The sequence below is a fragment of the Haplochromis burtoni genome, unplaced genomic scaffold (assembly GCF_018398535.1).
Source record: "Haplochromis burtoni strain Fernald_Lab_line unplaced genomic scaffold, NCSU_Asbu1 Contig_254, whole genome shotgun sequence".
Classification (NCBI taxonomy): Eukaryota; Metazoa; Chordata; class Actinopteri; order Cichliformes; family Cichlidae; genus Haplochromis; species Haplochromis burtoni.
In genome coordinates this window covers 1-72,089 of record NW_024582615.1, presented here as the reverse complement: position 1 = coordinate 72,089, position 72,089 = coordinate 1, and the positions used below count along the sequence as shown (strand labels likewise).

Here is a 72,089-nt window from a genome sequence, read left to right as displayed (position 1 = left end):
TTGCTGTCAGAGCGAGGCAATGCAGAGCTGAGCAGAGCAGGGATAAGCTATAATCTACACTCCCCCGCCATCTTTCCAAAGGGGTGGGGTGGAGAGGCGGATCGATGTGGGAGGAGGAGGGAAGGGCAGTAAGGGAGAAAGATACAGAAGTCACTTGATTAACTTTTCCAATAAAGCTGCCAGTTTTTGTTGTTTTCTCGAGCAGCCATCTTTTAGTATCATAACTGCAGCCTAGTGGTGGGGCTTTAAAAAACAAAGAGCAGCTGCATTCAGCTCAGAGTCCTCAGTGTAATGTGGTGCCCATGCTAGTCCACAGGTTTTCTTGTATATCCTCACTGATAGCACATTGCAGAAAAAACACTGCACGCCACAGTGCCACATTATTCACGCACCATCTCAAAAGGTTCAAGCAGCCAAGAATTTTTATTCCTAAATCAAAAACTGCAGCACCAAATGTGTCCTGAATAAACCGGACTCCATTTGTGTTCACCATAAAGAGGAGACTCTAACTGAAAAGCTGCAAATGTTTTTGTATTGATAGTATCCTAAAACATTCTGACATAATTTTCACAGCAAAATATCTAAATTTTTCATGCAATATCGACCTCTAGTGAATACATTATTCAACCGTTCTGGTTAGACATTCACACCACTTCATTAAAGTCAGGGAAAGATCACGGCCTGTTTCAATGCAGAAGAAATCCACAGTGACTTTAAATGCACCATATTTATTTATATTTAATCCAAACCATGATCTTCTATGACCTTTACTGGTGTTTCTGTTGCCTGAACCGAGTCAAAGGTGCCAGTGTAGACGTGAGCCCTGCTGTCTGGAGTACGAATCTCTGTCATTCACCTAAGTCACTTCCTGCCAAACTCTTTCAAATCATAAAAATAGCATTATTTAAAAAATTACCTCTGAAAATAAGTGGCTAGTTCTGCCCCATCTAAAAAGCAGGAAGGCTAGAGGTCTTAACATTAAAATATAACTTTTAGCAACCAAGCAGTGTCGTAATAATCAACTACTATGGTATATAGATACGATGAATACTAATAATGAGTGGTTGGTGAGTGGTTGCTGGCTGTCACAGGGTGACATTGGTCGCAAACAGGTTGTTTTAGCAAAAATCTCCTGGTGATTGCTTTGGTCACTAGTAGGTTGCCGTGGTTACCTATACTTTGCACAAAAGACATTAGGGGTGTCCAAATTCATAGGCTGCATTCTCTTGAGGACCCGGTGGTCTATGTGGGCTGGGTACTCCGAAGGCTTGGTAGATCAGAAGTGAGCAGCTGTGAAATTGGGTGGTCTAGCCTTCAGTTTTGGAAGGAGGACGCATTTGTCGGCTGCATTTGTCGGAGTCTACGAATTTGGACAGCCTTTGTCGTGTCGCTGTGACGTAATTGGCCTCAGGAGGATGCAGGATATGAATTTGGACACCCCCATCAACTTGTAAATGGCCTGTATTTGTATAGCGCTTTCCTAATCCCTAAGGACCCCAAAGCGCTTTACACGTCCATTCATCCACCCATTCACACACACATTCACACACTGGTGATGCCACGCACTGACAGAGGCGAGGCTGCCGGACACTGGCGCCACCTCTGACCACCACCAGTAGGCGTACAGTAAAGGACACAACAACTGAGACTGTCCAAGCCGGGGCTCGAACCGGCAACCTTCTTGAGCCACGATCGCCCCATTTGCTAGTCTGTAAATACTTGCTAACTAGCAACCAAAACAATCACAAAGATGTTTTCTGCACAGCACCCAATATGTCTTTGTGACCAATTTCCCCTAGCAACAGCAACTAACCTCCCAGAAACATATATTTCCCTAGCAACCAGTGGCAACCAGAGGATCTTTGACTGGTTTCTGTAGGTTTGTGTGATTGGATCTTTAGCAGTCAATTTTATAGCAACTGCCAGCAACGCCTGACAGGGAAGACACCATTTTCCCTTGCCTTCACTTGTTGCTAACTGATCTTTAGGCCTGTATTACTGGGGCCCAACTAAACCAGTAATAAAATAATGCTAGAATCTGCAGTTCCGAAAAGTGAATCATTCTACACAGACATGGTAAAATATTCAGTTTGTAGTAGAAAGTTATATTTTTGCAGAGTGATCACCACATCTTATTAGCCCATATATGAAAAGTCTCCAAAGCCAGAATTACAGAATTTTTCCCGTGCATGTACCCAACCTAACTTGGAGTGTTAATATGTGATTTCATGATGAAAAATACCAAAACATAGTTTTAAGTTTTAAACTAACACTTCCAGCTATATTTGTTCAACATGTACTAACATAACATTGTGTAGTCTCCTCTCTGTGCTGTTGGAGTTTTATAACACAGTCCTGCAGACAAAAATACATCCTGTACTTCTGTGCTTGTGGATGCCACAAATAAACAGTTAGACCGAAACCACAGCTTCCTTTCAGCGGTTTCGTAGCAATCTCTCTCAGAATTCTAAAAGCACAAATAACCATAACATTAACATTCATGCATCCCATCATCAGAGATCCATCAACAATACGACTGGAGTTGGAAATGGACAGCTCATACTTCTGTGACATACTTTGAAGTCCCTTGTTATATAACACAGAGCACTTTTGGCTGCAGGAGATGCTTACTGTTCACTGGGGAGAAATCTGCTTTCCCTGCATAACAAGACAGTGCTATAAAAAAATAGAGATTCGGTGTGTGTGTGTGTGTGCGTGTGTGTGTGGGCGCCTACGTGAGCTTGCTGCAGGCATAAACTGGAAAGGACAATCAACAATTACAGGCAGGCAGGCAGGCGTGGGGATGGAGGTGGTGGTGGGGGAGGTTTAGCTGAGAGAGAGAGGGAAGAAGAAAAATGAATCAGGGCTTGTGTGCTTGGTTAGGTTAGATAATGAATTGCTGACTGGGTGGGGATGTGGTGGGGAGTTAGTGTAGGAAGGCTGAGGTCACTTCAGGCCAACGTGTCTCACAGGAATAAGGAGATGAAACCAGTGCTGCTAAACAAAGCCCGGCAAACACGCTGAGACCAAAACAAAAAACACAGATTTATTTACGGAGGAAATGCTCAGAGTAAACATTCACAGTTTTGTGTCCCGTGTCACCCTTCAGTTCTACATACAATAGTATTCACTCTTGGAGCTGCCCACAGCATTGCTTGTGGGTCGTCTGTGCAATTTTTGACCACTTATGAGCAATGTTTTTAGAAGCGTTCCCACAGTTTGTTTGCACTGGGTTCATGCACATGCATATGCACGTACATGAGTGATGTAACACTCATTAATGCCTCAGGTTTCATGCTGTTCATTTCACTAAGGAGTTGGTGGGGTTACCATGCGACAAACACACGGAGGTAGAACACCACAAACTACATTCAGTAAGATTTTAAGACCTTTATGTTTTTAATATGTGAGCAGATGATGATATGTTCATTCTTCCCAGGGATTTGGCCACGTTGTGGAAACACTTAGAACACTTCTCCACCCTTTAGCTTAAGAAGCTCCCAGTGCGAGACACTGTGATGTCAAAGCCAGCTGCACTTAGGCAATGTCCATGTAATTTGCTGTATTGTTATTCTTCATGTAAAATGCAAGTTATGTAACTTGGTTAATAGAACAATGCAGGAGCAAAGGGGTTTTCACATAAAGAGACAGCCATAATAGGTTTAATGAAATGCTCTACAGAAAACTGAAAACACCTCCGTAATCACTTTGTTTCCTGTTTTCACTTCTTTTATCCCGTTTCCACTGGCATCTTTAGTGTAGGAGAAGACTGAAGTGAGTCAAGCACACACAAAAATGTAAGTATGAAGCTTTATGGCACTCAAATCCCTTAAAACAGAGATTCTGACACTGTTTTTGCCTGAAAAATCAGGGTTTGTGTTTAAGCATATAGGCAGAAAAATACCTGTTCACTCATTTAACTCAGCCTTACTATATGAACATTACCATTGTCCAGCAACAGTGGCCAGTGGATAAAATGGGCAATAAGTTATGATTGCTGCTAACATTACTGACTACACTAACTTTTGTGGCAGCATACATTGTCAGTAATATTAGAAAAGCCCAAAATGTTTTCGAAACAATAAAATAATTTGGTTTAGTGTGTATGCTAGGGTTTATAGAAGCTCAAACAGCAGTTAAACAAAGGAGTATGTACATAAGATATGTATGTCATTCAAATACATGATTTAATGCATCTCAGAACTGTCTTGGAAGGGCATTTTCTTGAAAGCCCATGTGTCCTACTAATGGGGGTGCAGCACTTCTGTTCAGTAGGGATTGGGGGTGGGGAGGCTGGAGATGGGGGGGGGAGAAAGTGATTCCCTTAAGTGCATGTCCCAATAAAACTGGAGATGTGTATGAGAGAGGCTTGGATAAGAGTATTAAATAAATGCAGAGGACGACAAGGAGAGATGGTGCATTGAAGTTGAGGGAATGGAGGTCTGGGAAGTGTGGGGGTGGGGCACAGAGTATGGATTTATGACAGAAAAGGACAAGAAAAATTGAAAAGAATAGGAGGGGTGACACAGTGAAGCTAGCATGGATAGACAGATGAATTAGACTAGATAAATGTTTAATGATTCCCACAGAGGTGGGATGGGTTTGCAATAGAATAAATGGTATACAGAGAAGTCTGTAAAATAAACAAAAGCAAAAGAAGATCGTGGGAGTATGAAGCCAAGGATAAGCACTGAAAAGAAGTGCTTCATCTGCAGCTTCAGCATAATTTGCTTTTCTTATAAATCTGTTATAGTAAAATAAACATGCAGACTGTACAACAAGCCAAACTTACATCTGGTGAGAAAGAGAGAGACTCATTTGAATCGGACGGCACAAGTTTTGCTTCATGTTGAAACTGAAGGTGGATATAAGCATGAAGTCAGAAGGAGACTTTCAGAGAGCTGACAGACTGTAAGGGGGTAACAGCTAAGCTTAAATCAAGCAAGATTGATGTCTTTTATGGGCAGAATAACTAAGCCCAACACTACGACAACTTCAAAATATTCTTTATATGTGATTCTTTATCGTCAAATATCGATGCCGAAGCTACCCTCAACTGTCATCATCATATGCTTCAGATAGATCAAAGCCCTGATGTCATACATGAATTCATGAAGCATCAAGGTAAATATATCACCATCTAGGTGTTTTGAAACTGGACATGATGAGCGAGGGGTGGCTCCGCCCGAGAAATGAAGGGACACTGCATGCTAAAGCCCCAGCATGCTTTATCCTCATTTTTAACTTTTATGTGGAAAAAAAATGCACAAATGAATTTCATACTGCAGTGAATAACCTTTTCATTAGAGACTAAGGCCATAAAATCACAAGGAAAGTGTTACTGTGGTCTTAGATCAAGTAAGAAATAACATTTTGACTTTAAAATATATATAATCTGATTTTTGAAAACATTATTATTATTATTATTATTATTATTTGTAACCAAAGCTGTCGCCCTCTACCTGGTATTAGAGGAATACTGGTATAAGATCTGCTATGTCCATGTGTGGTTACTATGTTAGTGATCTGCTAGCACAAACACAGAGTTTTTACATCTCGGAGGAATGATGGGTTTCATTCAACATTTTTATGATACTCTTATACCATATGTTGTATACAATAAGACAAGCAACCATCTAAACTGCAGGTAGCCAGAAATAGCTCCAACTACGGTACACCTGCAGCTGGTGCCTTTGGTATTCTTCAACCTATATGCTGCAGTTTGGTGTGTGTGTTGTTTTTGGAAGCAGGGAATAAGAAAATGCTAAGGTCACCACTTTGCCTTAAAGTGAATGTCTAGCATTATTTAAGGATTTAATTAAGGTGAGGAAGTTTGAACTGGACTGTCGGAGTGACTGACTGAAGAAGTGGACATCTGTGCACGCCCACTACAAACCACAGGTTTCTTCTTTCCTTTTTAGCCTGCACTAATGGAAGGAGGTTACTAATGGTGAGGCTTCACTAGAGACAGCCAGACAGTGATTGCTGGATCAGGGTTAATGAATGAAATCCCATTGGGACCACAAACTACTTATACATAGACATGGCAGGTATTCAACTTAAGTGTGGTCATTATTCACTCAACGTTAGTTCCACTGCTGTGGCAAAAAACCCCAAAAAAACCAAAAAAACCAAACAAAACCTTGACCTATTTCTTTTGCCCCATCCAAAAAGAATTTGCAAGATATTAGTAATGTCAGAGGAAACAAACCAGATCTCACAGGATGTCTGCTGTTGAAACAAAATGAAAGAAGAACTTGAATTAAATTTAGAAACTAGGAAACAGCTGCCAGGTGAGGCCACAGTGCTACAATGTTTCCCAAACTGAGAATAATGAAGGTAACTGATCCCAGACTTAAACATAAAGCTGTGCAGCACTGCCAGCACTGGGATATCTTCCATTAAGGTCAAGTATGCACTAATTCACATCAGAATGTTCTCAAAAAGTCACAGAACAAAACATCTGATTATGTAAACAGAGAAAGAAACAAAACTGGAGTTTCCCGTAATTCTAATAATAATAATAATAAAAAAAACCCCCACATGCACACAATCATATTTTAGATGAGGAAAGGAGCAGCAGTGACTCATGTCTTCCATGTTAACCTGTGGAATTTGATTTTTAGAGTCAGAACTAATGAAGAACACATTTTGTAGACTGTAGGACAGCTGTAGGAACCAGGATGTCAGCCATTAGTTTTGGACTTTGGTTGAACTACTTTTAAAGCTTCAAGGGCAAAAATTGCAATAATTGGACAAAAATGTTGTTATCGATTTTTATCAGTTGCCAGCTGCATCCAGACCCCTAACTCCAGTGTCCATGTGCATTAGCTATTTAAAAAAAACAACAAAAAAACAGTCACCCTTGTCATAATTATTATACAATCCATTGAGACCAAAGGGTATTTTATCATCAAGTCAAGATCGGAATTAGATTAGTTTTACTTTAGCTCTAGACATACAGCTTTATAACAAAGCTTAGCATGCAAAAGGTAGCTTTCACCGTCTAAATGGGCAAGCAGGCATTCTCATCTTGGTTATTATCACAAATTGTGGCTAGCAGTCTCAGTGGGAGCTTACATGGTGCAAAGGAGCTCAAAGACCCACAGACGATGAAGGAGAAAGTCCAGTAAGCTGCAGTGATTCTGTGTACAATCCACAACTGCAGTCCAATACTGCATGTTACTATTATCAGAGAGCATTGCCATGTCCTCTTTCAATCCATCAATCTCTGTGTGTGAAGATGGAAGAAGAGACAGGCTGGGTTAACAGTTAATGAGCGAGAGACAGGGGAACATGATGGATGTCAGGGTGGGTACTAAATGAAGAGGGGAGGTGAGCAGAATGAATCACAGGGTAGTGAGAGAGAAACTGGAGAGTTAGAGAAATAAAGGACAGCATAATGAGGGAAGTGAGATAAAATTAGAGGGTGGAGGCGGTGGTAGTGGTGGGGGGTTAAAAAAATGGGAGAAGGAGGGGGAGGAGTCAGAAAAAATAAGTGGGAAACTGTAGAAAAGAAACATAAGGAGAAGTCTGCAGATGTGTGTGTGCTGCAGGAACAGGCAGGGTGATGGGAGGCTGTGGTGCATGATAAGCACTGTTATTTATAGATCTATGGAAACAGGCGAAGGAAGACTGCAAACCAGCGCTATCAGCCGTCTCATATTATTCCCGGTTGAGTGGAGAGGGGCACATGTGTGGAGAGTGTGTGCGCAGTCCTGTGAGAACTGAATACAAGCATTGAAAGATGTGGAGAGCGTACTTTGCCAGTCTTATTGCTAGCTCTGGGTTAAGGCTCAGCGCCAGGCTTTTTAAACTTCCTGTCCATCCTCGTCTTGTTATCCCTGTCCCGGGAGACAAAGCCTTCTGTGTCCAGGCTCCAACACTGTGGAACTCTGTTCACCTTCATTTTCTCTCCCTGAGCTTGGTTTAAAAGCTGTACTGCTGTGTGACCGTTAATGTTTCTGGCCCCATTAGTCATGTTATATTAGGAATAAATTATAAACTCTTGTTATGTCCTATCTAGAGGGCTGAGGCACAACATGATAAATACATCAACCCCCTCCCCATGTCCCAAGCAGCCAAAGAAATTAAGACGTTTTAATCAAGAATATAAGTTGTATTTAGTCTTCAGCAGATTTATGAACACAGGACAAAAGAACAAACAACACTGTTTACCAATAAAAGCTCAGACAACCTAATCAAAAGTAATTAAGAAAATACGAGCGCTTATCTACCTAGACTAACAAAAAAGGAGAAAACGGTGCAAACACTAATCAGAGCTCATCTTGCTCCATCTAAATACAGATCAAACTTCAGTTACACAAATGCTGGCTGGGTGGCTGAAAGGTAAGCAGATGGTCCGCTGGAAGTGGCAAGCATCTCAGCTCCTAATCTAGTGTGTAATTAATACACGCAATGCAGGCATTTCCATGAAAGGAAATACAAGGTAGACATAATGAAAGAACTATTATTTATATTTATTAGCTCTGGATACTGGCCCGTCTGGTGGATCCGGTGAATAGTTTCTAGGCGTCGGGTCATCTTCTCCTTAGTCTAGTCGTCCCGTTAACTTTTTTTCTTTAGGCCTATATTGTAGTTCTACTAACCTGCTGGATTGTTTTTTATATGTGTGAAATAGCTAGATGTGTCCTCCACAAATGCACTTCCACGTGTGTTCATGCACAAACATATAAAGTCAGCAGTTACACTAAACTGTAATTTAAAATTGAAACAAAACACAGAAATATCGTCCATTCGTATTTTGGGATAATGATGGATCTGTGTAGCTGCTGCTCGCCCACACGTCCTTGTTGCAGGTGTCATTGTATGGAGAGAAACTCTAGCAAGAGAAATCAACTTTAATAATGATGATAATGATCTAATACAGTAATAGGAAACCAGATAAAAACAGAACAAAAAACGTCGACGCTGGTGAGATGTTGGTGACAACTCTGAGCCAAGATCGTTGTCCCTCAGCACAACCCTACAGAGATACAGTATACGGGAGAAAAAACATGCTCATATCTATAAGCTTAACAGTTAATGTCCGTGAACAGTCAGCCACAGATAATAATTTCATCTTTACAGATTCCATCAGCAGGTTCAAATTCCAGACCATTCTCCCTTTTTATCTCTTTTGTGTCCCACGAGTTTCTCAGAGTCAGCAAGTCTTCTGAGCAAATGTATTACCATGCATTAAAAGGTGAATGCGGCACTGGAAGAGTAAAACTACAGCCCCCGAAACATGCTGATGTTGAATTATTTACCGAGATGTATATCCAGCAACAGCTTTGGACCGAAACAGAATCACGTAGGACATAAAGCTCTTTGTACACTTTTTAGTAACCCGTTGTTATTGATGCCATTAAAGTGTCAGAGGTTCAGTACAAGCTCTCCCTGCATTCATTCTTTTCTCTTTCAAAAAAAAGAGGATTGTGAATTTTTGTTGTGAATTTCTGTTGTGGATTTTTGTGGTGAACACTGACAGACTGTTCTCAAACGTATCAAACTGAAAGGCTGGCCCACCCACTGAGGCAAATAACATGGTTAAAGGTGCTATGTTGGTCACACAAGTTTTGGATGACTCACCAAATCCTCTTTGACATATTTAGAGCAAAGGCTGGGAAATCTGTCTGAAATCTGTCAAGAGCTGGAACCAGTTATAAACAGAAGAGAACATTAATTTCACACTAAATCTGGTTTTTCAGTCTTGAAAAAATTTGTTTGGCTCTGCCTCATCTCGTGGCTACGCAGATATTGGGTAAGGTGGAAGGGTTTTGTTGTGTCTTCATGGATTTAATCTTCACTTTGTCATCTCACCTATTTTCAATCCCTGTGCTGGATTTATCTTATTTAAACATTGTAACATTTTATTCACTATTAAGTATACATTAAGTATACATCCACCACTTCAACCCTAGCGTCATTCATTTTTTCTTTTTCCTTTCTTCATTGTCTCTGTGGAGAATCTTAGGTGTGTTTTTTTAAAGAAAGTAACCTAAATTACTAAATTACTACATAACTGTATCAAAATTATGTTCTTAGCTTCAGCGTGCTTGAGTAATGTTAATTATCCTGTAATGCATAAGTACTGAAGCTGGGATTGCACTATGGTATTCAGTGCTTCACCCCAGCTCTATTGCAGTGACACTGGTAAAAGTATTATGGCAGAAATCTCTTTCCCAGCACTTATTTGCATGAGAAAACCATCTCAAGGACACTTTCACCTCCCTCCCTCGTCTCCCTCATAGTGGATGATGAAAGCAAAAGAAGCAGAAAGAAATGAAATGGGACCGGCCTGCCTTTGGAGTGAACAGTAAAGGTTAAAGTGACATTTCATTTTGCTCTCTACTTTGACTTTGTTATTAGTTTTTGGGGGGTTTTCAACGCGTATCCGGTGTTCTAAAATTAGTGTTGTCTTCATATTAGACTCCTTAACACGTCCTTCATAAGTCTACATTCCACACTTTTATATATACAAAGGCTGGGTTGTGTTTATAGAATCATTAGCGCTTCTCAAAAAATGCACAACTCAGTATCGTCCCACTGAAGCACACATGGGATGATTCTGCACCTTTTGATTTACATCCAGCATCAACAAATTTAATCAAACCAGTTTCCTCCTGGAGCGACTATAAAGGAGGGCCGCAGCCACCGTGGCACCAACCATTGTTTTCTTGACTCCATCTGAAGCCTCAGTGTTTGCATATTTGCCACCACCGTGTTGTTATTTTGGAGCTGCACGTGTGTGGATGAAAGGGGGGAGTGCTCTTTACTGATGGCATTACCCAGAGGCGTGTGTATGTTTCAAATCATTTATATTTCACAAATAATTGTGCGCCTCCTTGTTTGCCCTGTTGAAGAGTTAGTTGTTATTAATGGTTATCATGTGTGAATATTTTCTCATGATTACAAGTAAAAATGGTTCAGAATTAATACAGGCCCTCAGTAAACTACCAAGCTCTCCTTGCAGCCAGTAAGATCATTGAAATATACAGTAGTGGGATTGTATCATTACATATTATATCATTACAGGCAAAGACCATTTTACTAGTTCTGGGCTGGATCCACAGCTGCCTTTAAAACTGCCTTAATTTTATTCTAACATTAATTCAACAGAGTGCTGGGAGCATTCCTCGGAGATCTTGGTCCGTATTGACATTGTAGCATTGTGAGTTGCAGCCTTACGTTTCTGCTCTTAGCTGGCAGGAGTGGCGCCTGCTGCGGTCTTCTGCTGCTGTGCACATCTGCTACAGGCTGAACCATTAATGGTTCAATGTGTTGTGCATTCAGAGGCGCTCGGCTGCATACACTGATTGAGAGTTTATTTGAATTACTGTTTCCTTCCTATCAGCTCAGAGCAGTCTAGCCATTCTTCTCTGACCTCTGGCATTTTTGCTCATAAAACTGCCACTCACTGGATAGTTTTCTCTTTAAACCCTGGCTACGTAGCAAAACTCCCAGTAGATCAGCAGGTTCTGAAAGTTCCACTTGCATTATAAAGCATTTGAATAGATGTACTTCAGCAAGTGTGTATTGTATTATACCAGATGTACTGGTAATAGTTACCTTCGACAAGGAGGTTATGTTTTTGGTAGCATGCATGTCATCATTTTGTTTGTAAACAAGATAAGTCCAAAAGTTTTGCCTGAATTCTGATAAAACTTTTTAGAGGTCTAGAATGGGGTCATGTTAACAATCCATTAAAATTTGGCTTACATCCGCCAAGGTCTTCAAGGTCAACTCAATGATTTATTGGTTGAAAACTAACAAAAAGCCTTACCTTAGAAACAATGATTTTTACAAGTGTGGTGTGTATTGTCGACATATAGAAAGTACCCTAGAAAGATTTTAAAATATCACATCATATTTTACCTTTGACCTCTTCTTCAAGGTCCACAGACTGATCTGAAGGTGAAAGTAATAATAATCCTGTCTTTAAGTGATGACGTGATGAATCCTGCTTCCGGGCCCAAACTACTCTGAGTTTTTATTAAGGCTGTTGTGTTTTTAACACGTTTTAATGTTTTGTATCATGTTCTGTTTAGTCTCAGCAAGCCCCTAAAAACAGTCAGTGATCACAGCCTCTCTCAGTTTTTATTACCGCTATTCATTTTAAAGCTCAGTTTTTAAAAACTTATGATGTAACTACAGCCCAGTCCATGCAGCAGTATAATGACTAACCTCCTATTGTGGATGGATTATCTCAGATGTTCCTGACTGAAGTTTGGTCCGTTTACAGCATCCTGCCATGCGATTGCATTTGTCCCTAACCATCGGGAACCCTCACGTTAACTTTTATCGAGTGGAAAAAAGTTAGCATTCATCCTCCAGCTATGTTAACATAGCTGTGTCGCTAGCATTCACGTAGCACATCATTATATGCCAGCTAGCCAAACTTGAATCACCCTACAAAACATCACTGCTGTTGACATTCCTGTCTTCATTTATGTTGGAAGCCATAGCAGAGCTGTATGTCTTAATTTGTTTCAGAAATCCCTCAGGCTGAACATGGTATATTATATTTAGATGGAAACTAGCGAGCTAACTTCCTGCTAACTTCTAACTCCGTTAAATGTAATAAATTCTGTTTTTATGGATGCCTGGATGTTAAACTTAATTGTTACACCTGGTAAAGCAGCAACACTGATCATTTTATTACAGATGAAAGAATGCAGACAGTTTTTCAACTATCAGTGATCCCGGAGTGATCGTTTGACTTTGAGACGTGCAGCGGAGTTTGGACCCAGACTGGGCTAATGACGTCAGACTTAAAGACCGGATAATGTTTTATATTTCCATTTAAAACTGTTTATTCCAGCCATTGTTTGTATTGAAGGGAATGATATGTGGGGATTCTAAATATCATGTTACTTTATTCTGACTTTGTTATGCACGAGCCAGTAACAGGTTATAACTGTGTAAGTACATAGCTATTTGTTCCTGTGCATGCATGAAATCTATTTCACTTGTATGCTGCACATAGAGGGCCACCATTAGTCAATGTTCTCTGCAGTTTGAGAACACTTATTATTGAGTTACTCAGAAGTGACACAGGAGGAAATAAAGAAGAAAAAGGCTCTTCAATCTAAAAGTGGTGCAGGTGGAGAGGAGCCAGTGGGAGGCTGAAGAGGTAGGGACACTGAGGCCATGTGAAGGCAACGAAGAGGAGGAACATTAAGAAATTGGATGAATTAATGATGAATCTCTGCAGGCAGGCAGCCAAGAAATGAAAGAGTGTTCGGATGTGTAAGAAAGATACACGTATTCTCATTCGCGCGTGCACACACACACACACACACACACACACACACACACACACACACACACACACACACACACAAAGAGATAAACACAGTGGAAGATGGGGAGAGGCATACAGAATGAGAGCAGCAGAAATAGCTGGTATGAAGCAGAGGGTGTATATGAAAGAAGTGGAGATGGGCTCAGTGCCAGCAGAGTAGCAGAGGCACGTCTGTTTCTGTACAGTTGTTGGGCTGGATGACAGAAACTGGGAGGTTTGAGAGAATTCATCATAGAAGTCAAGGTTTATTCCAAGGTTGAACCTAGATCTGAGAAAAAAAGGTTTTGCTAATTCATACTGTCACCAAATCAATTTTATATTTAGCATTCAGGGATCTTACTTACTTTATACCAGGCCATTTGAAAATGCTCAAGGCTTATCTTGGCTATTGATATTTTTTTCACCACACTGCCACTTTTAGTTTAGGGCTAACGCTTTATTTTTTTTCCCCCTCTGAAAGAAGTCGTGTCGCACAAGAAACAGCCACTGACAGCGAACTCAGGGGAGCAAAGAGCCGGAGTGCTGCTGCAGCTGTTTGGCACGTCTTCAGCTTTAATAACACGAGGAGCAGGAGGTGATGTAGACCAAGCGATCTGGAACTCTGTGTGAAAAGTGTTTAGATAATGATCACCATCCAACAGCTATCAGTTTTATGACTGTGAAACTGATGCTTTCGGCTATTTTTTCAATAGCACAAATTCTAAGTCTGAATCTAAACATGATGACAAAACATAAAATAATTACAAAAATTAAATACGACAGGAAACAATCATTGTTTATTCCTGCATATTTGAAAGTAATGAATCTGACATTTTTAATCTTTAATGCACCGAGCTCATTGCAAAAACAATTGACATGAGATTCCGAATTTTTCAGTTGCCACACCTCCAGAATTTAGCGACATAGATGGCCTCAGCCATTACTTATTTTTATTTCTGGCTCTCTTTAACAATGTGTTATTGACTTGCCTTCCTCCCCTCATCACCCAACCGGTTCACGAGCCTGGTTCCTGGAAGCTTTCTGTTTTAAGGGAGCTTTTCTTTCCCACTGTCGCCAAGTGCTTTCTCACTTGGGGTTGTTGATTGTTGACCCCAAGTGAGAATTATTGTATTATTGTAGAGACTCAAATTCCAAAGTGCTTTGAGGCGACTGTTCTTGTGATTTGATACTATCTAAAAATACAATGAATCAAACTTCTCATGCAGCTTTTATCCACTCAGGTCCAAAGAGTTTCTCTGTATATGCTTTGAATGTGGGTTTTAGTGTGATTATCCGGATAGTGTAGCTTGTAAATAAAATAGTGATGGCAATAGTACGCTCTGTCTATGACAGTAATTTGATTTTATTTGAGCCAGCGCAGCTAACTGGCGAGTCCAAACGGGCTGTGGATATATGAGTATGTTAGTTTGTTGTCCGATGATGGAAATGGCAGTCACTGAAGGGTGTGGTCTCCCTATTGCCCTGTGAAAGCTGGGAAAGCATCCAGGGCCTGAAACTCAGTGCTTAACCAGCTTATCCTGAGCTGGATAAGCACTTAAGAAAATAGATAGATGGATAGTTTTACTACATGGATTCATTTGCCTTAGAGAATTGTCATTTGTTGCATTTGTATAAGCACTTGGAAAAAGAAAGCAAACATTGCATATTATGGGCTAAATGGGGGCAATTAACAAATTAATAGTTTGTTTGTTTAGAGGCCATTGGTACATAATGTTTCTAACCTAACAGGAGTCTGCTGTTAAACTCAAAAAGCAAAATAAGACACTAAAAACTGCATATCCCTTAATCCTTTCATCTTTTTTTTTTTTTTTTTTTTTACATTTGTCAGCAGAATAATCAAAGTGCAGCTCCTGCCAGGTGGCTTTTCTCTCTCTACTCTGCACAGATGACTAAAATAAAAAAGGCTTTTATGCAAATGTTAGAGAACCTGCGAGCTGCAATGGTGCCAGCACAAATATCCAGGCTGCCAGAGAACGCGTGTGCACGGAAAGTGAATGAGGAACCGTCTCTTGCCAATATTCCAGTCAAGGTGCCTTTGAAGATGCTGCAGCAGAAGAAAAGTAGATGTGATTGTGTTGTAAACATCACGAGTGTGAAGGATGGTTTAAGGCTGCTGCCGAGAAAGAACATAGAAACCATAAATAATCTCACAGTTTTATATATATATATAAAAACAGGTGCCAAATGTACAGCAATGGTGCGACGCGGGCACTGTTGGTGTTGTTTTCTTGACTAAAGTGTGATCTTCCATACAGCTAAAATGCATGCGTGTGTCTGTGGAGGACTGACATGATATCGTGTGACAGATTGAGGCCACCGTGAAGCGATCATGAAAGAGTGGCTCCAGTTATTGATCCTGGGATTAACAGTGGAGCTGCACAGATAACACCACACGCCGCAGCGGAGGATTTTCATGATACGAGGCTATTATGCTTTATCGTTTTAGCTACGATCATCCGAATATTTGAAATCTGTCAGATACTGGTTCTTATCCCAAAAAACCTGTGTTGCATTTAAGATTTTACAGAAAAGCACGGAAACAACCCGAGGATAATAACGTCAGAAAAACAGGAGAGTAGCTGCAGGTGACAGACTTCACTCGACACCTCCACCCACTCAGCATCCCAAAACAAAGAGACACAGATTTAAAAAAAAAAAAATGTAGCTGTTTCAAGGTCTGACTTTTTACTGTCAACATATTTATACAAGAATATTTATGCCAGCTTATGTAATTGAGCCTAAAGCTAAACTCTTTAGTTCACTTAAACATAATGCTAAGTGTAGGCCTATAAAAATCCCTGAAATTTGATCTTTCTTTCATCTGTCAGGATCATTTACAGTTTCTCTTCTAACTGAAACACGGCCACATTGAAAGTGATAATAAAATAAATAATCTCTCTAATAAAATGCAATATCATTTAGAATCAATTAAGCAAACAAACCCAGAAATGCTAAAAGGAAAAATGGCTGTACAGTGTCCAAGATTTGCAAGCCATTTGCACTCAGAAAGTCAGCTATGTGTCAGTTTGTGCAGGAAAAACATGAACAGGAGACAACAAATGACCTCAAAATGCTTGGAAGGATAAATGCTCCAACACTCTATGAAAGGAAACCAGGTTTTGTTACATCTTTTCCCTCTGAGAAATACGCCAGCTACTCTATTTCAAACCATATCACGACTTCCTTGATCCATTGTATAAAAAAGGGGGAGGCAGACTACCCAACATCACACTAACAATGATGTAAACACTGTTTAATTTGCAGGGTATGAAGTAATGAAATGGTCCATTTGGGATGGGGAGAGGGGACACGCTATTGTCACAGTGCCAGAGCAACTTTGAAACTGTAAGCAAAGGGCCACAGACTGAACAAACAAATGGAAACATGACACACGAAGAGCTGAAACATGCTGAAATCCAAGAATTTTAGTAGACATGACAGATTATTTTGAAATAGATCTGGGTCCTCGCTCCAGAAATCAAGATCTTTGTCCTTCCGTCTGTCCGTACATATCTAGTTCAGGGTTGCGGGGTGGCTGGAGCCTAGCCCAGTTGTCAAAGCAAGGCGAGGGAAAGAGTGTGCTGCCACTAACTTGAAATACAAGCCTGCATCAGTAAATGGATAAAATAAGCATTCACAGATAAACCTTTGTACATATACATTGTTATATTCATGAATATAAATTAAATCATTTCTGTTTTGACATGCAAAGCTAGCTAATACAATAGCAGTTCAGACCTGCTTCAATGACTGAAGAAAAGCTTGTATAATATTTATTATTTATGAACATATTTGAATGTATCCCCACACATATCAAATGCTTGTGCAGGCTATAAATATTTTTTTTTCTCATTTGAGACAAATGAACTAAGTTATTCCACCTGGTCTTATTTTGAAAGTTCACGAGGAGGCTTATCAGGTATCTGTTGTGAAATTGGTCTTAAGGATGGACAAACTAAGTCCACTGTTTTGAACTGCAGCTGGTGATGGCACTCCGTGGTCTACTCTGAAGATCTCCTGTGAGCTTCTGTGAGCATTGAAATCTTAACTTGAAGCTGACTGAGAAATGGTCCATGCACTGCTGCACTATTGGACAGTGGACAGTGGCGTTTGAGTCCACACACATGATAAGAAAATCAGTAGAAGGACAGCTAATGTTTGCTCAGCTATTTATTGTAAAAAATATGTATGTAAGAAAACATGGGTGTGCCTCCCTTTACATACACATGCACCCCACTGAAGCAGTTTTTATTGCTTCTTCTTTTGTTTGGTTTTTATTTTTTATTTCAGGACATCGGGTACCGACTGATCCATGGACTGGTTCTGGGTGTATTTTACCCATGTCTGGGTAAAAGTTATTTAATGAGATATAAGTTGCTGGTGATTAGTGTCACATGTCAGAGGTTGAGAACGTTATTAAAATTTAGCCACATTTTTTTATTTCTAGAGTTGCAAATCCTAACAAAACTAATCTCATCACATTTTACAGTAACACCACTTTACAAGTCCACAGAGAGAAATCCCAACCCCTGAACAAGCAGTGGGTAACAGTGCAAATAAAAACACTGACTTTTTTATTGGAATCACAAACATTATTGAAAGCAGATATTTAAAGAGAAATTTGACTTTGTGTCTCCCCGCTGAGACTTTAATTAGAGACACATTAGTTCAAGTTTAAATCCCTGGGGTGATCGGTGGGAGATTTGACTAAATATTATCATTTTCCAAGTTTATATCTTGTTAGAACATAGACAGAACAGCCCCTGGCTCCTCTGCTTCAGAGGTTAGCTACCTTTCATTGACCTTCTGTTGAATAGTTGAGAAACTCCAACATGACTAAATATTCATGGCGTTTTCTTGTCATCCATAATGCATTGTATTTTAAATCCGGTGACCTCTTTGCACCTCTCATGCTTCTCTGCAAGTGGCTCTACACATGGGGAGAAGTGAAAACAGACTTTGCCACGTCCTTTAAAATAAGCAGCTACTTCCTGATACAGTTACTTTCTACAGTGATTTGGATTTGAAAGTAAAAAAAGAAAAAAAAAGCTGGCATTACACTGAGTCACATCGGAGTGAGGACAGCAAAGTGTGAGCACACGCGACATTCTCATTCCAGAATCTTATAATAATGCCGTTTCTTGTGCATCTCAGTTATTGCCCGCAGTGTTTTGCCATGTTCTAGCATTAGTAAGACGTGGCTGTCACTCATATCTTGTTATTTTTCAGTTTTGTAGGTTACTGAGGTGAAGGGACATGCTCAAACCCAAACCACATCTTTTCCTAAACCTAACAGTTTACATAGTAGTTTTTAGTATCCAAACCTAACTAGAGACTGAATGCAAAAGTTAAGGCAGTGAAAAAAAATTCAAACAGCATGAGGAAAAACAACAGTGAAATAAAACGCAAACCACAAAATTTCACCATGTCTGGCTGTTAAATCTGAACCCAGCAATAACACCTCCGACTTCTTCGACTTTCCTGACAACTCTGCAGATCTTTAAGACGGGGCCATTACCTCTCGGTGGCCCCTCATTATTTAATGACATTGTTTGTTCCTACCAACGCAAACAAGCCACTGTGAGGTTTCCTGAAACTACTTAAATGCAGCCAAGTCCCGCTTCGTTTTTAAGTTTCACTTCCGTTCTTTAGATTTGAACTACAAAACTACTCAGCTTGAGTAAGATCAAGAAAAAAGTTGTATGGAATGACATATACCCTTTTCAATACATGATAGAAAGCTGCATGTTTTCGGTTACAAGGGTTCACTTCAGCTTGGAAAGCACCTGGTTGCTGACAAGTCAGCCAGCCGTTGAGATCAGATCAAAATATGGACGAACTCACCAGCCATTCTCACACATACAGCATATTACCCGACAGAGGCGCAGGTGAGAAGATTCATACCTAATGCAATGTGACTAGACACTTAAGGCTCTTCAAACTGCCAGGACTCTCACCCTTACAAAGCCTGTGTGATATCCGACTCCCCCATGTGACAAGAATGCTGGTAGCTGTCCACTGAATTTGAGTGAATGCACCCCGTATCCTACCTCCTGTCATAGAAACCAGAGCATTTCCATTTTTGAAGACTGTGTGCTACATGTGAGAAGTATAAAGTAATAATAGGTAAAGTAGAAATCCTAATGTAGTCTGTGGTGTGAATGAAAAGTGTGCACACGTTAATACCAAGTGTTAATGGGACAGTATTGTCCGTTTTTTAGGGACAGAGAAACCACACCCAGGTAATTACATGGGCTTCCAACGAGGACTTTCCACACCCTGTGCAGCACGTGTACTGTGGTTTCTATACGACCAAAGCTGTGTGTGGTCTCAGAAATAAAACCTCAGCTGTGATGCTGGGTGTGGTTCTGCTGACTAACCAGGTCAGTGCAGCTACGTTTACCTCCTTCTAAAAACACAAACTAGTGTGGAGTTACACTTTAAAGCTGCATTATTCATATGTTAGTTGTGAGGCCTGTGAGGCTCCCCGCGGCCTTACACATGCTTCACCCATTAATCTTTCGATATCTTTTGCTTGAACAGCACTTACACAAGCATCTTTGCATACCTGATCCTGACCCTTGCCTGAACTGGCTCATCATCTGATCTGTATGCCTTCTCTGATTACCTACCTACTCTCAACCTTGCGTGGGCTGTGCAGAGAGCTTTTTGACTTGTCTTGCTTATGAATTAATATATTAAGATTCCTAAGAAGAGTGATGCTTCTCTCTGTCAAGCGTTGGCTTTAAGCACAGAAAGCTTTTCACAGACGTCACTAGACACTGAGCAATGCAGTAGATGCATGTTCCAAATATAAAATTTGCCATCTCCAGGTCAAAATGCTCCTTCAGTTTCCAAACAAGCAAACAAGTACTGAGGCAACGTTAAGAGCTAAAAATGATCTAAATTATTATTATGTTCATCTTCAGTATACAATCAGTGTATCTGTTCTCACGGGCATTAGGGTCAAGCGTAGATGACAGAATTTACAAATTTAAAAGGAATTAAACTCCTTTTCATTTAACACAGATTGCTCGCAGTAGAATTCAGCAAGTTTTTGAAACCAAGATTGCACCGACACCCTTGAGGCTTCAAAACGGGACTTCAGAAACGACTGGATGACATCACAGTAGACATCACTTTTGAAATCTCAAGTGGCCACTAGGGGTACTGCAGTTTTTTGCAGCTCTGTGTTGACTTCATTTTTAGCTCTGGAGGTTGCCAGTTGATTTAGGGTGACTTGGCGAGGTACCGCATGCCTTGAGGTAATAGGTAGAGACACGTGCCATCATACAGTATGGTGACGAAACGATATTGATATTGAAAAAAAAACAAAATTGCAGCCAAGGGACTGTTTGAGATTGTGCTGATGACAACAGGTGAGTAATTAATGTTTGGCCGCCTGTTCATATTTGCTATCTAAAAGTTGTGATCCTAAGCCAAGTCTCTGCACAGAAAATTTCAGTTGGCTTGTCAGTGGATAATTTCTGAAGCCTTAAAATACTGGCGTGTGGGAGACTGTTAGCTGGAGGGGCTGTAGTGTACAGCAGCTCCTGTGGATTGCTCAAGCAATGACAGCATTTGTGGTGCCACATTTACTCTGTGCCGCCAAAAAGATTCTCATTTAAAACACAGCGCAAGCCTCGGTCACCGCGGTGATATTAAGTACAAAACGCTGTACAAACACAGGTGCTGAGAGTTTACACTATGTGGACATTTTATGTAGGAATGCAGTGAACAGTTCATCGTGTTCTCCTGCTCTCTCTCTGTCCTCCTCATGCAGCACAGTGTCCTCATGCAACTCTGCCAATGTCAGTTATAAATAGCACTGTAGCCCCGAGTGCTCACAGCTCACACCCCAAACACACACACACACGCACACAAATAAAGCCTGAGAATACATTCTGCATGATGAAGACTTTCATTTTCATTTAGGTTTGACCGGAACTGGCGGAACCAAAATGTCAGCTCCCCTCTGATTGACGACGAGTGTTGACATGTCAGTCATAAATCTGGAGAGCATTAAAGCTGATATTAATAAATCAATATGCAGCTGCAGTATATCACACCCTATTAACGGGACTGACATGGCCACAGTGAACTTTGCTTGGGCATTTTAACTTAAATTGAACTTTTAAAGCTTCTGTTTTAATCACCTTTACACCTTTTCCATCTGGAAATCTATTGCAGCCTTGCCATCTCTTCTTCTCTGCCTGCCTTTATCTCTGCAAGCTGGTAATCCTCGGGGTGTCTGTCTGTCTCTTCAGCTTGTCTCTCAGTTGGATATGGAGTGCTACTGAAGACTTTTACTGTCTCTCTGGAGGGAGTGAGAAGTAGAGGAGAGAAGGGAAGTGAGAAAGAGGATGTATGTTTTGGACACTGACAGGATTTAAAATGAACCCTGACTCATGTCGGGCTCATTACTTCGCTGTTGAGGGTTTGCTAAACTTTACGCTGAAAGCTCAGGATTATACTGGTGATTATCTGTAAAGATGTAGCTACTGAGGAGACAAAGAAAAGGAGGAAAAGAGAAAATAATGAGTAATCTGGACGATCACTGTGCTAATGTGTCAACACAGACAGAGCCAGTTCATTACAATAAAGGCCAGCATTCTACCAGGAGCATTGAAAGGGGCAAGTGCACTAACTAAAATAACACAATGTAAGCTCTGGTTTCATGCATCTTTTTCTCTGGCAGCATGACAGTTCAGATCAGTGAGAGGCAGTTGAAACAAACTTGACATGGTTTGGATATAAGGGTGAAGTCTTCTATTAGAAATAGCTGGAGACTGTATGCCGATATACGTTTGTGATCTGTGGATGACAGCTCAGGTGGAGCGCATCATTCATTTTGAGGAGAGTTACCGTATTACAAACTATTCCACAGAATAAACCTGAAAGCTGACCTGTGTGATCTGCAGAAGAATGCAAAATATTTCTAACCATCAGATGATGCGTGTTACTGCAGTCGCTTTTACTGTGGGTTAAGGTTAGAGTTAGGATGCATGGAAACGTATGTGTCACACACTGAAGGATGAGGCATGTCTCAGGCTGAGGGTATTTATTACACACACATTTTATTTTTAAATTCAAACATTCAATTAACGCACTTCATATCTTTTGACTAAGTGGCAACCTCCATAGCTGAAAAAAACGAAGCCGATGCAGAAGAAATAAGAATTGCAGTACCTCCAGCTGCCACTCTAGACTGACTCCAAAGACGAGTGAATATCCATAGGCTCAAATGTTAAATGTCATAATCATAAATTAGCAATAAAAGGCATATTCATATCTCGATACAAAAAATGATTTTGCTACTTCTAGGCTTCACCTTCTCACTGTATGTGAGGTGTTGATGCTTTTGGAAGAATTTATTTATTTATTTTTATGTTTTGTACAGTCTGGCATCTGTGCCAAATATACTTGGAGAAGTTTTAATGAACTGGTTAATGGACAGCTGCAACATGTGATGAAAATGCATGTGGCTTAACCATGGAAAGAAGTAGATACTGGCTCATTGAAGCATGGTATAAAGACAGGAAATGGGTAAATTGCCAGCCTGGATCTATCCACAGTCAACATCATCAACTTTTTTAGAGGTCAATAATAAACATCTTTTAATCTCATTTCATTTTGAAGGGTGTGAAATACTGATATTGTGTCGAAGCTGCTATTATTTCCAAATCACACAGAATATGTCCTTTTGTGTTGGTGCCGAAAGCATCCGGTTCATGGTAACAGTGCAATATGTATTACTGTAAACTCATATGTGGATGTTGTGAAGAATCCTTTGGCATCACATTTTTACCTAAAAGACAGACAGGACTCAATCTTTTCATGAACATTATAAAATTAAGATAACAAATTAAGTAATTTTTCAGTTTTTAAGACCTGTGCAAGTAAAAACAAAATATAAAACAGGATGGTACGCCACGGTAAACAAGTTGAAAAAATGTGGATTTATTCTACTGCCCCCATTACAGCCTCAAAATGTGGACTTTTGAAAAGTCCACATTTTAAGGTGTGATAAAATAGAGAAGTCAGCAGCAAGAGAACAGCACCATTTTACGCCCTGGGATAAGCACATGTTGCTTTATATCTTTGGTTTACTCGTCATAAAAACCAAAGAGCAAAAGAAGCATTTCACCATTGAACAATAAAGGAAAATGGTGCACTATCCCTTTAAAGTGCAAAAAGCCCTGACAAAAATAACACACTCAGATGTCAGTTCTCCATCTGGTTCTCACATTGATGAAAACAAAAAACGCCCCCAAAACCCTCTTTTAATGAATATAAATCTGTATAATTACAACCAACCATACAGGGATACAACAAAGCCAGGCTTCCTGATGAAATGCATCCATCTGAATAGCCCCCACCTCATCATTCAACTGCAGCAGAGCTTCAGTAATTTTTTCGCTTTGGCTCCTTTTTTTGATCCTGCAATTCATATCATCGTCAGTTTCATACCTGTCAGATTTCCCATGCTCAATAATCCCATTCATTTCTCAGTGTGCTCGAACGATGCCAGGCCATTTGGTGAGGTTAACACAGAGACGGAGCTGTGGGACTGCTAGCAGTGAACTGATGTTCCTGTTCTATTTAAAGCTCCTGCAGCAGTGAAAGACAGATAGCTTCCCTTCATTAGTCTTAACCTGAAATATTCAGCAGGAGGCAGACGGGGAGCCAGAAGGAGGTCGACGGGGACAGAAGAGAGGTAAATGTTCAGAAGCCTTCCTAACTAAACTCCATCAGCATTATTAGCTCTTCCTATCCAACTGTCAGATCCTGTTATAAAGATCCCAATCTGAGTTACACCTGCAAAAGGGCCAACTGAAGTGCAAAAGGGCTTTAAGTTGGTGATAATCTCAACTGACCTCTAAAAGAAGAAACCTGAAGATTTGTACTAACGTGTGGGAGTTTTATAATTTCATAAATGTCTTTGATGTTATTAAAGCCCCATGTGATCTCGTGAAAAATTTCAGTTGCAATTTTAGCTTCCAGCAACTATGAAAACAAGATAATGTGGATAAACAGTTACTTTTGCATGCAATCCTTACCCAATACAGCTTATTCGTTGTTCAGTTCAGTTTTATGTTGATAATTATAGCGACAAAATGTTGACCCTTAGTTAACAAAACTACAAGAGGTTACCACTGTAAAAGACTTAGGCTACGTCCACACTAGCCCGGATAAATTTGAAAATGGCGTATACGTCTGAAAATGATCCGCGTCCACACTGTCGTTCTCATCTGTTTTCACAGAGTTGTTCATCCACATCTTTAATAGGGCTGTCAAAATTGAGAGCAAACAAATCAACTGCTGTGTAATGCCCTCCGCTATCTTAGTTTAATTGGTCACATGACTGCATCACATGACTAAAATGTGTCATCGTTTTCGAAAAGGCTCCGGGTTCGCTGTCCACACTGCGACGCGAAAACAGTGTTTTCAAATGTATCCGCTTTGAGGAGAGCTTTTTCAAAACGCTCTGTTTTCCATGACCGAAAACGCCATCTCAGTGTAGACGCAAGGCCAAAAGGGAGAGAAAAAGATCCGTTTTCAAGGTCTTAGATTAGCGAACCTGTGGAGGAAACATTAACACAGTGCAGCTAATTTATTTACGGATCTCCAAGGGTTTCTCACCTGGTCACCTTTCAGGGCTTTTATTTGGCTGTCAGCTCTTCATCACTCTCTGCATGGCTACTGTGCAGCTCTGCTGTGGTGTTGCAGTCTCCCCTGTCTGAATGTGACATCTACAACGTCTTGTTTTAATTAGATGAACAGCAATCATGCAGTAGCACTACTATCTGTGAGATCCTGGTAGAATGCTTTCATATGCAGGGCATCGCTGAAGAAATGTTTCACTCAGAGCTTGTTGGCTTTGCAACTGATTCCACAGCTGTTATGATGATATGATACGGAGCAGCAGTCACACTCCTCTGTGGAAAGATCAGTCCTAGCCCGACAATCATTCACTGCGGGAATCACAAGTTGGAACTTGTGATTAAAACAAATTAAAAAGCTGAGTCATTTTCAGATATTTATTGACTCTCTGTAAAAAATCCTGCTCTTCATCTCAATAAATGGGCCACCCCACCACAATCAGCTGATTTTTGGACATTAGTCTTATTTTTATTACTCAGTTTTAATATGTTAAAATTGAAGGAATAATCCCATGTGTGTCCTTCTTAGTGTAGGGATTTGTGTTGGTGTCTGGGACTGTAGCACCAACACAGTCCCAGACACAATATAGACAAGGTTTATACTGTTAATGGTAATTATGTGACAATATTTTAGGTTTTAGGTCATTTTACAGAGTACGTAACGCAAAGAGTAGTGTATAAAAATGTTTTTAATGGTGAGTAATTAGTTAGTTATGTACTGCAATCTTTTTAAGAAAAGTAACAAGTAATTGTATAGATTGCTTTTTTTGAGCAATGACCCCAACATTTATAAGGACTAATGAATAACTACACAGAACAAATGTTTATTGTTAATGTCTATTAAAAAAATAATTTCAGACAATATATCGTAATTTTAAATGACCAAAAATCAGTATCCGTCCGTCTGTCTTAAGACAGATAAATCAGTTTGGCTCTAATGTCCATCATCGTAGCAGCGTGTTTATTTATTCATTTTTTTGGCTGACATCATATCCCGTGGAAAGTTCTTAATTATCCCAATTCACAGTTCAATCAATGCCGCATTAGCCTAATATCTCGTAATTACAAGATCTTGTGGAGAAAATTGTAAATATGAGATAATGTACCACACACTGATGAGGCATGAATTGCTTCAGAAGTGAGAATGTTTTTAAGAATTATTCAGTGTCAAAGCCATTTCAGTTACAGTTGTCAGTATAGAAAAACAAATCAATTGTTAATAGCTAATCATTTTATTTACTTTGGTTTAATATGTAGAGGAATGAAAAGCCACTTTCATCATTTAACATATCACAGACCCTCTGGATGTTCCGTTAAATTCAATTTTATTTATACAACACCAAATCACAACTACAGTCGCCTGAAGGCGCTTTATATTGTAAGGCAGACCCTACAATAACACATACAGAGAAAAACCCAACAATCATATGACCCCCTAAAAGCAAGCACTTTGGGGACAGTGGGAAGGAAAAACTTCCTTTTAACAGGAAGAAACCTCCAGCAGAACCAGATTCACGGAGGGCCGCCCATCTGCTGTGACTGGTTGGGGTGAGAGAAGGAAGACAGAGGTTAATAACAAGTATGATTCAATGCAGAGAGGTCTGTTAACACATAGTGCGTGAGAAAGGTGATTGAAGAAGAAAAACTCAATGCATCATGGGAATCCCCCGGCAGCCTACGTCTATTGCAGCATAACTAAGGGAGGATTCAGGGTCACCTGGTCCAGCCCTAACTATATGCTTTAGCAAAAATGAAAGTTTTAAGCCTAATCTTGAAAGTAGAGATAGTGTCTGTCTCCTGAATCCAAACTGGAAGCTGGTTCCACAGAAGAGGGGCCTTAAAACTGAAGGCTCTCCCTCCCATTCTACTTTTAAAGACTCTAGGAACAACAAGTAGGTCTGCAGAGCGAGAGCGAAGTGCTCTAATAGGGTGATATGGTACTACAAGGTCATTAAGATAAGATGAGGTCTGTTCAATGCTAAGTTCTTTTTTGCTGGTCTTGGATCAAATCTAGTCATTTCCTTGTTCTGTTTAGTCTTGGCCAGGAGAATTAAATGTACAGATCCAGTCAACATTGGATCTGGAATAGATCCTGTCCAGGGAGTGTTTTTCCAAACTGTTTCATCAGAGCCATAGGTGTTTCAGAAAGCTGTAAAACTGACAGTGATTTAGAGACACTACCCACGGCCTTCTGTACCACATCAATGTGAGACAGTAAACCTAAGAGGCCTGTTAGCACTATGAGTTATGACAATAGTTGTACTGTGATAAATGTATTACAATAAGTGACTTAATGAGGGAAAACTGAGACATTAGGTTATCACTGACAGTATAAAACATAGACGCAAATTTGACATCACCCATTTCTTATCAAAGTCCCGGCTTTAAGCCTCAAGCTGAGAGTTTTCTAAACATCTTGGTGTTCTGAAATCAAACTTGACGAATAAGGGATGGATCAGACTATGAAACGACTCATTCGTGACCATTAATGGATAATCCTTCTTTGTGACTCTTGGTGACCAAAATTCTGTCGAAAATGTAATGAATGGACGAAATATGACCGGAAAGTGTTTACTGAGGTCACAGCGATGGGAGTTGAAGCCAGTTTTCCCAAACGCTTTGATAGACCCAAAAATCTTTTCGCCACCAATGATGTCGCCCCCTTTTGGCCATTGAAACAGCTTTCATTTCCAGGTTTGGAAGCAACATCCACCTTTTATACATTTTCTTTTCTTCAGACGTCTTGAGCCATTAATTATCTGCTTTGTAATTGGACCCACTCAGGGGATCAGACTGACCTCTTTTTCTTATTAAGATAAAACCTGAGTGACTCAAGCATCAAAAAATATCCTGATGTAAGCCAGGCATGACTCAGAGGCTTTTCAAAGCCACAATCAGTTATGCCTTTTTATTGAAGCTCATCATTTGGTGCAATTTTAGAAATGGGGACTTTCATTTTTGAAGCAGAATTTAAGATGTTTACGGTCAAATTTATGCTTTAAACACCAAACCTGTGTGTGCAGTGTGGATAAGTGTTTTTCTCTCTTTCTTTTTAAGTAGGAAAATTTTTCTTTGGTCAACCTAAAGTGCTTTTCAGTTTCAATTAACAAAACACTGAATATCCAAAAGTTAGTATTTAGTTAAGCTTGTGCATCAAAAAAGGGTGCATGACTCATTAAAGTGACTGGTCTTCATGTAGCACACTTACTGTTTGTTTATGTTTTTCTATTTCATATTCAGGCACTGCTCGCTCATCAAAGGTAACAGTACACTACTGGAAAATAAACTCTGACACTGTTGACATCAGTCAAATCGCTTGAGTTCAGTGGAAAGCATTCTGTTTGATGTGGTGTTCAGGTGTGTCAGTAAAGGTTTTGAGGGCACGCAAAGCAGTGTTTGCGTTGCTACTTTTACTACAGAGGGATTTGCACAAATGCAAATAACATAAAAATAATCTCAAGGGTCACTTGTAACCAGTTAGTGGTGTCTGTGGTGACTGTCGGGAAATAGTAATACCATATGTTGTATTAATGAAAAAATGCTAACTTTAATTTAAAATATTTATTTGTACTGATGTACTTATCTTTTATTTTAGTTGGCTAAAAGTACATTACTGCATCATGCCCTGCAGCTATCTGTTTCCTGGTTTCGAGGCAATCAATCATTCTTTGTTTCATTAATGTTTTGGTGTAAAATTTAAAAGAACTCCAACACCATATCCTAAATATTTTAAAAAAGGCAAGCTAATATCTACACTTTGTTTTTAACAGGAAGTTATCATGCATAATGACATCTTTGAGTGGGAAAATATTCACTAATTGCATACACCAGATAACTGTTCTCACTCCATACCACTTCCACTTTTCGCTTTATGAAAACTGCACAAAGTTCAAAAACCTACGACTGAAACATGAAATGAAAAAACAGCGTCTTGACGTATTTCAGCGTTCTGCTGGGAAACCTTGGATTGTCATTTGGAGCCTGAGACCTCAGTCCGATCAACAATTTATGGGACGCATCAAAACTCGATCCAAGAAGGTGTGCAACCTAAACAATATCAGACAGGCATTTTGAATATTGTGTGTATACTTTGTTACATCATTGAAAAATTGAATTTCTAATTGATGCCATTGGATGCACAGTGTTGGGGAGTAATGGAATACATATACTGGTGCTACGTATTTAAAATACAAAATATGAGTAACTGTATTACGTTACAGTTACTGTTTAAAAAGGTGGTATTCAGAATACAGTTACTTTGTTGAAATAAATGGATTGCACGGCGGTCTTTTCCTGTTTCATATATTAGGCTCTCTCTCGTTTTGGTAATTCCACGCCGGTGGAAACCCAAACATAACACCATTAAGAGTCTCTAAAGCCTGTGTCTCAGTCTTGCGGCACATGTCACCCCTACTTTCGACGTATTAGCCAGAGGTCCCTTTACTACGGTTCGGGGCCGCGGACCTGTTTTATATATGCGTGGAATAGTTTTCTATACGAGATCGCTGCAAAAAGTGCAGCCTTACCTAATGTCCACCTATTCATTTTATATTAAGATTTGGTATGGCGAGTAACCTTCAGTTATAGTAATAAATCACACAGCAATAGTACGTTCATGTAGTTGTAAAAAGCAGGATAATATATTAAGTAATACAAAGTATTCAGAATACATTACTCTCATTGAGTAACGTAAAAGAATACGTTGCAAAATACATTTTGGGGCATGTATTCTGTAATCTGTAGTGGAATACATTTTAAAAGTAACCTTCCCAACACTGGATGTATAATGGCTTGTATGATTTAAAAAAATAACTTATATTTTACATGTACTTATTATGTATTATGTATCTCTTATTTGTATTTCCTTTTATTAGTCAGGTATTAGTAGAAAATATAAAAAGAAAAGTTGAGCAGTCTCAGTTCAAGTGGTCCAATAGAGCAAAGATAAAACCTCCCCAGTAGTGCATAATTAGTGACTTGAATAAAGAGTCTAGAGACAGATGTTGGCAGCTTTCCCCTTAACAGAGTCACCAATCATTCTGGATGAATTTGTGGGACTCCCTGCTTGGCATGGCCATAGCTCTCTGGGTTGACAGCTACATTCAAAGAGTTGAAAGTGAGCACAACAGGCACCAGACTTTATCCATGGAGTTCCCTAAATTCATCAATTAAAAGCTCCATAGCTGCAAGGACAAAATGAACATCCTGCAGTTCAATGGGAAACAAAATATCTAATCTACATTTTAACTTTGGCCCAATCAAAACCGCTAAATAGCAGCTGTTCAACATGAGTCAGCAGCAGGAATATTGCTGAATTTCAGCAGATACCACAGAATGTATAAAAACATTCTATAAAAAGTAATTTTAGTCTTTACTGGATGCACCAACATTCTAAACGCGTTGGGTTGTGCTCGGACTTTCATGGTGGAAAGATTTAAAAGAGAAACTCAGCCCTCATAAAACAATAAAGTTTTCAGTAGCTGTACAATATAAAACCTTGAAATGCAAAATTCAAAAAAGTGGAAAACAAGCTTTAGTCACACAATGTATTTCTGTGACACAATGCAATACAACACACTATGTAATATTTCCCTCTGCATTGCAGTGCTGTCTTGCACTCAGGTGATGTCCTTGGTGAATAAGTAGGAGGTTATTTGCATCTCCAGATGGCTCACTTATCAATAATTCATCGTGTGTTGAATACGTCCTCTCACACTTTGTTTTCCTGCTGCTGGTATTTTCACATAAAATGCTCATCTGGAGCTTTTTTCCCCCACAAATCTGTGAAATACAGACTTTGTATCTTCAAACTAGAAACTCACTAATCTGTGGGCATTTTTGAGATAAAGACTGATGAAGAAAAGTTTCATATTATTACCATACATGTAAGTAAAACTGCTCATCACTTGTATTTTTTTTAATGATGCCAGATTTCTGTCCTTTTCTGCTAAGCACTAAAACTGAAATAAAAGAATGAAAGTTTAAGACCAGCGATCTGTATTTTTTCTTACTATTTTTCCACACTTTAGGCTCAACTGGGGTGTGGGCCAGATCATATTACCTGGTCAAACAGCAAACTTTCAGTAGGGGCATTTGGCTCACCTCACTCTCATTTTTCATTGAAAAAATTACTTTGTGTGCAAAAGAAGAGGATATAAACTAATATGCACATAAGTAACCACTGAATTCACATTTAAGACAGCACAGGTCTATAAAATGAATAAACCTAATCAATGAATAAACACTGGGATACCTTTACAGGCTACTCAGCTCTTGCAAGGACGGTATGCACGGCTACAAAACGCTGTACACAGAGTTCTCATAGGAAAATGTAACCACATTTACAACAATGCAGTCAATAGTTTTCTTTCAGATGGCAGTGTACAAAGCAGCACCGACTGGGAGTGCAGAATCTCAAGACCTTTCTATTTTCAAGTGAGATTATGATGTAAAGCTAGCTGCACACACTAACTTTTTTTTTTTTATTTCCAATGAGACATGAAGGGTACTTGGATACTTCGAGAAGTCTGATGTGTTAGATATAAGCATCAGCTGCTGAGCCCCAGTGGGGTCTGTGCTAGTTACCTCTGCCATGGCTGATGCATGGAGGTACTTTTAAATGAACAATTAGCGTAAGCTTAGTTGTGGTGCTGTTACTTATTGCTGCTGTGAGTATTTAAGTCTTTTGTTACCAAACTCCGTGCCTCAGTTTTAAAAGTAAAGGTAACCTGAGGGGCACAGTGACCTTTTTTTTTTATTGGTCCTGGTCCCTCGACCTGCTCATAGCTCAACAATTAGTTGACATCTACACATATACAGTACTCCAGCTCTCTTATTCAGTCTTTGATAGATTGCTTCAACAGCTGTGGTAGAAAATGCCTCAAACTTCTCTTGTTTCTGGAAACCATTGCTGGATATCTTATTTGCTAATTTGTCATTTTTGTGGTCCAGACTGTCTTCATGTGCCAGCCAGTCCTTCTGGGGGCTAAATGGCAGATTTTCTCTCTGGCTTTGCCACGCTCCACCACCTTTTCTAGCATCAGTCACTGCTCTGCTGTCTACCTACACTTCTATTGTACATTTAAACCTATAAAAACTGTAAAACCTCTGTTTTCACCCAATCATGTTTTGCTCCACCAGTTCTTGTTTTTTAAAATGTAAGGAATATTATAAAATGTGAGTTTTAAAGAGCCTTTCACCTTTTACAGGGAGATTGAAGATATAATTTTGATACTATTATGTTATATTTTATTCTCTGACTGATGTTTTGTTTGATCTCAATCAATGGTAAGTAAAGATAGGTACACTATAGCAGTTGGTGCATCAGTAAACATCACTTCCATTTCATTCTTTCTAAACTGAGGACAATATTACTGAATAACTATCTTTTTTAAATATAATTTAGATATTTGGCCACACTTTTACTCATGTCTTTATGGCTTTTTCCCTTTTATATTACCAAACAAAGACAGTATACAGTACCAGTGACAAATAGTGCAATAACACCAGAATCAATATAAGTGCTACATTCATTGGCTGATATCTAATTTTCAATTAAGAGATCGATATTGCCTCCACACACCAGTAATCGCAGATATCTCTGTGAACCTTTTTTTGCCCTGTGTTTCAGCGCTTTCTCTCATTTAAGCTGGAGCACATAGCCACTGGTCTCCTAGGCAACAAGCCAGGTTTCCCGCGGTAACAGATCGCTGAAGCCCATTGGTGGGAGGATGAGGAGCTCCCTGCAGCATCCCCATGGCAACCAGCTCTGTGGTTTCTGAGAAATGATGACATGTTTTTTTTATAACTCTGTAATACCAGGCTCACCCCCAAAGTGACTCTTCACACTGCACACCGCACGCACGCACGCACACACACACACACACACACACACACACACACACACACACACTTTTCTCAGCTGGCAAAAGCAATAAACCTGCTCTCTTTTCATTCTTCTTTGTTAGACTGGCTCGATTAATTCACATGAGCAGATATTGTGGTTTCAGTTACACATTACTGACTCTATGCTGTTCACCTGACAGACAAAATAAACAAGCGTTATCTGTCTTTTTGGTGTTAGTTTAGACACACCACAGAGAATAAAATGCAACAAAGACCATTAGCTCTGTTGAAACATTGTGTGTTATTAATTGTAATGTATCAACAAAATCGAGCCAGAATATATTACCGTATGGTGTGACTACAGACTGTGTATCAACGATGAGCCAAGCCAAAATGCATCGCGTCCGTGTTCACTGCCTTTACCACTACTGAAGAGAAAAGAGCTGCAAATTCATCTAGCCAACACTTGTGAGACAGTCCTTGATTAACAAGATGCGAGACAAAAAAAGCCATGAATTTTTTTTTGTTTTTGCAAAGATATAGCATTGATTATATGTCATAACTTACATGGCATTTCACTTTCTTTCCACAAAACCAATTTTGCCCTTAAAACCTGAGCATTATGGATTTACAGGAACCTTCCCTTGATGGTTCCTGTTTACAAACGCTGACTAAAATAGATAAAAAGAGCAAAATAAAATCAAAACAGGAACGTAAACATGTTCTCACAAGCAGCTGCTTGAGGCACAAAAACGTATTCATGGTACAATAACATCAAAATGTATTTTACTAATTCAAATCCTGTTTAAAAACATGTTATTATTGCGACTTAATGAAAATTAACATTATATTTTGGACAAAGCCTCATAGGGCATATTCATCTTGCGAGCTGTGCCATCAAACTGGACGTTTAGTGGGAGTGAAGGTTGTGGGTTCTTTCTTTTAGTCAGCCCCCCCCAATAATCCAATTGCATAATGTAAAACAGTGAGAAAATGAAGCTACTGCTACACTGATTTACTATCCCAGTTAACTTTCTCCTGATGTTTGTTTAAATCAGGGTGTGGCTTAACACGGGGCCACTTTGTGACTGATAATCCACTATATTACAAGTGTGCTTCAAAACGGCACAAGCCTATGTCATGGTGATGTCATGGGGGCAAAGAAGCAAGTCTCTCCCTGCGCCCTACCATTCTACAGCCTGCTCATGTTGTGTGTTTTTTACTTTTAGTCAGATGTGAGTGGTTATAGCTCTTTAATTTGAAGCCGGAAACGTATTTCTTCATCTGTGAGAATGGTGTGCAGATGCGCATAATCTCAGCCAACGTATTTTATCTGTGATGTAAGGGACTGTCTCCCATTGCCAGAAACACATGCAGGGAGCAAATGACAAGAGAAGCTCGTGATCGCCTGATTATTTTTTTAAATGCATATCAAGGGGAGCTCCTTTAAACCTTTGTATTGACTGGGTCTCTTCTGCAATGTGCTCATCAAACTGCTGGATCCTGCAGGGGTTGCTTCTTGACACAATAACATTGCCATTCTCTACCGACCAAACCACCCACAGGGAAACAGAGGGAAAAAATCCAATCTCTTTTAACCCTTCTTGTGAATGTAAACAGTAAGAAAACACTTTTAATCAGCTGTGTTTTCATTTTAAAATGACCATGACTTAAGGCATCTATCTACATGTTCAGTATAAAACAGAAATAAACGTTCATCCTCATCTCCATCTGACTTTAATTCACCCTCAACGGTATTTCAAGCATCCACACAGGTATTGGGAATGTCAGCTGTCGTCACTAGGTTCAATTCAGTCCCCCCCCGCCCCCAAAAAAGAATTATGTGTTTTTTATTACATTTTATTACAGCTTAAAAATCCCAGTGTAGACACCATCTTTAATGTCCAGTCTGCTTTTTTGTTATAAATACTGAGCTAGTTTTCTAAGCTAGAGTTCCTCAAATGGACACCTGGCAAAAAAGCGAGTTATTCCTCACAGCCTCATGTTTATTTATTACAGGTCATCTTTATTTCTGTGTGTCTGGTCACTGAGCCTCACAACACTGGTGGTGGTGGTTCTTGGTGGAGCGTTTTTTAATGGAATTTATGGAATGTTCTAATCAGCAGGTCTGCGTCTGTTCACTATAGTCTGCAGATGAAGCTTTCTAGGTAGGCTTTATCAAGTGAACGTTTTAATTTTTACTCTATTTTTAATGACATTTAATGCATATGTTGTTTGCACAGATTGAAAATGCATAATATTAATATTATATTAATATTAATATAACAACATTCACACTTTCTGATATATTTACTTTTTTATTATAGCCTGTCTGCAGTCTGCATCAAAAGGAAAAATAATCAAGTTATTACAAACCTACGTTCATCCTGGTTCTTCAGGGCTAAAATACCAAACTGTGTTTCTTTTGATACCTGATCTCACTGAGATGATAGCTTCATTAAACTGTGGAACTGATGTACCGCTGGCACCACTGGTTCTTATCAAACTCGAGCAATTTTGCACCACTGATGCATTATATATTACTCTGTATATCCAACACTGTATGAAGCCCCCAAAAGCGCAGAAACACACACACACTCGCACACATACACACACACACACACACACACGCACGGATGCACACTCGCACACATACACGCACACACTCGCACACACTCGCACACACACTCAGGCAAACACTGTAATCAGACCCTCTTTGATCATCCTGGTTTGGCTCAGTAGTTGCTATGCCAACAGGCAAGAATAAAAGCTTTGAGCTGCAATAATATGTCTTTCATTACTGATGCAACATTAGCACAACACCAACACTGCCCTCACACACTCACAGCAACATAGCACAACCCCAGCACTGCCCTCACTCACTCACACACACACACACACACACACACACACACAGAGGCAGGAAGCAGTTTCTCCTAGTTTTTCTCCAACAGTTTGGCAGATTTAGTATTTAGGTCACCTCTTTGTATAACAAGAGAGGGAGGAGGTATAAGGAGAGAGGTAATGGTTGCTTTTGATTGGTCAGCGCCAACACTGCCCTCACTCACTCAGACACAGACACACACACACTTGTTATTGATTCTGATTCTTTCTTCATCCCTCTTTGACTCTTTCTGTCTCTCTGCCCCTGACGTTTCTTTGCCTCTGGCCACATCAGGGCTGGGAGTCTTTCAGGTGTCTTGTCCTCGTCTATTATCCTCCCCCTTGTCTCCCTCAATGTCCCTTCACTGCACTTCATCCTCGCTCATATCTTTGATGACCTACATTTCCTCCTAATGTCTTGGCCTTTTAGTTCCTCTCCGTCTTTTCTGCTTTCCCAGATTCTTGCACATTGTGTTAGAAACACACACACACACACGCAGAGTCACACACACACACACACACACACACACACACACACACACACACACACACACACACACACACACACACACACAGAGCAACACAGCAGGACGGGGGTGGGGTGAAGTCACTAAGTCCATTTAGAGCTGTTAAGGGTGGAGTTCTAAAATGGGATGCCAAGTTAAGCCTTGAGTGAACCCTGTTTCAAAACACGGCATGTGTTTGTGTGTGACATAGAGAACAGGGATGGCTGTGGATACAGTGCCTCCTATGGACAAACAGCATCTTGCTCCTGTTCACATGTGCAACTCCATACTGACCCCTGCTGAGCCTTGGTCAAAACTGCAACCATGTTGAATTTTTGCAGCACTGTCAGATCCTCCTCTCTGCTTCCACCTAGTGGTAAAAATAATAAGAGCGCCTCTCATTCTAAATTTACTCCATGGACTGCATGAACAGTTTTTCCTAGTAGTAGAGTTTGGTTTCCATATGTAATGCAGTTTTGTTTAACTTAAATTAAAGAAGTATTCCACAATTTTTACCTTGTGAACTTGTGGCTCTACAACAGCCTTCAGTGATTCAAAGCTTTTAAAAAAGTGGATTATGCAGCGATTAAGGTCTGTGTCTGAAATAAGCATTTAGCCTTTTTTGTTTAAAAGCCCCCTATTTCCTAAAAGTGCACTTTCTTCTGATTGGCTGTCCCTTGTGTGGCTTCCGCAAACGAGAGAGATTCCAAAAAACATCCTATTAAAAACACATGTTCTCATTCATGAAATAAAATTCATACTGTGATGCATACACTGCTGAACCGTTGAAATAATGTTACAATCATTAAGCAATCTAATTGATTAATAAGCCAAGGCTGCTATTAGCTAATTTCCTAAAAGGAAGATTGTAACAGTTGCTAAATTATAAATGTACCCGCTGTCTGTGCTGAAAGTGCACGCGATGCTACAGACATTCGCAATCTAAGTCTGAGCCAGACCATGTCAATCAAAAGTGGTTGCTCAGAAGTTGAGGGTCTTGTATCCTCAACCTCTCGGTGATCAGTTGAACAGTGCAGCTACCTGCAATTGTTCTCTCACAAAAATAAAATTCAATTCAGTAATTGGACCATAAACGTTTCCTAGTTTCATGGAGGTTGCCATCCTATTATTATTGTAGCGTGACTGAGCAAACAAGTTGGTCTTTGCCTGCTGCTGGTTAAAAAAAAAAAAGAATTAAAAAAGAAGTAAAAATTGGCAGAGGTTCAGTGTATCTACAAAAAACAACAAGTTGTGGAACTGTTTCAAAATAATATTCATCAATGTATAATGTGAAGACTTTGAAATATCTCATCATCTGCAGTATAAAATATCATCAAAAAATTCTGAGAATCTCGAGAAATGCTGTAATTCAGTATTGGATGCCTATGATATTTGAGCCTGTCACCCAGAAAAGTAAAAAACTGTCAGACCAGAATGGGATAATGATCGTCGCTCAAAAGTCCTGATCTCCCGAGTTCCCAGATGTTTACACACTGAAGTAGAAAAGGCGATGCGACATAGCTGTCACAACTTTTGTGTGCTGCTGCCATCAAATTGAAAATGAGCGAAAATGTTCTTAAAAGTGTATTTTTCCCCCCTATGTTCTGTTGTGAATAAAATATGGGTTATAGAGCTCAAGCTTAAAGCATCAAGTTTGCAAAAAAGTTTTGTAATTTTGAATAACTGTGAAAAAATTTGCATTAAACTGTCAACTTTCACTGGATGGAAGGCTGTAGTTGCAATTGCACATCTTTCACTACCAGGAAGGTGACCAAAGCTTCCACTTCCTACGATTCTTTCTCTGTTTGTTTATAAGATTCCACCTCTTCCTGTGGACCTCATATCATAGTTCACTGACTGTGTGGACTAACTGTGAAGCCAGTCCACAGCTACTCAGTCAGTAATAAACACAGCAACAGCATGCTACACCAGAGGACCTTCAGAAAGACCACCATCCACCGCACCCCACGGTGAGATCACTGCTCTGTTTCTCCTTTCGGTCCAGACCAGATCATACGCATTTCCTTTTTGTTTGTTTTTTTTTTTAAAACTCTTTTCACTCTTTTTAGCTTTATGTTTATATGACATAAATAAAATACATGTTTTACTGTCAGATTATGAGAATCTGACTAGCACATGTACTGGAAAAAACTTTTCTATAGAACCTAAACATCCACATTTAGATGTCTCTCATTCCACACATTTGTTTTTTAAATATAGAATTTCAACAATAATCTTTAATGTTCTTGGAAAATAAATTATATTACAACAATAATAATACTGGTAATAGTATTTTTTCTCACCATGGATTAGTTATAGCCATGTAGAGATGGATGGATGGGATGAGAGTCTGTTTAATGCTAAGAGGCTCAGTTGTAATAACACCATCACATAATCATGAATAGGTAGTACCTGACCATGAGTACTGTCTTTAAAGACGATCTGTTCTGCTCACTCTGAACCTTTTATTCTTGGACTCTCTTAGAGTAGCTTTGCACTATTCACAGTTCAAAATAATGCTTATTTTTCTTCTTCTGTGTTGATAGCCAGTGCTGTGTATCTGAGATCACCATATCAAGCACACCCCCACTCAATGACATCAAACACAGTCAAGAATAGAAAAAAAAAACACCTGAAAATTGTAAAGTGTAAATTTAGAGCCATTTGATTACTGAGCTTCCTGCTCTGAGCAAATAACTGTGCATCTCCTGACTTTATTATCTGAAATATTGTCCCTGTTTAATGTGACTTTGATGTATTACACATAGGGTTGGGTATCGAAAACCGGTTCTTGTTGAGAACCGGTTCCCACTGTTTCAATTCCTTGGAATCGTTTGCCACTTTTAAAAACGATTCCCTTATCGATTCCAGTCGCCCCGAATGACGTCATCATGTTGAGTAGCGTCTTTTACCCAGTAGGAAACACGGCGCCTGAGCGGCACAAACGCTCAAAAGTTTGGTTACACTTTATGAGAAAGGATGACAACAGGGCAACGTGCAATACTTGCAAAGTAGAGATTTCATCAAAGGGAGGAAACACTACGAATATGCAAAAGCATTTGCTCAAAAAACACGCGATTGCTTTCAACGAATGTCGTGTTTTTGATCCGCTCCGGACTAGCGAAGCTCAACCCAGCAGCAGCGGTAGCGTTTCCACTTCCTCTCCCGTTAATACTGCAGGTAACTAATCAATTAGCATTGCATATTATGTTAGCGCGATTTACCTTATTACAAAACCTGCTATTACTGTGCGTTGCATTTAGATAACCATGATGAGAGAGACAGAGTCTGGCTGGCTCAGATGCTGGCAGTTCTCGCTGCAGTCTACCAGTAGCGTCTCCTTTCAGGCCAGGATAGACGAATGTCAGCGAGCAGTGTCTAAGTTTGTGGTCAAAGGCTTGCACCCATTTGCCACAGCAGATGCCCCCGATTTCACTTTGGTAAGTGAATGTGTTTAATTGTAGGCAGGGACATTACTGGATATTCTTGTGTAATTGCTACAGAATAAATTATGTTAAACTTTGTTATTGCTACAGGAGAATATTTATTTTATTATTTTACATTTACATTTTTTTTCCTGGGGACCCTGTGACACCCCATTGAAGAGCCGTAGGCTGTGGATCTCTTAAGATCTCACTGTTGGGTTTGTAAGGCCATGTTACTCCTAAATTTCTATCTTGTTCAAAGAAAAGATAAAAAACAAAGTTCTAAGCTAATCGACTTTAGTGTTCTCCTTTAAAAAAAAAAAAGAATCGATAAGAGAATCGATAAGGAATCGAATCGTTAAAATCTTATCAATACCCATCCCTAATTACACATATTTAATGTATTCCTTTACTTAATTACTCACCAAGAAAGTAATTTTGTGACTTTGTGTTACTACTCATTACATTACTTTTGTGTTACTCTCTAACCAACTCTCTGGCTTGATAGGCATTGTGACACATACTAACACCAGTCCCTATCCTAAAGAGCCCATACATACAATATTTCTTTTGTGTTGAAGCTTTAGCACAAAGAAAAATTGAAAACCAGCCCGAAGACACTTCAAAACAATCACCACTGTGTTCTACTGTAGAAACCAGTGCTGGGAGAGAGGGAGGGCAGACTGCCTGCTCATCACTGCCTGCTGAAGATCAGGCTTTGGCTGCTGGGCTGGAATTGGTATCCACTCATCTTTAACATCACTCTGGGCTTTTCAATAGCTTTGTGTTAACATGTGGTCTGCGCAGATATTTTCGAAAGCCAGTGATGTGTTCGTTTTTGTATGTCCGGAAAACAGCGGCCTGTGTGCAAATATCTGAAGCTGTTTGTAACAAGAGTACAAATATAATCGGAATTGTATTCTGACTACTGAATTTAGTATAATAATGAGTTGCACTGCTGTCTTAACAAAAACGTAATCTATTACTTTGTAGTGCATTACACCCAACACTGGTCCCCTTTAATTTAACTGCCTTGATTTAGAACCAAATAACTAATCATCAAGGCCTAAACAGCTTAGGGCGCCCAGCAGCACAGATAGCCCAGATTGCCCCGGACTCATTGATCAGCATCTAGCAGCTGACAGATGTTTCAGGAAACATCTAGAATAATTGCTCCTATAAAGATTAACATGGCAGACTCTCTAAGAGATATTTTCCCCATCACCTTAGTTGTTCTTTTTTCACCTCTTAGTTTGTTTCCTGTCACTCACTCTTGTTTCCCTTTGCACCAAACACCCTCTCTCTCCTAAATCCCACAATCATCATCACACACTAATTATTAGTGGGAGCAGTGAGGGGCAGTGTGGCTCCTCTGGCTGTTGTTCAGTCTGCAGTATGGGAGGCATGCTGAAGGCTGCCAGAGCTGCTCCATGCCTCATAGACATGGACCGCCTGTTGGCTCAGTCTAGAGGACTCTTATTTGATGAAGCCTTGGATATTAAATGCAAAATGTTCACCTAGCCAGGAAACTTTTTGACTGCAGCTGCGTTTGAAGGTAAGTTCAGACAATTTATGAAACTGAGACAAGATGAACAACTGTTTGTGAAGCTATTGAGTCCTCTGGTGATATATTTGTGGATTAGGAAGGTGTTTGATTACACTGCTAAAGGTTTCAGAGGGGGTTGGGATTATTGAATGTGACAGAGATGCAATCTTGGCATCAGAGCAGTTTCCACACTAAGTGAAGTTCCTCTGTCTCAGCTGTGTAAAAACTGCCTTTGTCAATCACTGATAAGAAAACAAAGAGATGCTATTCCTTTTATGACGGCTGTAAAGTCTGACGTGAAGCTTGATCATTTGAGTCGATGTTTGTGTATCAGCCCGGCTGAGGAACAATGTTTAAATTAAACACTGAAAAAAAATACATAAAGGCTTTCTATAGCAGGGTGTTAAGGTGTGTTTTCTGATTGGTTCAGCTAGATTATCATCACAAGTTAATGCAACCTCTATGATAGTCAAGCAGAAATGTACTTGCCTGCAATAAAATGCTAACACGGGGCTACAAACAAATCACACGCTTGCACGACTTCATCATTGGCACCACTAAGCTTGTGTGTTTGGTACAATGCTGCTGATTGTCCTTGACAGCTCCTGTAGTCTCATTTTTCCACTCAAACACCGTCAAAAGTCACCAACTGGGTAATTAAAGGTAAAGTAATGTAAAGTGTCAAATGCAAATTAATTTTCTCTATTGTAGGACTCATTCTAGTGGCCTTCTATTATGGTGAAAATATGACATATGAACCAGGAGCTAGAGATGAGAAAAGACTTCTGATTTAAAGGTTGCTCTATATTTTAAATTAGTTATAGTGACTGTATTAATGATTTATATTAATGATCAAATGACTCTGTTCAGTATGAAAGAGGTCACCCACAGTGACAAACCCACAGAGAATAATATTATTATTATTAATTTTCTATTCTCAGCTCTGTGGAGCTTTTTGAATCTTTCAGCAAGTCAATTGTGAATGTTTTGGGACTTTTTTTTTAACCAAACCTACATTTTTCTGTCTATATATGAAGACAACACGGATTAATACAAATGTTAGCATGCAAATAAGACATTTGTAGCTGCTGGTGGTCATGGCGACTATAAAGCGGCTCATACAAACTACAAATTGTATAAACGGTTGTTATATTTCTAAAAAAAAGAAGTTTTTTTTCTTTCATAATTCAAGTTTGAGTCTGTTTGTTTGTTTTCTCCTTCTCCCTTTGTTCACCATTACTTCAAATGTGATAGGACTTCATGTCCTCATAGCTCCTGTCCACACGAGAACATAAATTTTGCTGCCTTCAGTGTCACATTTTTAAGAATTGAATATACGCATGAGGAAACAAATAAAAATAAAAATATAAATTTGATATAGTCTCAAAATGTTTTCTCCATATTTGGACTGAATGATGCCACCACAGAGCTACTGTAAAGTGTAGCTGTTAATTTAATTACATGCAGCAAAATGACTTTCCAGCAGTCTGGATCATTCCATTAATGTTACCTCGCCGTGAGGAGCCGCGGAGTCTGGTTCTCAGCCATTAACACCAGCTGTCTGCACTGCTCTATTAGCAGTCATTGTAACAGTCACAACAAAATATGTGCCAGATGAAGCATCTTTAATCCAGTCTACAGTAAATCACACTGCTTTACCATCTCTTTCACTTTTCACTACCATCATGTGGTTTATTGTTTGTTTATATTCTCCTGAGAACCAGCCCATTCATTTATGTCCTCTGTAATAAACATTTGTTTTTGGTTTATATCTTTTGACTTATTTGAGCTATCCTAATAAGTCCTGATGGACTAAATAGAGGACATCCTGGTCTTTCCATTGATATCTCATGTGTTTGGGTGGCCTCTTTTAGCTCCACAGAGAAAGGAAATCGCAAATAACATTCAATGGGAAGATTCATTTTTCCTCGATTATCAGGATATGAAGAAGTTATGAACTTGCAATTTTATCTTACAAATCTCACCGGACTATTATTACCTAGAATCATCAGATCTACTAATTTATAATAATTGCTCGGATGACCTGTGAATGTCATCCCACATGTGTTTACTGTTTATAAAGACCACATATTACCTCCCTTATTATACCAAAAACAGGAGATCCTGCAATGGCTATTAGTCCCAAATGACAAATAGTGACCTGGTGATTTGAGGTTGTTTTTTGTTTTCTCTGCTCACGTTTTCTGCCTCTCTCCAACTCAAGGTTTAGAGAGGCTGCGTTTCTTTATAAAAACCGTGACTCACATCTCTACACACCACAGGGACCCATTCAAACAAATGGAAAGCTCCATTTCCATTATAAGAGTAAAATCTTAAAGCATGATGAGACGGATGAGATGGATGGCAGCATGCATTAAGGAACATCTTAATGTCTTTCAAGTGACTCAACAGTTATTATCTGGCAGCCTATTAGTAACATGAGATGTCTAGCTGAGTGTACCAGACACTTTCAAAATTTTAAATTCAGAGAGATTTTTCAGTAAATTGGATTAAAATGTGCATAGCATGAAACACAGATATGGGTCGGGAATGGAGGTTTCTTTTTCGCAGGAATGGTCTCTGATGCCTTGCAAATAGGGCGTTATGCAAAGCCAAATTGAGCTATGGACTTCAGTATCCACCATTGAAGTCAACCAATATTGTCCATTTCACCTAGTTCTTGATTTAAAGGAAAATTCAATGAAAGCTTCATATGTTTGAAGCATGTTTTCTGTTTGCTTGTCAGCCAGTTATGTAATAGCCAACCGCTGATTTCTAATACGTACCTTGCTGTAATCTTGTTTGCGCTACATTGCTTTGCTTCCCTCCCTGAGCCTGGTCCTGTCTCTTCCTGTTAAATGGGAGTTCTTTCTTCCCACTGTCACACGTCTTTGTCAGGGCTTCACAGCTGGTTAATTTCTTCTTGTTTTTATTATATTTTAAGGCTAAATAAACAACTGTTACATGGATAAAATTTTAGTGGTTGGCTACTGCATTTGTGCCTTCAAGTAAACAACATACACTTGCTTAACCAATCACATTGCACCTCCATTTTTAAAGTCAAGGGGAAAAGACCCTGTAAACAGAGTTCTAAGAACTACAATGATCCTCAGTTCCTGCAATTATGAAACAAGCAAGGGAGCACTACTTCGAGCAGTTACTATAAAAGTGAAACATTTGAAATTCAATGTACCCTTTGACGTAAGCCTTATTGCTAAAGCACATGCCACATAACTGTAATGCCCCTGGTCTACTTCCAAATAGGAAGATGAATGCCACCATAGCTTCTCTTGCCTCATGTTTCAAATCTGCCTTCTAACTGATGAGGGTCAGTTAAAGGGAAAAAAAGACAAATAGATAATGTTCAAAAAGATATGCATCAATGCAGAATGATTTCAACCTAGGTGAAAACAATCCTGTCACAATAACCATTTAGCATAAATGACCTTGCCATAAACAATTAGTTGCTTTTGGAGACAACGTGGCCATCCACCTGGGCTTAACATCACAAGCACATCTTTACTGTTTAGTCTTCTTTTATTAGTTCTTTCAGTCACATTATGTATTTTACAAGCTATAGAGTGCAGAATTTCAATTCGAAACAAAGCTGAACAGCTGTGTTATGCTTTCACGGTCTGCTCAGCAGCCACTCAGAAAAAAGACAACTGCAGATTACACACACTGAACAGATGCCATCCGAATAACCTTCCAGAAACAGACCCATGACATCACTGCTGAGACACACCCTCAGTGGCAACATAAATCTGTTTTCATGGTCGCTCTGTGGTGACAGAAAGCGAGTGCACATTACAGAAACCATTAAATTTAAGAGTGAAGAAGTGATTTAGGGGTTTTGTGTGTGTGTGTGTACGTGTAGGCATGCCTCTGTGTCTAACCCTGTCACAGAGAATGGCAGCACCTGTGGTATCGCTACACCACCTGACGCTCCTGCCTTCCAGGAACACCGAGAGGTTTAAGTTGTCAAAGAGAGACAAGTGCTTAGGTCATGACCTGCTTGAGATGAAGCCAGCACGTGTGTGTGTGTGCATCATGTACATGAGGACAGTAATATGTAGGCACCAAGTCCGAGCACGTGTTCATGGCAGTATTTTTGACCACATAAGACTACATTCCTCTGGTGGACATGCTGGCCATGACCTTTTTAACAGACATAGTGGAAAAATAACAATGAGTTTCTGCTTTTTATAATTTACAGATTTTTAGGATTACCTAAAACCAACTGCCATCAGATTAAATTCACAATGCACATGATACTAATACATGACCCATGGATACAGTGCAATAGCTGAGAACACCTCAGCCATAGTTTTTATTTTGCAAATATTACTTTTAGTCTAGTTCTATACATGTGTAATAACATCTTAATCTATTGATTTATTTTATTTTATTTGGCTGCACTTTATTTAAAAAAAAACTATCCCGTTTTATTGTGATGTTCTTGTTTGTCTTTGTGCACAGAATTTTATTCAGCCATGCATCTGTAAAGAAATCTGAATATGATCCTGACTCAACCTCATGGAAAACAGCTCTGACATTCAACAGTTTTGGTGCTGTTTCCATAATTTAATACTTGTCGTGCTTTAAATATTTGGTAAAATAATGTGATAAACACTAAAAATATATACAAAGCTATACATGGACATACATATACAGTGGGGCAAAAAAGTATTTAGTCAGCCACCGATTGTGCAAGTTCCCCCACTTAAAATGATGACAGAGGTCAGTAATTTGCACCAGAGGTACACTTCAACTGTGAGAGACAGAATGTGAAAAAAAAAATCCATGAATCCACATGGTAGGATTTGTAAAGAATTTATTCGTAAATCAGGGTGGAAAATAAGTATTTGGTCAATAACAAAAATACAACTCAATACTTTGTAACATAACCTTTGTTGGCAATAACAGAGGTCAAACGTTTACTATAGGTCTTTACCAGGTTTGCACACACAGTAGCTGGTATTTTGGCCCATTCCTCCATGCAGATCTTCTCGAGAGCAGTGATGTTTTGGGGCTGTCGCCGAGCAACACGGACTTTCAACTCCCGCCACAGATTTTCTATGGGGTTGAGGTCTGGAGACTGGCTAGGCCACTCCAGGACTTTCAAATGCTTCTTACGGAGCCACTCCTTTGTTGCCCGGGCGGTGTGTTTTGGATCATTGTCATGTTGGAAGACCCAGCCTCGTTTCATCTTCAAAGTTCTCACTGATGGAAGGAGGTTTTGGCTCAAAATCTCACGATACATGGCCCCATTCATTCTGTCCTTAACACGGATCAGTCGTCCTGTCCCCTTGGCAGAAAAACAGCCCCATAGCATGATGTTTCCACCCCCATGCTTCACAGTAGGTATGGTGTTCTTGGGATGCAACTCAGTATTCTTCTTCCTCCAAACACGACGAGTTGAGTTTATACCAAAAAGTTCTACTTTGGTTTCATCTGACCACATGACATTCTCCCAATCCTCTGCTGTATCATCCATGTGCTCTCTGGCAAACTTCAGACGGGCCTGGACATGCACTGGCTTCAGCAGCGGAACACGTCTGGCACTGCGGGATTTGATTCCCTGCCGTTGTAGTGTGTTACTGATGGTGACCTTTGTTACTTTGGTCCCAGCTCTCTGCAGGTCATTCACCAGGTCCCCCCGTGTGGTTCTGGGATCTTTGCTCACCGTTCTCATGATCATTTTGACCCCACGGGATGAGATCTTGCGTGGAGCCCCAGATCGAGGGAGATTATCAGTGGTCTTGTATGTCTTCCATTTTCTGATGATTGCTCCCACAGTTGATTTTTTCACACCAAGCTGCTTGCCTATTGTAGATTCACTCTTCCCAGTCTGGTGCAGGTCTACAATACTTTTCCTGGTGTCCTTCGAAAGCTCTTTGGTCTTGGCCATGGCGGAGTTTGGAGTCTGACTGTTTGAGGCTGTGGACAGGTGTCTTTTATACAGATGATGAGTTCAAACAGGTGCCATTCATACAGGTAACGAGTGGGGGACAGAAAAGCTTCTTACAGAAGACGTTACAGGTCTGTGAGAGCCAGAGATTTTCCTTGTTTGAGGTGACCAAATACTTATTTTCCACCCTAATTTACGAATAAATTCTTTACAAATCCTACCATGTGAATTCATGGATTTTTTTTTCACATTCTGTCTCTCACAGTTGAAGTGTACCTCTGGTGCAAATTACTGACCTCTGTCATCATTTTAAGTGGGGGAACTTGCACAATCGGTGGCTGACTAAATACTTTTTTGCCCCACTGTACAAAGCTGTTGTTTCAAATATCTGTCACTTAAAGGTCAAACTCTGAGCATGTCACATGCTCACACTCTGTGTGGTGCCAGACATTAGATGAGGGCAGTATAGAAAAAACAGCATTAAGAAAATTATGAAAGAAATCAGTCAGTTACAATACTGTATAAGATTGAAAAAAAGCACTAGAATAATTGAATCAAAAATAACATAATAAAAACTCTAAAAACAAATACGATGCAGTAAGTTTTATAATTTAAGCATTTCATTTCCAGTTTGGTCGTCAGTGGTTTCTATAGTCTAGTATTGCTTGCAGCATAATTTCTCCAGGTTTCTATTCTTACAAAGTTCTATTCATTGTTTTCGTATTTTAATTTTTTTTTTATAATATTAACATAAATTTTCCTACTCTCCGAAGCACCTTGGGCTGGAATACAGACTGCATAAAAAACATTGACAGAGCCACCATGACAGCGCCCACTAGTCTGTGAAGCGCTTGTTTGAAGCCTCAAGCTGAGCATAGTGTCATCAGCATGTTCCAAAGCCAGGAAAGATGAGTGAGACGTATATTTGACTAAGAAATAGAAGATGCTCCACACTCCCAAGGTATCAACCATAATTCAATTAAATTCAATTCATTTTTATTTTATTTATATAACGCCAAATCACAACAACAGTTGCCTCAAGACGCTTTATATATTGTAAGTTAGATCCTACAATAATACATACAGAGAACAACCCAACAATCATATGACCCCCTATGAGCAAGCACTTTGGGGACAGTGGGAAGGAAAAACTTCCTTTTAACAGGAAGAAACCTCCGGCAGGACCAGGCTCAGGGAGGGGTTGAGGGTTGAGAGAAGGAAGATGGGATAGAAGACATGCTGCGGAAGACAGACGGAGATTAATAACAAGTACGATTCAGTGCAGAGAGGTCTATTAACACATAGTAAGTGAGAAAAGTGACTGAAGAAGAAATACTCAATGCATTGTGGGAATTATTTACCAGAATTACAGAGCATTTGGAGACGGATGTTAATCTTGCTGTAGATTTTTATACAGTTAGACAACTCTTTGTAACCTACAGCTGGTCATTAGAAAGAATACAAGTTAAAGCCAATTCCACAATGTCTTTGTTTCAGAGGAGCCATAATATACTAAGAATGAGAACTAATTGTAAAATTGTTTCTAGTTAAACCCAGTGGCCTTGTGCTTTCATTTCTGAAAGCTGCACTAACCTTTCCATTAGAACAAAAATATATCTAAAATGTTGATAGGCCTAGCAGCACTCAACACAGCAGAGCAAAAGAAAGCTCAACAACATGGCCAGTTAAATGGGATATTGATGTTTCAGGATTGCCATAAAACAGGCACAAAGACAGGATAAACTATACGCAACACCAAGACCAAACCAATTTGCTATAATATGCAGCCAAAAAGTGTGACTGAAAAATAAAATTCAAACTGTTTCCTAACAATTTCAATTGTTATCCATTCTGCATTCCCCAGTTGCCACTAAAGCTTCAGGTTCCGCATCATAAATCAGGTCCATCAGGGCAAAGTCAGTCAGTGTTCTGTCAGTCATACTCCTGAGATATGTAGCTAAGCATCATAAAGTGCTGACAGAGTCCTAAGCACTAGCAGTAGATGGTATTAATGGCAGCCATCATGGTTTATGCTCCACATCATGATTCTTGCAGTACAGCGTTTGCAGATTTTCAGCAGGATCTTCACTGCTTAGAATGATTCGCTCTCTGTTTTTGAAAACCTAAAAAAATAAAAACTGCTTTAATGTGCTCATTTCAAAATCCAACATGACCAAAGTGGCACCAGAAGCCATGACTTAGAGACTTGACAGTGCCCCTCCCTTCCATGCAGCACGGACACCTCCCACAACCACCCTAAAACATGCAGATGAGGATGATGTAAGCTCAGTGACTGAGATTTGACCCATCAGACAGAGCAGCAGTCAAAAACAGAGCCACGAGGCTTCGTTCGCCCCAGACACAGAGAAGGGGGGGTCTGTGCTGTTTTTTATTTTTAAAACAATCGATCAGAAAACTACATTAATGACAATTTGAAAACAGCAACAGGAGCTTTATGTACGAGAAAATTATTTCATTGTCTCTGATACTGGTAACTGTAGTCTTCTTGTTGGGCTTTACTGAGAAATTAAAGCACTGCTGAGGCTTTCTGTAAGGCATCAGTTATAGCATTAGATCTAGTCTTTAGATAAAGAGCTAAATTATCCAATGGGTGAAGGTGTTGTGAAGCATAAGGTGACATGGTAGGGGACAACTGCTCCGACAGTCTGACCATTGACTTTTATCCAACACCGCCGTCAGAAATCAGGTGAGCTCTGTTTCATCATCACTGCTCAGGTACTCTCTTTTGTAGTTGTTCTGTTTGTTCTTTGTGGCCAAAATCCGCCCTGTTTGGCCTGGAGCTTTTAATCATGAAGCCATGTTGACTTACAGTCCTTTGTGTTTTGTCTGGAATAATACCTCAGTCTTCAGGTTGGAAACCTCTGATTTAGGCCGTGGTTTACATTTCAGTCATAAAACGGGATTCTTTGCTTCCAGTGTTGACATTTCCCACCACTGATCGTCTTATCGTCAGAGTAGACTTCAGTGGAGGTAAAGTGTCGCTAAGCTGCCACTAAGAGCCCCACAGTGCTCTGCTAAAAAGCTGGTCTGAAACTGTTCACCTCAACCAACAGTACAACACACACCTACAAGATAAGTAAATATTGAGACTCAGGCACCCATGGTTTATCAGCCATTGCCCGATTTTTTAACAGACTGTGTGCACTGGCGTGAATGTGAATGTAATGAAGCATGCTTTAGTCAATATTAAGCGCTGTCATGTTGACCACTTCTGTTTAAGTAGACAGGTGCAAACAGCAGATTTGCTTCTCTGCTTGTTCTCGTCTCTGAAACAATTTTTGTATAGAAATTGAAAAACACAAGATGAACATGAACCTCTTTAGCTTTTTTCTGCTTCTGCCCTAAGAGCTCACAGAAAACTTAAAAAATGTTATAGTGCTCTATCAGGTTGTTTTTGAATCTTTGTGTGGACTGCATCCTGTTTTTCTGTAGCTAAGGCTTACCATCTGACATGTATTATGATTTAGGACCCAAATGCAGGCTGGGCTAACAAAAGGTGAGCCTTTTATTCACACTGAATCCAGAGTCCAAACCAAGACCAAAGGCTAAGTCCAAAATGCCAACAAACCGAAATCCAAAAATATCAGGGAACCATAAGGAACACATGCTCTGACAAAGAACGAAGACAAGGGCAGGCCAGAGTGACTAAGCACAGACTTATTGGCATAACCAATAAATCAAAATACAAGGAACCCAATAAAATAACCATAGGTACTAACAGAAACTAGAATATTAAAATATCAACAAACTCATGATAGTACAATAATTATTGAAATACAAAGAAATCAAGGGAAACCATATTTAAATCAGAACACTATAAAAGGCAACATAACTGAGGCTGGTGAACAAAGAAACAACCCCAAACCATGAGGTGAATCCTCTGTGGTTTTGGTCATGAAGTCTTCAGATGTTTGTGAACATCCTGGAGGGCTCATGTCCTTGACTTGCTGTGCATTCTTACAGAGCTTTTCAGTCAACCTATTAATGGTTTGCAAATGTTTGTCTGTATTTCTGCTCTCTATCTCATCTCCTGGGCACACCTCTTACTTGGATCACATCTTCTAAACTATAAAATGGTGCTATAACTTATAAAACGACACTAGCATTTACATAATATAATGTTTCTTTCTGGTTCAGGTGAGAATGGTGTCTGACCTTGGTGACGTCGGCTTTTACGGACAGTGTGGTGTCTATTTGTGCAGGAGGTCTTAAACTGCACAGGAATGGGTGCAATGTGGAGTGGGCAGTGTGTCCACATACCACTTCATGTGTGACCGTGGAGTTTTTCCATTAATTTACAGACATAAGTGTCCAAATAGCTGACAAATATAACACTCGAAGACACACAGGGCACCCTGCGTAGGCATGCAGTCAGTCAACACGTTCATTACTCATAAATCAGACCCACATATGTTCTCAGTTAAGACACAAGTGCCATTCACACTTATTTTAGCTTACAGCGTAAAAAGAAACTGCAGGCGAACTGATGAATTTAATGCAATCTTGCATGTCCTTGTCAGGTATTAGCAATAAAAAAAATATTGTTTTAACACTAGCACAACTGATGTTAAAAGATCTGTAAAAATATTTAAAAAATGTGACCCTGGACACACCTACTGTGTGAATAATAAGTCTTACAGTAATAAGTCTACACAGACTTTAGGTTTCATGGGGCACAAATCCCAGTCTCCTGCATGAAAATCCTGCATTAAACATCCTCCCTGCATGGATGTTGTTGCCATGAAGGCAAACCTTTACCTTTTACTGTCCTAGAACACCACACGCTACACACATATACCTTTCACAGCAAGCTTGAAACTCTTATTAATGACTGATGAATAAACTTGGGTGTGTCAGCAATTAATGTAACTGGGTCTGTAGCTGTTTACCATGATGTGAACACACAGAGAAGTAAAGTGTGAAACAGACAAGCATGCAGAAGAACCAGCAGAGGGAGATATTTTATTTCAAGCCAACATGAAAATAATCATGGGAAAGTGTTTCAACACACATTATTACAGTATTTTCATGTATACATAGGAGCCTCCTAGTTTAATTGTTTCTGGCGATTAAGGACCCTGGAATGCACTTCATATGTTTTTCACAGCTGGTAAGAATCTAAGTATTGTTTCTTTGTTTTTTAAATGTGTGCATTCAACACCAACAGATCAATCTAGAAATACCTTCTGCAGCTGACCAGAAAACTGTCAAGACAACAGAAATTATATCTTGCAGGGTGTGTTGGTTCTTAAATGCTACTTTTTGTATGTTTCACAGCTGGGTCAGCACCTCTGGCAGCAGCAGTGGACTACAATTTGAGCGTTCCTCAGAAAGAATGTTTCTGTGGGCAGGAAGTAAAGCAACAGATGGAAGATCTGATCGCAGGTATATATATTATATATATATATATATTATATTATATATATTATATATTATATATATTATTATATTATATATTATATATATATATTATACTATATATATATATATTTTTTTTTTTTTTTTAAATTAATTAATTAATTAATTTTTAAATTCAGTCTTGCTTATTATTATAATTATAATTAGGAGGAGATGCTTCATCAATATTCACCTTTTTTAGATCCATCTACCAGAAGATTCGTGAATATGAGGTCCTGGACAGGAGGAAGACAGTGACAGCTCTGAGGGCAGGAGAGGACAGAGCCATCCTGCTGGGCCTCAGCATGGTCTTCTTCTCCATCATGATGTACTTTGTTGTGGGAATCACCATCCTGCGCTCTTATTCTGACAGGTAATAGGCTGAATTAATTTCAGTAATATTTAAGAAAGCTCTTGCGAATAATCTTATCAGAGGAGTTTCCTTGGAAACTTTCTGCTGCATATCCTCATAACATCAAGTGGAGTCTTTGTCTTTTTCTCCAGCGTGTGGACCGATGAGACAAGCTGCACTATTGTCAACTCCACTATAGTTTGGGATGTGAACTGTTCATACAGCTGTGGAACAGAGTGCTGGAAAAGGTCTCGCTACCCTTGTCTCCAGGTGTATGTCAGCCTTAACTCATCTGGAAAAGTGGTACGACTGTTCCATAACGAGGAGACGCAGGACAACAACCCTGAGGTACTCAGTAATTGCTGGCATCTTTGGTGTGCACTTTTCCATCCAAACAGCACACAGCAAAAATGAGAGAACAGCAGTACACTTTACACTAATAGCATAATCTAAAAGAGTTACCAAACACAGCTGTTACTTTCACTCTTCTTCTATCCTGTTCAGTGCTTCTACATCCCAAAGTGCCGTAAGGACTACGCAGCCATGCAGGTCTTGGTTCAGAACATTTCCGAGCGTCTTCGGTCTCAGCACACACTTCAGTGTTTCGTGGACCGCACAGACAAAACAGACAGCGCCATCCTGACACAAATCTACAGTCAGATCGCTGTCTTCCACTCCCTCTTCTGGCCCACCTGCACTTTGATTGGAGGAAGCGTCATCATTGCCATGGTGAAGTTGACTCAGTACCTGTCTGTCGTGTGCGATAGACTGAGCCGCATCAAGAGGTGAAGGGTTTCGAGGCTACAAAGACAAAGGGCAATAAGCAGAGTCATGGTGTCAAGACTGAAACACAAAAAGGCTGAGATGTGGTTTGTCTGTGGCAGCTGACACGCTATGACTCGAACATTTTCTGACAATCACAAAGAAGCGTTTCTCTTTGTTACTATGCTTGACTCCAGTGGAGCCTGTGGGTAAATCACAGGATTTTTACTTATGTCACTTGTTACATACATATTTAAGTGCCTTTTCTGCTTTATATGTCTATTTGTTAAATAATTTAGCAAATACTCTTATTAGCTTTTTTGCTAAGAGCTGGATGAGAAGGTCGCTGTAGTGCCAAAGCAACTGAAACAGCTACCCAAGTTTCAGAAAAGTGTAGATCAACCCTCCTGCCAGTTGCTTTTTAGGGCCCAAGCACTGAGAGTGCGAAGGTCCTATTGTATCTGCTCCTTTTCTTCTTCTTATTATTATTCAGGCAAAACAAGTGCCTTTTTGAGGGCCTAAATATGCTCAAATTGTCTGATGAGTGCTAAAGACTAAATCGAGTGCACCTGTGTGTAATCTCAGAGGTTGTCTAAGAGAATATTGGGAGCAACAACACCATGAAGTCCAAAGAACACACCAGACAGGTCAGAGATAAAGTTACTGAGAAATTTAAAGCAGGTTTAGGCTACAAAAAGATTTCCCAAGCCTTGAACATCCCACGGAGCACTGTTCAAGCGATCAGTCAGAAATGGAAGGAGTATTGCACAACTGTAAACCTACCAAGGCAAGGCCGTCCACTAGTGATGGCCAAATGAAGCTTTCTGAAGCATTGAAGCTTGTATTGAAAAACGGTTCATTACTTGAAGCTTTTCAACACAGTCCTCTCTGGTGACATCTTGTGGCCAAAAATATGAAGAGCAGCTTGACTCCACAAAATAAAACCAACTGCTTCATTAAGATTGTTCACCCTACAGACTGGAAATCTGTCTGATATTGGGCTGCTGTTGTGTTGCTTTGAACGTGTATTTTTTGGTGTTAAAAAAATGTGGTTTATTTGTTTAATAAATAATTCTGACCAGTAAAATTTCCTTGTTTAAACATGCACCATGGCGTGGTCTTTCTTTGCTTGTGACTTCTTGATGTTGATAAATACAATAATTGAAAAATACCACATTACATATAATATACATATGATAATGTACAACACTTTATGGAATATGCTTCTGCTGTGAGGTCCTGCCTCCATGCACTTATGCAATTAATTGCTAGACAGGTATATTTATAAATAATATTATATTAGGGAAATTTTCCTATACATATTTTTGACCTGGGGGTAGAATTGATTGTGAAATGGAAAGGGAAAATGCTTATGAACTTGCAAATTAAAAACATGATGCATTTAAGGTAACACTTTAAAATTTTTATTTAAGAAGAGAATTTGTTCCAATGTGCGAAGAGGCTGGAGTTCAGAAAAACTGGTAGAGATGCAGTTATACAGTCTACCTGGGCCCCACAAACTATCAGCTAAAGAGAATAAATAAATGAAATTGCTGCACATTTTGTAGAATAACATTTTAAGATTGTTTTAAAAAAATAAAATATATCTTTTTTATAACATTACATGTTACGAGTCAAATGGAAGTCTTTCTAAAGTTATTAAATGATATTTATATTATGAAAAGCAAATTTTTGACATTTTGAGTTTTTCCTGTTTCCAGATAAAATAAGCACGCACAAAACACAAGCAAACAGCCAGAACACAAAGCTGGAAAACCCACCCCATCTACCAAAATCAACTCAAAATACTCCCACACAACAGAACCTCCTCTATTCCTCGCTGGCTCCAAATCTCTCAGTGGAATGATCAATGGTTCGCTATCTGTCACCATCAAAACGCTCCACAAATCCCGCAAATGAGTCACCTGCTTAGAAACCATTGAATCAGACACCGAAGCAGTTAGGTTCTAAATGAAGCTTCGGACGTCACTGATCACGTGACTCTGGCCAAACGAATCAAGCTTCGACACAGTGCTTCTGAAGCACTGTGTTGATTTTTTTGACAAACGCACTGGAGCGTCAGCTTCAAGCGAGCCATCACTACCTCCACCTAAACTCACAGGCCGAACAAGGAGAGCGCTGATCAGAAATGCAGCCAAGAGGCCCATGGTGACTCTGGACGAGCAGCAGAGATCTACAGCTCAGGTGGGGAATCTGTCCATAGTTGTGCACTGCACAAAGTTGGCCTTTATGGAAGAGTGGCAAGAAGAAAGCCATTGTTAACAGAAAACCATAAGAAGTCCCGTTTGCAGTTTGCCACAAGCCATGTGGGGGACACAGCAAACATGTGGAAGAAGCTGCTCTGGTCAGATGAGACCAAAATGGAACTTTTTGGCCAAAATGCAAAACGCTATGTGTGGCAGAAAACTAACACTGCACATCACTCTGAACACACCATCCCCACTGTCAAATATGGTGGTGGCAGCATCATGTTCTGGGGGTGCTTCTCTTCAGCAAGGACAGGAAAGCTGGTCAGAGTTGATGGGAAGATGAATGGAGCCAAATACAAGGGATGTCAAATAGGAAGACAACTAAAAGAAAAATAGAAAAGAAACTAAGAGAAACAGAGAAAACACATACACGAAACAGGACGGGATGTCAAACCAAGCAGGGGGTGCCATGAAAACAAAGAGAAATATAAAGAACGAAAAACAAAAAAGAGAAACAGAAAAACAAGTGAGAGAAACAGAGGAAACAAAGTACGGAAAAAGCAAGTAAGGAACTAAGAAAGAATTTTTAAACCTAAAAGTAGGAGGAGTCAACAGAAAGTATAAAAGCCAAGAGAGGCAGAACAGAACACAAACAGACAAAAACACACTGGGCGAGCCTGAAGAAGGCGAAACTGCGCCGAAACATCGCGAAGAAATGCACTAAAGGGCAGGGACACCACCACCCAGCTCCATCGATGGCCCGTGCACGCCAGGTTACCAGCTCGCTGGCGGCCTGTTCACTTACTCACACCCAACCCCCTTTCCACTTGGCGCTCAATGAGAGCACATCTCTGCCTGTCCAACTATTGCCAGCTAACCTAGCAAATAGTTTTCTGTGTGCCACACCAGAAGAATGTGTATGGTTGAAATGTTGTGTTTTTTTGTGTTTGTTTTTAAATAAACAGGTTTTTTGGCACACCTTCCTTTGTTGTTGTTTTTTTTTACGTGACTTTTTCCTTTCCACATTTTGGAAAGCGTTTTTTGTTCACATTAAAAATATAAAGATTTTTTTTGAAAGCAAATTTTATTTTTTGAAAAAAAGAAGAAAGCAAAAAAAAGACTGGACGCCATGGAAGACGGCTGGACGGTGGTGCGTTATGGCCGTCGGCGCCAATGTTGCCGCCAAGTCTTCTGGGACGAGTACAGAGGACTGCAAGGAGGGATGAACCGCGCACGCTCCTTTTCCTCCCGGAGAAGGTATTATTTTCCTCATCCTAACCCTATGCTGGACTTAACCTTATCCCTGAAGCCCAACCCTGAGTTTAATCCTAAACCTAACCACCTTTAGCCCTATCCGGGATGACCCTAGACCCCCCCCCCTCTCCTCTCTCTCTCCCTCCTTCTCTTCTCCCTCTCTCTCTCTTTCTCCCCCCTCCTTCCCTCCCTCCCTTCTCCAGAAACCTCAGACTCAGGATGTGAAAAGAATCCCTTTTTCAGGGCAACAAGTGAGGGACACGGTTCCTTGAGCCGGGAGCAAGGATGGCCTGCGTATTGGTGCCCGGTTGCCAAAGCCCCCGTTTTGTTTGCCCCTAACCCTTTTGCTTCAGCCACTGCCCGCGCCACATTCTGCTTCGCCTGTTGATACCTACCGGCTGCCTCCAAAGTCCCACAGGCTAACCAAGCCTGGTAGGACTCCTTCTTCAGCTTGGTGGCTCCCTTCACCTCTGGTGGCCACCATTTGGTTCGGGGCCTCCCACCACAACAGCCACCAATTACCTTCCGGCCGCAGCTCAGTGCAGTGGCTTTGGTAATGGAGATACTGAACACGGTCCATTCAGACTCAATGTCCCCAGTCTCCCTCGGAACGCTGTTGAAGCTCTGCCAGAGGTGGAAGTTCAAGATCTTGCGAACCGGGGCGCGTTCCCAGCACACCCCCACTGTGACCCTCCCCACTCACAGATCACACAAGCAAAAAGAGCAAAAACTAAATACTTTCCAAGGTGCTATGCAACCATTTATTGGTGATCATCCAGTTAATCAATCCCGGAACAGGAATTAATTCAATCCAACCACTCACTAGGCACTGGTCTCCATTAAGACACAATCATATCCACACCTGAGAGAGAAGAGAAGAGAGAAAAACCCACAACCATCCTCTGGTGGGAGGAGTCACACACAAACACACACGACCCACAAGATCTTGGGTCATAACAATAACTAGGTATCATATGCATAACAATGGATCATTAGTTAAATCAGAAACAATCTGCAGAATAAAATGTAAAATATCTTGTTTTCAAAGAAAATGAATGAAGCAAAACAGCACATTTATTTGAATTGTTATTAATCACAGTTACACTAAATACAGATTTTAAATTAATTTTTAATCCATGATTCATGTTTTATGTTAATTAGGCTTCAATCAGTTTATTGGTGCACACACACGCCCTGATGCAAAAGTGAATCATGAAGTCAAAACTCTGATCATCAAATTATCAATAACAAATGAGGCATTTATTATAAAAACACTAAATCCACAAATAATACAAAGATAAGGTACATTCTTCCCTGCGACAGACTAGTGACACGTCCAGACTGTACCATGCCTCTTGCCATATGTCAGCTGGGATAGGCTCCAATTACCCTGTCACACATAAGTGGAAGAGAATGGATGGATGGATAATTCAGTAGTGATGTGCGATACCACTGATTTCCTTTCCGATCCGATACCAAGTAATATTCAGGGTGGTATCGACGATACTGATCCGATACCGATACTTTGTACAAAAACTTATTTTATTTATTGTATCTCAAATTATAGCGTCATAATGATTACAGGACATCAGATTACTTGCTCTTATCACTTAATAATGCAGAGTTCATCATATAGAAACAAAAAATCTGAAGTTGTGCGCTATTTGAACACCTTGCCTGCCTGCAGCACTAAATAACACCGTGAGAGATGTCTGTCTCGCCCTAGCAACACCTGTCCCTCTCCTCCTCTTCAGTTTGTCTAAACATACGCGCCTCATATTCTGTGATATGATTTACTCTGAGGTGTTTGACAAGGTTAGTGATGTTGCCACAACCATATGCCAACCCTGCTGATTTTTCTGGGAGTGCCCCTCCCGAAAATCTCCCGGAGCCACCATTCTCCCGAATTTCTCCCGATTTTCCATCCGGACAACAAAATTGAAAAACCATATCGCAGAATTCATAGCGGGCCCAGCCAATTCCAGTTTCCAACAACGCTACTTAGTTTTAATATTACTCTCATTTGTCTTTCTGGGTCGCAAAAAAACGTTTAACATATTTTCAGGTGAGAATGTAGCTGTGTAAACTTCAAACATCTGAGCCGACCGACACATCGTTTTCAAACCCCCTCTACTCGGGTTAAACATGATATATAAGTCACTTTGATAACTTCAAAATGTTATTGTTTGGCTTTTTCAGTGTTTTATTTGTTCTTGAGTAAATCGGTTTGGCTGAGATTAAAGTTATTAGATTAGATTAAATTTAACTTTATTAATCCCTCGGGAGGGTTACTCCGGGGTTTTCACACAGCTGAATAAACGTCAAACAGAAAACTGATTAAACAAAGTGTGAGACGGTGGAGAGTTTACGCCAGCGCCCAGTTATATTTTAGATAGCAACGAGCAGACGGCAGAGTTTCACTCCACCGAGGGAGCTCGCGATGTACTACCCGGCTATCTTTAGACCACAAAGGCCGGGTCCTCAGGTGGAAGCAGCCTCTGAATTTGGACACCCCGGGCAGTTTCCGGGCAGGCCAATAATAACGGTGATATTTAACGTATTTTATCCGATAAATAAACACTGTAAAATGTATTTATCACGCCCCTCCCCAAACAGCCCTTCTGAATGTCTCCCTAATTCTGAGGTCTCAAGGTTGGCAAGTATGGCCACAACACCTCACTTTTTTGCCACATGTATCGCAAACCACGTCTCAGCTGTTTGTGGAGGTAAAATACGTCCACACAGTTACGCTCAGCCATTGTTGTGAGTGCGCGCGCCAAGGGCTGCCAGACATTTATACAGCCGTATTTCGCACATGACTATGAAAGGCGGAAGAGGAAGTAGTTCCTTTGAATGTAGACAATCCAATGTTATAGTTTCTTTCCACTGTGTTCTTGTTAATGATAAACTACAAATTTACCCTAAATTACTAAAATATCGATATTTTAATGTGAGAATCGATTCTAGAACATAAATGACTGGTATCGGAGGAATCGATATTTCAGGATCAATCCGCACATCACTATAATTCAGGTTGTGCTTGATAGAAGTATGATTTGAATGTTGTGGTGTGCCACAAAGTCTCTTAATGCAGGAAACGTAAAGCAGACTTGAAGAACACAAAAAACAGCTTTAAGGAGTTGAGTGCAGAAGTGCAAGAAACTCAAAATCCAAAACAGGGAATGAATGGATGAATCCAGAAGTCATAAATACACAAACAGGCAAAGAACACAGACTGACAAAGGGAGAGTGCTAGTCTTTATACACATAAGGCTAATGAGGGTTGAGTGGTGACACTTGGAGAAATTATACAACTGAACTAAATCTGGTATTGTCACATGGAGGATATAAAACTAAAAGCAAGTCACAAGGTGACCCCAAAATAAAGCCAAGAATCGAATATGAGTATCAACTCTAAACACCACACTGAAACCGGTATAGAAAGTAACTAAAGAATTAAGAAATTAAGCATTAAGACTAAGAATTCTAAAGTTTTGATACAAATTGAAGATGCAAAATATAAAAGAATTCAAACACCCTGGGAATAGTAAAGTGTAGAGGCCTGCACTACAACAAAGGATAATGGCAAATTCAGGTAACGTCAAGTTTATTCCCTTGTTTTCTGTACTGCAAAGTTGGTTCGCTTCTTACGAGGGTATATTGCCATGGTAACTTATGCTGTGATTCAATTTTAAGTTCATATGAGACAAAAGCAACAAAACTCTAGGAAAGGGAAGGAAGGGGTGTATAAAAACCCTGTGATTTGTGTATATAGACTGTTCCACGCACCCCCTCTAACTACTGCTAAGATGGTACATTCTTCCCATCCTGAGTTTTCCGCTGGTTCACCGTGATAGCGCTGGTCGAGCTGGGCTGTTGTACTGAACATGTGTCCTGGGTGTGAATGATAAGTAAGCGCGTTGCACTTGTTTTTTCTATGATTGTAACTCATCCTATACTCACCCCTGTATGTTGTGGGATGCTTGCCAGTGGTTTATGTCGCTACGAGACACCGTAGTTACTCATGTTGATATGACCAAAATGGCGCCACCCTTGTGAACTGAGCTGCCCAAAGTAAAGATGGAGTCTATCCCTGTGCAATGGGCTCATTTGTGTCCACCAGGGGGTGGTGTTTAGTCATTTTCGAATTAGATTTTTCTGTTCAACCCTTTCTGTATTATTTAGACCAGTTTGGTTGACTTTAATTGTTTGCTAATTGTAATTTCTGTTATTTTACAGAACCACACACATACATATACTCACACGGATTCACTTCTGAAGATGTTTTGGATTAAAGGAACCCAAGTTATCATTGCTGTGGACCCTCTCTTTCATCATATAAGTCACCTGTGCCTTCTGACCGAGGATAGGAATATCCTGCTGTAATTTGCCAGTTTATTAAGCACACACATGTCCAGTTCAAGGGGTATAGTTGCTGTCTCTGATTATCCTTTGGTGTCCCAGCATTAGTGCTTCCTAACCCAGGTATGTGTTTTAACTTTTAGGGTTTTTAATAAAAAATTTTTTAAAAAAATGGACCTAAAAGGTTGATTCTGTTCATCTGGACATTTTCAGTGGGAGAAACAATTCGTCACTGATCTAGGTGACTTCTTCAGTCTCAGCTGACTGCAGCTTTCCCCAACCTTTTAATGCATTTGCATTATGACTGAAACTATCACCACTGAAGGAACAATGGGCTAAACAATGTATGTACAATGTTCAGTATCAGCTATGTTGCCTGTCTGCTTCTACGTTCTTCATTAGCCTTCTGTGTTTTTATGTCAGAGCCTCTCTTAGTTCAGTGTTGCGTCGTCCCTCATTTTACACTGTGTGTTCGGTTTGCTAGCTCGCCCACCTGTTTAGTTTGTTTTGTATTCTCAGTTTAGTTAGTTTTCTGTTCGGTTGCTATCCAACAATAAAGCTGTGTGTTTTGACTTTACGTCTGCCTCCGTGAGTCCTGCTTTTGGGTCTGCAATTTTCTGCCTGCCTTCCCACAGCCATGATAGTTTTCACTGATTCTTCTATTTACAGCATATATTAAGGGGAATATATTCTATATGTGCAACTTCTTCTTTAGCCACAATTTACTAACATCCCTGAAGGAAGCACAAACTTGTTGTCACATTGTCATGTAAATTTCCATGTATTCATTTGGTAATTTAGGAAATGTATAAATATTTGAATACTTCATTCTAATCTGCTGCTCAGTTTTTTATGCTGCTGGAATTGCAACTGCTATAACACACAACACACACCAAGAACACCTATCCTGGGGTAGGCAACTCCAGGCCTCGAGTGCCAGTGTCCTGCAGGTTTTAGATCGCACCCTGGGTTAACACACCTGAATCCGATGATTAGTTCATTACCAGGTCTCTGGAGAACTTCAAGAAATGCTGAGGAGTCATTTAGCCCTTTAAATCAGCTGTGATGGATCATGGACACATCTAAAACCTCCAGGACACCAGCACTTGAGGCCTGGAGTTGCCTACCCCTGATTCCCAATCAAATTAGTTTCACTTTAATTTGCTATTTCCAGATCTCCTTCATAAAGCTTTGATATTTAAATGTATTAGGACCCTAATGTACAGTGTTGAATATCCCAATTCTTTGATCTTTGGGCTGAAAGAAGAACAACACTCGGTGTATAAATGTTCAATCAACAATCTCTTTATTCCATACAACACTTTGAGCATAAACATACGGACAGGAGATGTGGACAGCAGGGTGTCCGCCAGATCTCAAAATGTCTGACCCTTTCTCACATTCTTATAGGTTTAACCCCCACTCCAAAGTCATAAAACCTAAACATCCACATTCTTTCTCTCTCAGCGAGCCTAAGTTATTACCTTGGCTTCCTGTGCAGTATGTTCTGTTATTTCTAATCACACAAATAAGCCCATGATTCTCTGCAAACTGTATTCTCTTTATAAATCAGCAGTATAAAGGACCATCAAGAATGTAATTCATTCACAATAAATCAGCAGTCTAATGTAATACAAATCAGTCTAATAAATCTAATAGTTATCACCTTCTTCTAAGTTGTGAGTATAATGTAACCTAAAACTACATAATGATTTCACAATCTTTAATTAAAGGTATAACATGGCACAAGATAATATAGTGATCTCACAACCTTTAGAAATAAACAGCAGCATTGGAATGTGGGTGACTGTGGTTCAGGGGGTTGGGAAGCTCCTGTTGTAACCAGAAGGTTGCTGGTTCAATCCCATGCTCTGTCTCTCTGTGTCCTTGGGCAAGACACTTCACCTACTTAGAGATAGCAGCCTTGCTTCTGTCAGTCTGCCCCAGGGCAGCTGTGGCTACAACTGTAGCTTGCCTCCACCAGTGTGAGAGTGAATGAATAGTGGAATTGTAAAGTGCTTTGAGGGTCTTGAAAAATGCTGTATAAAATGCAAAGTTGTTATGTATTTTACTGCTCTTTGCACGGTTATGCCCCTCAGCAGCCCCTAGTCCCACATGTGGGAAATTTGTTTTGTTACAGCAGAAAGTGGACAGTGCAATGTTGCAGAGCAAAAATTAAGAACAAAAAAACACTGGAATAGAATAGGAATAAGATACTGTACACAATAGAATTGAATAAATAGGATACCATATACATATACCATATACAACAAAATAAAATACAATGTTGTCAGAAAAATAGAATTGCACTTTGTGCTATTACACATCTTTGGATGTGTGTGTTTGGTCAGCTGCAAAGTCTTTGTTGTGGAGTCTGACAGCAGTAGGAAGGAAAGACCTCCGAAATCTCTCCGTCCCACATCGTGGGTGCTGCAGCCGTCCACTGAAGGAGCTGCCAATTAACCTGACCTGGTGAGGTGTGGATAAAAACATACCTGATGCAGGCTTTTGCAAAGGCACACCAGTATTTGCATTAGCTAAATTAGCTGGTACCACAAACTTATTCATGTGATACATTAAAGGGGTGGACCCTGGGCTCACTTTGTGAGGTGATAACCAGCCTTGTGTGACCGTTTATCTTGATCTCCAATGTCAGGGTAAGTGAAACCTGTAACAGTGAGTTATCACTTTATAATATAGGGTCCTGGCATTAAGCAGAAATTAAACAAAAAATAGAAACAACAGTGAAAAAAATACAAAACAAAAAATAGAGGCAAGAAAACCTATCCATGAACCTAAAACCATAAGAGGACTCTAAACAACAAACTAAAGGATAACAATCAAACGTGAGGTGTGTAACAATAAACATTAATTCAAAGTCTAAAATACTAAGACTTCCCAACCATATCACTGAATACTTTTAAATTACATGATTGTCTCCAAATAAATGAAAAACTAAATATGTTTTTAGGGCCTAATTTTCTCAATGACAAACTGCTGTATGCTCACACTGTGTTTTTACAGTTATGGTATTATATTACATTTCTAAATGGCACTCACATGCTACAACAACAAAACTGAATCTTCATCAGAGATTGTAAACAAAGTCCAGAGTCTGAATCCTGGGTAAACAGGTTCAGAGAATCTGGTTCTGAAGGTGTACATGTGTTTCAGTTTGTTACATGAGACGACATAGTAAGACAGAGTTCCTGCATGCCAGTCCAGAAACACTCCTAGTTTGGGACAGCCATCAGGGAGTATGTATATTTGTAAGCCATTATGTACTACAAAGTACCAAAAGCCTAGAAGATACCTGCAACTACAACTCCAGGACTTTTCATTGTACCCAAGCTTGCACATGTCACTGTTTCCTTTCCTTTCAAGTTGGCTGTAGCAAACGCCTACAGAAACAACAGCAAGCCAGGAAGCACTCAAGTCTACCTCCCAGTAACAGCGCCCATTCAGCTCCTCTCTGCACAAAACCTGAGGTAACTTACTGAATCTCTCAGGAAGGTCAGGATATAACTGTGTCTTTCCTCTTTTCACCTTCTTGTTTCCTTCAGACAGAACGAGTTCACAGTGTGCTGTGTTTGGATCCAGGGTGAGGTTACGGGAATCTGATGGAGAGAACAAGACCTGATCACTTTCGTTATTGATGACGATGTCAGTGACTCTTCTTTAATCTCTGTCCTCAAACCTCAGTGATAGGTTTATCTAGGCACAAACTTATTTCTGGAACAACCAAGACAATCCACTACAATGGCAAAAGCAACACACACAACACCAGAGCTCCTTGTGTGATCTCGTGCACGAGGAAGACTACCGAGACCAAGCCTGTTCCAACCGCTTGAACCCCAGTCACTCATATGACATATGACGTCTTAAACAGGCATACATGTGGACAAAGAGTACCAGTCTGTGTGTACGTGTAGGTATGCGTGTGTGTGTCAAAGGGTGACCCTGTGAAGGCTCCTCAGACCTGTTGGCGCTGGGGAGTCCTGCAGTTCATCTAAACAAAAGGCTCTTATACTTAAACAGATACAGATGTGGTTACTATACCATATTATCAGAAAGAGATGGTACAACCTCTCTCATGACCTTAGGATATGTGTGGTATGCCAGAACACTCAGAAAAAGGAGTGAACGTACTCCTCTTTTTATGGTACACAGAGCCTTTGCAGACTACTAAGGATCAGACCTTCTATCACTATACAATCGATTATATACCTCTAAGCATATATGATTATGTTTGTTAGTACAAATGACAATTCAAAAATATAACTCTAACACTCAGCTTGTCTTTGTAATCTCTGATCCAATGAAGAAATACTTTCAGGAGAACTGAAGGGAAGATCACGATTCTCTCCTGCTAGTCATTAAGATCTTTGTACAAACTTTAATTATGATGATGGATTTAATTTTATATGCATGTTTCTCCCCCTTAAAAACTCTGCTTCACAGTTTACTGCCTTTGATTACAATTCATACTTTTCATCACTGCATCTTATGCGAAAATATGGGATGGTCCTCTTTAACTGTGGAGGTCTGGAAGGAGCAAAAATGACAAAAATATAATATATTTTTTTTATTAAATACAACCAGCATGTATTCAATCTGTCAGTCTTAAAAACTTTTCATGGCGGGTGCCATGCTGAGTGGAGAGGTTCTGTGTTTACATACATGGAGAACCAGCTGCATTTACTTTCTGATATAATTTTCCATTTTTAATTATGCTGCTATAGGTGTAGGCTGCTGGGGGATTCCCATGATGCATTGGGTGATTCTTCTTCACCCTCTATGTGTTAATAGAACTCTCTGCATTTAATTATTGGTTATCATTAATTTCTGGCTCTTTTCCACAGCGTGTCTTTTGGCCTGTCTTTCTCCCCTCACCTCACCCGGTTGCGGGAGATGGCCGCCCCTCCCCAAGCCTGGTTCTGCTGGAGGTTTTTTCCTCTTAACAGGCAGTTTTTCTTTCCCACTGTTGCACATGCTCAGTGGGGTCACCTGATTATAGGGGTTTGCAATGTTGTATTATTGTAGGGTCTTAGCCTACTTAAACTTAAATTGAATTAACCCCAAAGTGACAAAAGGGAAAGTCAGTTATTGATTTTTTACTACCATTGGTCTTTCCTTCACAGTTTCAGATAGATATCAACATTCCAAAATTGATCCTGTGACCAGTTAAAGTTGTAACCAATCACGCTATTGAGGAAAATTTTTTAAACCATTCTTTGGTAGAAGGGAGAAGAAAAAGTGTGAAAGTACTTACACCACATCAGATCACTTCTGTCCCTCACAGTTTCCACCTCATTGATATCAGGCCCCAAGAAATCATCAGTGACCAGGTCAGTTTTCCTGTAGTGGTAGATACTTGCTCCTTCGTATTTGTCATTTCCAATGACTGCTACAAGGTGATAAAATCTGCTGCTATCCTTCAGAAGTTTTGCTTTTTTAATCATTTTGGCTCTTACACCATCAGAGAAATACCATTGATCCTGGGCAGGTGGAGTGTTACCACTGCCCAGTTTCATTTTATCAAAGTAGTCAGACATGTTCTGCAGATATGGGTGAGTGGATTTCAGGGAGGTGAAAGCAAAGCAGAGAACTTCCTTTTCTGAATTAAACACCTCTCTTTCAAGCTTGGACTGATCTGAGATGATCTTTATTCCTTGCAGAATTTTTACAATGCAGCTGATGTTGTTGATTTCTTTCTCTTGATATTCAATCCACTTGATTAATCTCTCCTGCCTGAAAGGTGACTTGTCTCTGTCATCAAACACTTTCACTAATTTCTGCGTATCCTCTTTACCTTCCCTGATGGAGAGAAGTCTCTCAGCCATTGTCTGCTGGAGTGAAGATCTGTAATACTCGCAGAGCTTCTTGAATCTGATCAACTTTTCTTGTATCTGTGGAAAGCTTCTCACCACTATGTCCTCCAGCAGATCATTGCATCTTATTTCCACATTATGGAGATCCTGTAGGATATCTTCAGCCTTTCTAACAAGTCCAGGATTGATCTCTTCAATCCTCATCTTGGCTTTGAGATGCAAATCCTTCAGTGGCATCAGTGTGACCTTCAGTGGGACACCATTTTCTTTGTTTTCTCCCAGTAGTTTTGGAAGTTGGTTGACTGTCTTCACTGCATCTTCAAATGTTACAGGGTTGCTTTCAAGAATGAAGTCTCCATAGAATTGGCAGGTGAATTTATCAGTCACAGCTTTTTCTTTATTACTCAGCTTGATGTCAACTTTCCCATTAACATTAAATGAGGGGATCTTGTTTATCACAGTTTCCATACTAGCCTGGGTGTCCTGAATGCTGCTAGCATCCAACTTCTCACTGTCAAACACAACGAAAGCATTTGTTCCATAAAGGATTCCTGTGACTACATGTGTTGCCAAACTCCTCACATTATCTGTTAGTTTAATGTTCTTGATTTTCTGAGGATTCAGTGTCAGCTGTTTGAATTTGGTGGTAGCTTTGTAGTGAAGTGTGACTCGACTCTGATGTTGAAACTTCTTCTTATTAAGCAGGTACCTGGCTGATCCTCCAACTTTAACCATTCCAGACAGGACACTGAGCTTCATGGAAGAATCAACATCCAGCAGAGAGGACTTGGATTTAAAAGAATCAGATTTAATGACATTCAAGTAAGTACTAGGCTGGTCCTGCTCTTCTGTTCTTTCTTCTTGACTGCTGTCATCCCACAGCTTCACACCTTTAAAACATGAGATCCACAAAGTGGTTAAAAAGAAATACAAATTCCTTAAATATTTTTCCAATAAAATACAGGCAGATCTATCAAAACCATTAGGACAATGGCACAGTCTTGTACGATGTTACATCTCTCTTCGTTTGCATCCCAGTCACGGAAGCGTTGGAGGTAGTTTTTTTTTGTATTGTATTGTATTGTATCTTTATTTGTTTCAGACATATAAAACAAAAATCAATATATACACACTACATATATTTTCATTTACAGATACGAATATATATGTAGATATACACACACACACACACACACGTATGTGTTCAGATAAACAAAAAGTTCGTAAGAGTTTACAAGATGACCCCAACCTCAGCAACAGGACCACTCTCAGCATGGACCAAGTGTGTTTGCTTTTGGAACTGTGTCGTCATTCCACCTACTTTACATACAAGGGTCAGTTTTACAGGCAGAAACGTGGGTGTGCCATGGGCTCCCCAGTTTCACCCATCGTGGCCAATTTGTATGTGGAAGAAGTGGAAAAGAGTGAACACCACCAAGTCAATGATTCAGGTATTTAGATGATACCTGGGTGAAAATCAAATCTCAGGACGTACCAGAATTCACGGATCTCATTAATTCGGTGGACCAACACATCAAATTCACCAGGGAGCAGTGTTGGGCAAGTTACTTTGAAAAAGTAATTAATTATAGTTACTAGTTACTTCTTCAAAAAAGTGACTGAGTTAACAACTGAGTTACCAGATTCTAAAAGTAATTAATTACTTGAAAAGTAACTATTGCGTTACTTTTAATTTTCCCTCTTCTTTTCACCTTTAAAAACTATTTACTTTGCCTTTTTTGGTATCATTCTTTACAGCACAACCTCACGTGTCTGAATTTTCAGTTATGTTTTCATTTTGACATACTGTTGTCCCGATTCGTGATTGAGGTGAGAGACAAACGACCTCTGGTCCAAGTGCGTCAAAACAATGATTTTAATAAACACATGTGTGCAAAGATACACAGCTTTAGATTGCCAACACCGATCTCCCATCAAAACATACTTTCAGCATGGTTTTATTATGTCATGGTTAACGCCCCCTCTCGCGTTAGACAAAACATCACATATATAGGTTATAATTAATGACAGTTCAACAAGTTTCCATATTTAACAGCATTTTTCCCTATATGGTTGTCTGGCTCCTCCAGATGCTTCCTGTAGACCCCGGATCACTAGTTGCCAAGCAGAGACAAAGCAAGATGTCTTTCACTTTTACCCTAGAAATTATACTTCATGTTTATGTGTATGTAAGCATGTTAGGCCTTCATTCACAGCATTCAAGTCATTTCACCAATATATCAGTTCAGACATAACGCTGAACGAAGCTCTGTAAGCCGTGAGACCAGTTTTCCCATGATTCACTCGCGTACCAGTTTGAAGAGGAAGAAGAACTCCACGGGACTCCGATGTGAAAAGATGTAACAAAAAATTTATTCCACGGTTTTTGCATCTTACAGGAGTGGTCAGGTTTAACTTGTCCTCAACAAAATAACCTACTACGGTAGGAAAACCGTGTGGCTCTGTTCTACCCTGCTGCCCCGTATATCTTATGCCGCGTTAACTCTTTTTCTCTCTCTCTCCCCTCCCGCACCGCCTGCACTAATTTCTAATTTGCATACATCCGTGATGCCCGGATTTTACTATAAACACAAGTCCTTAAAGCACATGTATTCATGGTACTACGTAACCTAGTTCCACCATAAACATGCATCTATTTCCTAAAATTATTAATTACACAAACAAGCTTAACAACAGCGAAATATAAATACTAAAACATATGAACTATCTTAACTTGGCTCCCACATACCGGCCCCTAATTGTGACTCTATTACACAATTACCAAATTACACTTGTGGAGCCAAAGTACACAAACTTCAGTCTCTGCAGTTGATTACTTCAGTCCGATTCCTGCAGAAGGCAAATCTTCGTAATGGGCCTGTCCAGTACACTCTTCTTGGTTTTGATCCTAACCTGCCGCACCATTCCTGCCTTGTCTGAGATAGCATGGATTACTTTCCCTGTAATCCAAGAGTTGCGTGGGGCTGTATCGTCAACAATAAGCACAATGTCTCCAACCAAAAAGTTGCGAGATGGACGGGTCCACCTTTGCCTGTGGTAAATATTCCCTTGCCCATCGTTTCCAGAATATTTCCGACATGTATTGCACTTGCCTCCATCTTCTTTTTGCGTAGAGATCTTGCCTGTCGAACAGTCCGGGAGGAAGAGATGGTTTGTTCCTGAGCAGCAACAGGTGATTGGGAGTGAGTACTTCCAGATCATTTGGATCACTGGACGCTTTGGTTATTGGCCGACTGTTAATAATGGCCTCCGCCTCACACAGAAGTGTATGCAGGCTCTCTTCATCCAGTGTCTGCAGCCTCAAGGTAACGTTTAGGATTTTCTTCACTGACTTGATCAATCTCTCCCAGACCCCTCCATGATGGGGTCCTGAGGGAGGGTTGAACGTCCACTGAATGCCTTGTTGTTTTAGGTGGTCTTCAATTTTGGACACATTCCATTCAGCAATGGCTCTTTTAAGTTCACGCTCTGCACCAATGAAGTTAGTTCCATTGTCAGAACGAAGGGTCTTTATCTGGCCTCGTCTGGCTATGAATCGATGGAGAGCATGGATGAAGGAATCTGTGTCCAGCGAGGCTGCCATCTCCAAGTGTATTGCACGAGTGGTTAGGCAGGTGAAAATGACTCCATACCTCTTCACCGTACTTCGACCACGTTTGATCTCGAACGGACCAAAGTAGTCCACTCCGCAGTTAGTAAATGGAGGGTCATCTGGCAGAACTCTGTCTCGGGGTAGGTCGGGCATTTGCTGCTGTCCTGCAACTCCATGCTCACGCCGACAGGCAATACACCTAGCGAGTATTTTTCGTACTGCAGAGTTGGCACCAGGTACCCAAAACTTTGTTCTCAACTTGGAGATAACATGATTGCGACCACTATGAGCCAAGTTCTCATGTATTTCTCTGAGGATAAGCTTCGTGACGTGAAGATCCTTGCTCAGGATTGCTGGCCACTTAGCTTCCTCGGGTAGTGCTGCTCTGCTGAGTCGCCCTCCGACCCTAAGGATGCCTTGTTCAAGTACTGGACTCAGTTTGAAAAGACTACTAGTCCTCTTCACCCCTTGACCTTTAGAAAGTGCGCTGATCTCCTTAGGAAATGTCTTTCTCTGACAGTAGCGAATGATTGCTTCTTCAGCCTTCGCAAGGTTCTCTACCGTTAGCTTGTTGGTGTCCCCTTGAAACAGGCTGTCCTTGAAACCTTCCATATCCCTCTCGACTTCAGGTTGTGTTTTAACAGCACACAACTCCTTCCTTTTGCGACACAATTGCAGCAGAATGCTCTTGACTTTAAGCATCCATGCCACTGCCCTTTTAAGTTTAAACCAGGATGAGAAGTACTGCAGGAACTGCAGCACTACATCTTCACATTCCTTGATTGTACTAGCACACACCAGGTTACCCTTTACCTCTGAGTCATCTGTAGTCAGGCCTTCAACTGGGTGCACCTCTTCTGGCCACTCTTCCATGGGTTTGGTGAGAAAGTCCGGCCCCTGTAACCATGTGTGGGATTGCATGAAGCTCTCTGCTCGGAGCCCCCTTGATGCAAAGTCGGCAGGATTCAGTGAGGTGTTGATATACCTCCATTGCTCTGGACTGGAGCATTTCAAAATCACATCCACACGGTTAGCAACAAAGGTACGGAATCTACTTGTTTGATTGCTGATATACTTGAGTACCGTGGTACTATCTGACCAAAATACAGATGGTTGGAGCGTAAGCTGCAATTCAGATGTCAGAACCCTGTCTATGCGTGCTGCCATGGTTGCTGCGGTAAGTTCCATGCGGGGAACTGTAA

At 40.1% G+C, this 72,089-nt stretch overlaps 2 protein-coding genes and 1 long non-coding RNA gene across 5 annotated transcripts; 2 read left to right on the top strand and 1 right to left on the bottom strand.

The window, feature by feature from the left end:
• The first annotated feature begins 38,022 nt into the window (after positions 1 to 38,022).
• Positions 38,023 to 54,269, top strand: si:ch211-247n2.1 (calcium-activated potassium channel subunit beta-2). Of its 3 annotated transcripts, none has more exons than XM_005938613.2 (5): positions 38,023 to 38,173; positions 52,384 to 52,491; positions 52,706 to 52,876; positions 53,008 to 53,203; positions 53,360 to 54,269. In XM_005938613.2, the coding sequence occupies exons 1-5, from the start codon at positions 38,124 to 38,126 to the stop codon at positions 53,642 to 53,644; spliced, it is 810 nt and encodes a 269-aa protein (XP_005938675.1). In that variant the 5' UTR covers positions 38,023 to 38,123; the 3' UTR covers positions 53,645 to 54,269. The 3 variants fall into 3 exon arrangements, with proteins under 3 accessions (XP_005938675.1, XP_005938677.1, XP_005938674.1); XM_005938615.2 differs by lacking the exon at positions 38,023 to 38,173 and adding an exon at positions 39,983 to 41,183; XM_005938612.3 differs by lacking the exon at positions 38,023 to 38,173 and adding an exon at positions 47,405 to 49,792.
• A 6,623-nt stretch (positions 54,270 to 60,892) lies between these two features.
• Positions 60,893 to 62,355, top strand: LOC102307695. The gene is made up of 3 exons (XR_316829.3): positions 60,893 to 60,992; positions 61,321 to 61,566; positions 61,657 to 62,355. It is a non-coding gene; the product is annotated as an uncharacterized LOC102307695 (long non-coding RNA).
• A 1,019-nt stretch (positions 62,356 to 63,374) lies between these two features.
• Positions 63,375 to 72,054, bottom strand: LOC102310486. The gene is made up of 2 exons (XM_042227325.1): positions 70,418 to 72,054; positions 63,375 to 68,274 (listed from the first exon to the last, which is right to left on the bottom strand). Exons 1-2 carry the CDS (start codon positions 72,052 to 72,054, stop codon positions 66,666 to 66,668), a joined length of 3,246 nt encoding a protein of 1,081 aa, XP_042083259.1. The 3' UTR covers positions 63,375 to 66,665.
• Between the last annotated feature and the right edge of the window lie 35 nt (positions 72,055 to 72,089).

Excerpts from the sequence above, each read along its gene's own strand:
- si:ch211-247n2.1 (XM_005938612.3), top strand. The coding sequence starts at position 49,725 with ATGGTAGGGGACAACTGCTCCGACAGTCTGACCATTGACTTTTATCCA. Across the intron at positions 49,793-52,383 it reads ACACCGCCGTCAGAAATCAG|CTGGGTCAGCACCTCTGGCA; the intron begins GTGAGCTCTGTT and ends TATGTTTCACAG. Across the intron at positions 52,877-53,007 it reads CTGCGCTCTTATTCTGACAG|CGTGTGGACCGATGAGACAA; the intron begins GTAATAGGCTGA and ends CTTTTTCTCCAG.
- LOC102310486 (XM_042227325.1), bottom strand. The coding sequence starts at position 72,054 with ATGGCAGCACGCATAGACAGGGTTCTGACATCTGAATTGCAGCTTACG. Across the intron at positions 68,275-70,417 it reads CCTCCCGGACTGTTCGACAG|ACTGTGCCATTGTCCTAATG; the intron begins GCAAGATCTCTA and ends ACATCGTACAAG.